The sequence below is a fragment of the Nematolebias whitei genome, chromosome 2, assembly GCF_014905685.2.
Source record: "Nematolebias whitei isolate Nwh7 chromosome 2, NemWhi1, whole genome shotgun sequence".
Classification (NCBI taxonomy): domain Eukaryota; kingdom Metazoa; phylum Chordata; class Actinopteri; order Cyprinodontiformes; family Rivulidae; genus Nematolebias; species Nematolebias whitei.
The window spans coordinates 32,752,560-32,816,366 of record NC_056499.1 but is presented as its reverse complement, the minus strand read 5'-3'; the positions used below and the strand labels follow the sequence as shown (position 1 = coordinate 32,816,366).

The 63,807-nt window shown below is 39.1% G+C and overlaps 2 protein-coding genes across 2 annotated transcripts in view; both read left to right on the top strand.

Moving 5' to 3' along the window:
• The first annotated feature begins 17,058 nt into the window (after nucleotides 1-17,058).
• Nucleotides 17,059-52,185, top strand: znf507 (zinc finger protein 507). The gene is made up of 8 exons (XM_037691273.1): nucleotides 17,059-17,097; nucleotides 19,933-22,320; nucleotides 23,907-24,024; nucleotides 24,106-24,214; nucleotides 34,976-35,080; nucleotides 43,351-43,485; nucleotides 45,064-45,513; nucleotides 52,012-52,185. Exons 2-8 carry the CDS (start codon nucleotides 19,936-19,938, stop codon nucleotides 52,028-52,030), a joined length of 3,321 nt encoding a protein of 1,106 aa, XP_037547201.1. The 5' UTR covers nucleotides 17,059-17,097; nucleotides 19,933-19,935; the 3' UTR covers nucleotides 52,031-52,185.
• An 8,027-nt stretch (nucleotides 52,186-60,212) lies between these two features.
• dpy19l3 (dpy-19 like C-mannosyltransferase 3) overlaps nucleotides 60,213-63,807 on the top strand; it is a 68,422-nt gene continuing 64,827 nt past the window's right edge. Inside the window, exon 1 of the mRNA XM_037697630.1 lies at nucleotides 60,213-60,319. Within this exon, the coding sequence (XP_037553558.1) occupies nucleotides 60,223-60,319 (97 nt within the window). The 5' untranslated portion in view covers nucleotides 60,213-60,222. The remainder of the gene's footprint in view (nucleotides 60,320-63,807) is intronic.

Here is a 63,807-nt window from a genome sequence, read left to right as displayed (position 1 = left end):
AAACTGTCCAGATGACCCAACTGAGAATTATTGGATTTGGTACCTGGATGATTGTACATGAACTTTGTTGCCTTGAACCACTTTGGCTGTGGCTGCCTGCCTGGGAGGAGTCGACGAGGGACAGGACGGCCCCCAGAAACCATCTTAGCTCCAGCAAACTGGTTGGTCCACTTAAGGAGTTTACTGCTTTGTGGGGAAACCGTTTACTGGAACTCCTCTGACTGATGAAGTCCTCCGGATAGAGGGCGAAACATCTCTATAAAAAAGAAACTGTCCAGATGACCCGTCTGAGAATTATTGGACTTTATAATTTGCTAACAAAATATATTTTATGTCATTAACAACTTGTCAGGTTCTTGTCTTGTAAGCATGCACATTCCCCAGGACCCCCACCCCCAACTCCCCCACAGCAGGTCCACCCGCTATTTTCATTCCGGCATTGATCAGTTTACAAATTAAGCCCTGGTTACAACCTAAGAGTCTGAGGACACACACACATTCTTAGCATAGTTTGTTTTTGCACTTTGTGCTAGATTAATTCCTCGAATGAGTATTTCAGAATATTTTTATTGTTCAAACTGATAGCTGTCACGTTAGGGCTTTGTTTCCAGTAAATCAGCCAGCTGAAACTGTTTGTTAAGTTCTACAAGGACTCTCTTTGAAATGCAGACTCATTTGTATTGTTAGACTTCTGTATTTGTTGTACAATCACTAAATACAATGTGATGCTATAATATTTTCCTGATACAAATTGTAACAAATTTTTTGTTTTTACAATTTAAAATGAATAAACATTTAGGTGTAGAAATAGTTGTGTAAATGTTCTGTAAAGAGCACTGCAGTACTTTTTCCTCACAGGTTGTCTTTCTTCATTTTTACTTCAGGATCTTTGTTTGATCCTGCAGTGGCTAGTGCTCAACTTTCCATTGTGTTCCACTTTTTGCTTGGTGTACAGTCCCAGGGTACTGGACCTGTGTTGAAACCCTCTATGCATTGTGAGGTAGTGTCGTGTTCAAAACCACCTAACCCGAGACTAAGTCAAGACCTAGACCAGATTGTACCGAGACCGAGACAAGACCAAGACTTTTAGGGTCCGAGACCAAGTCGAGACCAAGACCTCAAATAAAATAAATAAAATATAACATTTTATTATAAAAAAATTTTTTATAACAGTTACATACTGCAACTTTAAGTTTGCTTTTGAATGAATATATCAGCATTTATACATTTTCAGAGCTACATAACAAAGAAATCAGACATTCAGTGGCCTAACTTCATGTGATTCAACAATAAAATTACACAACTGTTACATTGGAAGCAGTTTCATCACATGCCAAGCCTTAAAAAACTGCATAAGTCCAAACTCAACACCAAGGACAATCATAGAGTTGCACAGTGGTTTCAATAAAGTAGTAGATATACACCTAAAAAAAGTTACATAAATGGATGTTAGTTACAAGTATATTCTTTGATTTAAATAGCCCAATTTTATAACTGATGATATGGCAGACATCTTCTTCCACGCCCAGACAATCACTGCTCATTTTCTTGGAGTGACCAGTGTTGCCAGATAGAGTCGAGATTTTCCAGCCCAAAAAATCTGTTAAAAACCGCCACATCACACAAAAATCCACCCAATCAGTATATTGTTACAGTATATTTACTGTTTGAACATGAACGTACATCAGTACAAGCCAAGGTAATTTAACAATATGTGGCAAAATACAACAATCAAACAAAAATCTTCCCAGAGTTCCCAGCAAAATCAGAATGAAAACTGCCCAATTGTCAGTAAACCGCCCAATCTGGCCACACTGGGAGTGACACGTGCGAGTGAAAGGGGGTGGGTGTGACAGCAGTAACAAAAAATGTATTTAGCAATGAGTCATGTTATCACTTGGATTTGAACCAGTACGTTTTGCATCCAATAAAAACAAGGATTTTAACATAAACTGGACAATATTCTGGCAGTTTAGTGATATTTCCACGGTTGTGGTTCTTGACTGGTCTTGAAATAAAATCCCGAGTCCTCAATGTCCGAGACAGAGACAAGACCGAAACCAAATGCGGTCGAGTCCGAGACAAGGCCGAGACCATCAAAAAGTGGTCTTGAGACCGATCTCAAGACCAAGACTGGTCTCGAATACTACAACACTATTGTGAGGACCTTTCTTTCTTTGGTATGAGAGACTTCTTTCTTCTCCTTCTGGTAGTTGAACCCCTTCAGTTGGTGTCAACTTGCCTCTTTTGTCAGTGGCTTTTTAATGCCCTTGCTGTATTTCCCGTTGAGATGGATCAGTGAGGCAATGTCTTGCTCACTTTTGGCATACAGCTTGATGTCATCCATGTAGAGGAGGTCACTGATGAGCTTGCATAGCCGTGTTTTGAGATCATTTGGCTTAGAGTGTTCAGACTCATGTAGAACTGAGGTAGGGACAGAGCATCACCTTGGTATATGCCACACTTGAGGCTAACTTATGCAGTTAGCTTTGAATTGACCTCTAGAGTTGTCTTCCACATTCCCATTGTGTTCTTGCAATGGTTCTGTCTACCAGTAGCTGGTGCTTAGCTCCCTTGGTGATGGTACCAATACCCTTCTGTGCCTTGCTCCAGTATTGACCCATGTGCCTATTCATATTAGCCACTACATGACAGAAGCACGGGATGGGATTGCATCTTTCTGGGGTTCTTTCATGATCAAGACCGTTCTGCCTTGTGTGAACCTCTCTGTGGGTCCCTTCTATTACCAGCTGGTTCATGTGCTGCTAGGCGTTTATGGAGAACAGTCAAATTTTATAGTCAGTATGTGTAGATCATGGATCATCTCAGACCCTGGTGCAGTCCAAATCTTTATTCCTGAGACTCTATCTTGGATGTATGCCACTGTGATGGATACTTGCACTTGTTCTAGGAGATTTATGTGGTGATCTCTAAGATTCTCCAGCCATGAGGTGTGTGACACCTTCTTCAGTCTCCGCTCTGGATGGATCTTCTCCTGTGTTATTCCTCTGCCATTCAGATTATACTATGGATGGGGTGGTGCAGAATACCCTGATATTCTCTACGCTTCTGTTTCTAGAGTGCACCTCCTCTCCTCAGAAAGGTGGCTAAAGCAGTGAGGTGTTGTCTCTGGAGCTTTAGACTTGAACAAGTTTAGGTATTGTTTAGATCATCCTCATTTGCACATTTCTGTTTTTGTGATGAATGTTTTAATTATGTGACGTCTTAATCCGCATCTTAATTTCATATTCCATGGAGGACAATGATCCTTATTATATGTTTTGATCATGGTTTTCACATTAACTTGTATGTGAGGTATTGGTGCACATCTCTTTAATATCTACAGCTGACCTCAAACGTAATCACAGGAAAAAATAAACCTTCCAAATAGACAAAAGGCATGGTTTCTTAAAATAAATAAAATTCCTAGTTATAACAGAGTCTATAGGGTCCTTCTCTTCCTTCCCTCATTCCTGTTTTGAATTGATCTCCTTTTAGCCTTTCAGTAAAAGAAAAAAAAAAACAGAGCTTGGAATAATAGCTTAAACTGAAGTATTACTTTAATACCTCAATAGAAATAACCTGGTTTGAACATTTTGAAAGGAGCAGCCTGAGTTGCCTGAGGCAACACTGTAATGTGTGAGTGAAGGTCTATGGGCTGTCACTTCAGATTAGAGCTCGGCCTCAGTGTGCCTGTGATGGAAAGTCATTGGGGGTAATAGGAGGTGGAAGAAATTACAGTTCATAAAATCACATATGAGAGGTGATGGCAAACAGTGAAGGATGTCCTTTCCTGCTGAGGCTTGTTTTACACCAGTTGGCCCTGAGTTACATTGTGTGAATTTATGTGTTTTGTAAACTGTGAGGGTAACATTTTGACTGGTTTCCATTTTCTTACATTCTGGAGTTTCAGGGTTAAAATTCACATTTTGTGTTAAGGGTGACACAAAATCCAGTTTAATGTGAAAGGAAGCTTTGAACATTTAGTTTTACTGATTATTTTTAGGGTAAATTACATTGGGGTGCATGATGTGGATAAGTGTCTAAACAAGGTGTTTGCAGAGGATGAGTTTATGCCTTTTTCCAACAAGTTGCACAGTTTGGATTATATTTAATCTATATTCTTAAAATGTTCTAGATTAACCCAACAAAGTTAAGTCAGGTCCTCTAGATGGTTTCTTTGTGTTGAAACATTTCGTATTCCATCCGAAAGACTTCATCAGTCCGAGGAGCTCGCACGAACTCAGTCCCATACTGTAACTAGCACCCTCACATAGTGGGCCAACCAGTTTGATGGTGATAAGATGGTTTCTAGAGTTCGCCCTCTCCTCCGTCGACTCGTGTGAAGCAGCCACGGCCAAAGTTCTTCAAAACATCAAAGTTGATGCTCAAAAAAAAATTCAACAAAGTTAAGTCAGGTCCTCTGGACGGTTTCTTTTTTTTTGTTGAAATGTTTCATCTTTCATCCAAAAGAGTCTGAGGAGCTACAACTCAGTCCCATAAGTAGCACACTCGCATAGTGGACCAACCGGTGCTTAATTTGAGCCGGATCCTGCCAGAACAGGGTTAGGGAACTCTCTTAATTTGACAGGGTGTGTTCCGGTAACTGTTTTGTTAGATCTGGTAACTCTCAGGGTTACTAATAATAAAGTTATGAACAAATATGACTACCTTGAATGAATAAAACTTATACTGGATATGTAAACTGAAAATAATTACATATACATTAATTTTAAACACAACAGCCACTTATGAGCATACGAACAGCCCTTTCAAGTAGCATTTCCGCATCTACACTTAAAAAAATTTCTGCCCCTACAAGAGTGGTGGGGGTGCGTGCCGAGCTAACCAGGCAGTCATATGCGGGCAGGAGCCCACAGGCAGCCACGACCAGGCACCTGGAGGTTACACATGTGGAGTCAGACAACAATGAGCAGGGCACCTGGAGGTTACACATGTGGAGTCAGACAACAATGAGCAGGGCACCTGGAGGTTACACATGTGGAGTCAGACAACAATGAGCAGGGACAGTGTCGGGCTCGGAACTGTCAAGTAAGAGCGGGGTGTGTCTGTGTGTGTGTGTGGGGGGGGGGGGGGGGATGCTTGACAGAAGCGAAGTGTAGGCAAACATAGGTGTTTGACAACCTGTTAAAATCCATCAACATGCATGAAATCGCATCTACTTTATTCAACTCCCACCGATAGGTTAACAAATTAAGCCCAACCAGTCAGTTAGGTTCTAGATTAACCAAATCTACTTAACAAATGAATGCTAAAAATCAAGATTAGCAGAAAGTGCTGTAACAAAATTGCAATGGCATTTAGACGTTCAAAAGGTTTCATCTGTTATATTCTTAACATTTGCAGGCAGTACAATACACAGTCCCTTCATGAAAAATATATATTTCTTATGGCTGTTATAATCATCAATGAAGCAATACATCAAAAGGTGAAGGAATGATGTCACAAACATGCCATAAAAGGATAAATATTGAAGGTCTTACCCTGCAACATGCATAAGCTGAAATTGACAGTTTGGCACTGGACAGCACAGTAGACCTGTGGCCCATTATGGTTCTTACTTTGTTGTTTAAAACTGGGCTCCTATATTTGACACATTTTATAATACTATAGCCGTATATAGTTGTTAACTTCTTTTTTATTGTTAACTTACTTTTTATATATATGTATGTTTCTGTGCAGTGCCTTTAGATGACTTCTGTTGTGGCTTGGTGCTAGATAAATAAACTGAATTTAGTTGTATATAGTGTATTACTACACTGAGGGTCATTTTCAGACAATGGGGATCACTACCAAACTTCAATGACACAATCATAGATTGTATGAGAAAAATAACTAAAATTATATTAAGCTAAAACTTAAGTTCAGAGAAACTTTGTACAATCAGCAGTGTTCAGTCTTAGTCTTTTTTCATTTCTTTTTTGCAGTTTGTGAAGAGAAATACTCAAGACATCTTCCTTTACAATAAAGAAAAACGTGAAGTTGAATTTAGAAATACATTTAAGTAATCAGTCAGTGATAAATACTATAGATTCACTCAGCAGCAACACTTGTGTTAACGGTGTTCCATAATGTTCGTGTTGGGTAAAAATCTTAATTCAAGTGAACAAAAAAACTCAAAAGTCCGCAGACATACATTATTTGAGTTGATTTTGGCATTTTATTCATTATTGGGTTTTGTATCTTCATTTTATTCTTTAAAACAACAAGTAAACTAAGATAACTTTCTGCTGCGGTTGGCACTTTCCAGACAAGATAAACATGAATCTAAACGAACCACTAGAGGACAGCGACGAGCTGTGGTCTCATTGAGAACATCTACAAAACATTTGTGTTCTCTACTAGAAAAGCATTTTTATCTGTAAAGAAAAAAGTCATTCAGGTCAACTAAAAACTATCAAAGAGACAAAAACTTTAGGTGCAGAAAACTTCCCAAGTCAATCTGATTATGATAATGGGGCAAGGGAAATACACATTTTGATTTCAGGATTTCAAAGAAGAAGACATAATAAAAAGTATCTGGTCTTTACCAGGTTGGACAATTATGCAAATCTAACCTGAGGTGAGTCCTAAGCTCCATACATCTATTCATTATCTTTTACCCACTTTTTCAGGTTGTGGGGGTCACTGGCACCCATATCCTGCAGTCACTGTGCGAGAGGCAGGGGACACCCTGGACAGGTCTCAAGTCCATCACAGGGACGCATAGAGACAAACAAGACAAACTCTCTCACCTAGAAACAATTTAGAGTTACCAATCAGTCTAACATGCATGTTTTTGGTCTGTGGGAGGAAACTGGAGTACCTGGAGAAAACTTATGCATGCACAGAGAGAACATGCAAACTCCACTCAGAAAGGACCTCCCAGGTGAGATTCTATTCAGCGACATTCTCGCTGAGAGGCAACAGCTCTACCAACTGCACCACAGTGCCGCCGTCCTAAGATCCCACCATGTTATTATTCATTAAACAGAAAAAATACCAAGATGGAAGAGCTGTGGGTGGAAAAATTAGGTCCATCCTTGCAGCTTCCAAACAATACTGGTGAAGGCTGTTATCTGAATTTGGCTTCCCCACTCGATCTTGAATTGGCCAACTATCTTGAACTTCTCCTGGTTGTTTATGTGAATGAGAAGCCCCCCCCCCCCCCCCCCCCCAATCGCTCCTCTCCCGAGGACATCTGTGGATCTGTGTCAGAGTTGAGCAGGCTGATAGACACTGTGCCATCTTAATCAGGACTCTGGAACCTTCTGGCATTGTCCACGGACAACTCACTGCCCTCATCAGTCCCCTCATGCATATATGTATTATGATGTCGTTATGTTGCTGATTCATGTGCTGAGGTCTTTATTTGTTCTTGCAACTTTCACACTGTGTCCCATCTAGGACACAGTGCAAGATTTTATTTTTTAAAATATATATATACCTACATTCCCCCTCGTGTTTCTTTTCCCTTATTTGTAAAAAAAGGGCTGCACCTCTCAAGGCCGCAGCCTCAGTCACCTCCGTCTCCCCATGTCTGTTTGATATGTTTCTCTTGGATGGGCTGTACTGAAATGCAATTTTGTTGCGCTTCGGTGCAATGACAATAAAGCTGATTTTGATTCTGATCAGTTGGTCAGGTGATCAAACACACTTGATTAACTGATCACCTGTGACAACAACCAATGTAAACATGGATTCTTGGACCTAAGAGAAATATTTTATCTACATTATCCACAAAAAAAATAGGCCAAAATATGTATTTTAGTGTTGAGGGAAAGTTTAATATATTTTATCTTTTTGTATCTTATCAGCTCTTGGCCCAGTGTAACCTCAGCTGCACTTGCAGGATCATGAGAGAGGGAAAAACTTCTCTGGTTACTCACACACATGGTTCAACATTAATTTAACATTTTTAGTGATGGTCATCCTTGATCTTGACCAAAAATCCAGACAGTGAACAACAAGTGTTTTAAATATAAAAAGAATAGGAACATGTAACATCTTGTGATGGCAAATAATGACTCGCCACCATTAAAGGTAGGTGATCATGTGACTGTCTGTTAGTAAAATATCTCATGAACCACTGGATGGATTTAAATAAAACTCTCAGACAGTAATCACTAGGTGTATGTCTACAACTGATAATCATTTAGAGTCAACTCTATTCAAAATGGCTGCCGCAGCTAAGGTTTGGCGTGGTAGTAGCTGAGAGTCACACAAGCCTTTAACATTTAACATAACATAGGAAGAAGTTTCTTTTCTTGGACTTTCAGGTGTAGTTCTGAAATAAACTGTTCTGACTGCTCCTACCAGCTCGAGCGGCGGGATACAGCGGCTGTCCGGTGATGACGGCAAACTCATTACTGCGGACGGTGACGTCTCTGCATCATAAGTCCGGACCAGCTGACGGGCCACGTCCAGGTGACTCTGCTGACTGGAAGCGGACAGCATGCTGTTCACCAGGTCTCTCCTCAGACACACACCAAGCAAGTTGCTCAAGGCTGTTTCCAAGCACTGTTGAGTTTATAACTTTACATAAGAAAGTTGCACACGTGGAAAACATTTAGCAATTGTCCCGGGAGTCAGAGTCACAGCAAATTTACCTCAAAGACAGAATGTGCAATATTCAGAGAAACTGCAAAAGACCAAGAGCTCCATGTTAGACACAGGCTTCAGTTGGCAGGTTAAATGTTAACGTATAAAACGGCACGATGAGAAAAAAAGACATTAAATATGTTTTGAAGGGTTGGCAGGAGAAAGTTTCTTCTTCTTAAAAAAAAAAAAAAAAAACATGGCAGCACAACTTGGGTTTAGAAAGATGCATATAAATGAACAAGATGTCTAGAACAATGTTCTTTGGACAGATCAAACCAAAGTGGAACATATTGTGCATGGCTATGTTTGGAGAAAACCACACACATCAGCAGAAACAGCTCGTACTGTCAATCACTGTGATGGGTAGTGGTGATTTGAGCTTGTTTTGCAGTCATACGACCTGAGCACCGTGCATTAAGCCAACCGTGAACTCCTCTGTAGACCAAAGGATTCTAGAGTCAGATGTGAGGCCATCTGTCTGACAGCCGAAGCTTAAACCAAATTGGACCATAATGCAACAGAACAATGATCCTAAACACAGCAGCAAGTCTACTACAGAGTGGCTGGGAAATAAAAGAATCAAGGTGTTGGTCCAGTCAAAGTCTAGACCTCAACCTGACTGGAAAACTGTGACATGACCTTAAGAGAGCTGGGTATTAATAGATGCCATCAGACCTCAATAAACTCGAGCAATGTTGTAAACAAGAAGAGCCAAAGTTCATCTACAATGATGTGAGTCTGATAAAGTCAAAAAACACTGACTACTTCAAGTTACTGCTTCTACCATTGGTTCTAGATGCAAAAACATCACACAGTGACTACGTTTTGTTTGTTCTTTCCACAAAGACTTCACATTTTCTCTTTGTTTTTATTAAATAATATGTGATGAAATCTGTTTTGTGCAACTGTACATGCGAGGTTTGATTTGAATCATTTTAAAATGTGGTAAAAACCAGATTATTTTTAATATACCCTAATATATTTGATCAATATCAATTGCGCTGCTCAGAGTGGCTGCATGTTGGAGTAGCTGTGACATTCATTCTGAGATATTGATTTTCGAAACTGATTCCTCTTTCAGGATGTAAATCACTTTTATCAGATGATTATTTCCTCTGGTATCTGATGCTGCACAGCTGGAAAGATTTTTACTGAAACTTTTTTACTTTTGTACATTTGTTATGATGCGTAACAACAAGGTGCTTTGTTTTTTTACAACCGGGAGCAGCTGATTAACATCTCAAAACTCAAATAATATCTTAAACTACAGCCCCAAGTTACAAATGAGTTGAAAAGGAGGAGCCGTGAATGCATTCCCATCTCCCTGCTGGCTGTGCTCGAGTGCCTGACTACTGAGATCCTGGAGCTGGCAGGAAATGCGGCTCTTGACTGCAGAAGAAGCAGGATTGTCCTCCAGCACCTGCAGCTGGCTGTCCGCAGTGACGAGGAGCTCGTCATAGATGAGTGACCATCACTCTGGGAGGAGCTCAGCCCAGCATTCGAGTGGTCCTGCAGCCCGGGGGAACCGAGAGGCCAGCTGAGTCTGGGTGGATGGATCGGGCGGCATCTGCGGCCAGTTTCTTCGGATCTGCTGTGGGACAGACCTTTACCAGAGATCCTTCCAGCCTATATCCATTAGCATCTATAACATCTCTTAATGAAATGATAACGAGTTACAACATTTAATTTCCCATTGGGATTAGTAAATTATTTTTAAATTGAAATGAATATGTAAAGCCCTAGAATTAAAATATGCACTCTATTTTCCTATGACTCCAACTTCCAGCTCCAGAGGCTTTTCTGCTTCTTGGTCTTCATTTTAAGTTTCTAGACAAGTCAAAATGATATAAATGAACTAGCAGAGACACTTGGAATTGTTTTTCAGTCTGATTTAGGCTGCACACATGAAGCAAGGCTTCTCTGTGGGAAGAGTTGGATGTTCTCTTTCATCTCAGCACTCCTAATAAACTCAAAGTTTTTCATGAGGTGTCCTTCATGTTTCACTGTGCTTCATCACTTGGCTGATTTTATTTTGTCAATGCTGTGTCCCTCTTCAGTGAGACTAAGAGGCCTTTAACCATGCCAACATGCAGTTCATTCGCTAAACTGCAATCCTTGCGGAGTCAATGTATATTATTGTTACCTTAAGTACCATAATCTACATTGATCTCACATCGCTTAAGCCGAACCTACTCGAACAATTCTATTCGGGGGGGATAGCTAATTCTCTTTGATAAGTCTCGCCATAGACTTCCAAAACATTTATGGGGAAACCAAACACCCAATCTCAAGTCGTTCGTCTAAAAGACAACAGACATTTGAACCAAACTATATTTTGCCATGTAAAGCTAACTTAACCCAAGTTAGAAATGGAAAAGTAGTTTGGAACCCTTTTTTATAGGCTTAAACCCCTGTAGTTACCCCTTTTCAGCATGCTCCACCCCTTAACTGGTAGTCGTAGCTGTTCCCAACCATAATAGCTTACACACCAGGTGCATATAGTTTAAGGCCTTATGTAAAATCACCTTCATAAGCCCACCTTAAACCACATAATTGCATGACACATTTGAACCAGAACGACACAGGCTGGACGTCGCTGGAGACAATCTTCGCTGGAGGCGACCTGCAATCCTGACGTTGGTCTCCGCTCTTCATCCAGTGGCCGCTTCTTCAGTTCAACCCAAGGGTACCCCTCTGTATGCTGATTAATCAACACTTCCAATCGTTGTGGATTTACCATTGTGGATTATATGACTTTTTCCAATGGATTACAGACTCTGTTTCCAAGGGGTTAAAGCATTGCTACAATGGAATTATCGAGACGATGTGGGATTATAATCAACACAATGGAATTACCGAGAACATTGTGGAATTACCTTGACTTTTGTTTTCCTTGCTGGATTACTTTTGACTTTTGTTTTCCTTGCTGGATTACTCTTGACTCTTGTTTCTTTGCTGGATTACATCAAGCTTCAAGGACAATCGAAGGCGTAAGTCCATAGTTGGAATTCATCCCCATGGACAGGTGATGATTTCCAAAGGGGGGACTGTAGTGGACTAGGCCCATGTCAAAAACTAAGTCTAAGGTCAAAAATCTTGACCTTAAGAACCTTGTGGGACAGGAACTGTCATTTCATTGATTTGAATCCAGAAATGCAGGTTCACCCATCCTGAGACTTTCTTTCTTGAAGATTCAAGTGAAAAGAACACTCTCTGTTTTATTATCATTACTATTTTACAAATGTTGATAATCAAAGTGTCTTAGTTCAAACCATTTTAGATGTTGCAGTGAACTAATCAATTTTATTAACTGTGTAATGATTTTTTCTCACGCAAAGTTAGAACTCATGTCAAAGCTGGTACAGAGTAATTATGCCTTTTCTGATTTCTGCTTTTGAATGAGCAAGTGTAAGTTGGTCCAAGGTTTTAGTCAAACGCAAAACAAGTTGTTGGAACGAACTGTCATGTTTTTAGAATCCTCTCAGACATAAATATAGAGGTTTTTGCACCTGTTTCTGAAACGCGCCAAAACAAAACTCTCTCTGTCTGTGAGAACATTTCTGATCTTTCCATAACAATTCTTGCTGTCTTCTAACCTCTTACGTCACAAAACACACCCCGTCTGGTCGGTTCTGACCAATGGTAATACTCCCAGATGGACCGGAAAACAGCTCTTTAAAATGTCAGTACTTCCTGGTCTACTCGGTTCTGCTCGAGATCTGTAAACTACACAGTTCTGTTAGAAGTGTCTGGGATGGTGCTGGAACAGTTCTGGGACAGTTCTGTTCAGTTCTGATGGAGTGCTGTTGGAGTTCTGCTGGATACACAGTTCAACCAGTTCTGTGAGAGACGGGATGATCCTGACATGACAACAGAGCTCTTCCGAGTTCCATGGGATTATAACATTTTCACTCGCCACTACTTCTGACGATTCACAGCATCCTAAGGAGACGCTGGACAGGTAGCGTTAACGGAGCTCCATATCTGCTGATTAACTTCAGAGAGGTAACGAGTCAAGTTTCCTACCAAGCGTACCGGGGAGAGCTGGGTTCTGACGGAGAGTGTCAATTCTGGTGAACACTTCCCCTCCCATACCATCTTTACTCCCTCTAAACTTCTTTCCCATCTTTAAACTTTCTATCAAGTAGATATACTTCCAGATATTTAGAAATGTCTGTGTAAAATGCTCATCCACATCCGTGTGGGTAAAAGATCATAATTGTACAGTTTCATAAATGTCTGTGGTGAAGCAACGGAAAAATCATGGCCGTATGATTTTTCCTGATTGATTGCTTATGTTGTTATTTTCATAATTTGCCAAATTAATGTAAATGTTTGATGTTAAACTTTGATTCTGTAAATAAATGACCGCATTCATTTTGATGGGTCAAACATAAATGACGTCTCACGTTTGCATTTCCTTAAATTCAATGCACGTTTTATTCAGTCCAGAAAAATGAGGAATCCGTGTTAAATGATGAATATATCCGAGCATCTGTTCATCTACATCAGCCTTGTTTCCGAGCCCGCTGTTGGAGTGATGTGCCTGTCTGAGCTTTGATCACAGATGCTGTCATCTCACCTTCAAGCACTTCATACCCCGGAGTCTTTCAGTTTATCAGCACGAGCTCTTGTCTTCTTTTCTTATCACTTGTGGAAGCAGAGATTCTACTGAGGAGACAACAAATGTATCTTCATTGCTCAGTTCTTGATTGAACTTTGATTAGTCCTCCCCAAACGCAAACAGGTGGTGCTGGAAAGAGGGATGTTCTTTTCTTTTATCTTTTCAGTCTTTTGACTCCTGAAGCTGGACCTTCAGTGTTTTGTTTTCTTGTATGATGACAGACAACATCACCTGTTTTATTTTTGCCCAGAAGCTGCAGTGTGGTGTTTCCAGCTCTCTTCAGGGATCGAGTTTGTCCCTGCCCTTCATTTATCATGAATCACCTTCACCCGAGCCCCTATTTGTCTTTGTGTTCTTCCTTTCTCTGTCATATTTCAGTGTAAAGTCATTTTAAGGAAATAAATGTATTTCCATACAAAGCGATGTGATTATTTCATATTGGAGCCACTTGCACTTTGCTTAAAAATTTCATCTAATCATTGCCTTTATTGATCAATCATATACCTGTACCTTGGTGCCTTTCACAAGATTTGAGCAAACTTGAACAATATACATGATCAGTGGTAATGAACACCATGTGTTCACTGGTATTTTCTCTCTAACAATTCCTTCAGAGGAAACTATAGTATTTCTGTACTTTTACTTATAAAATTAGCATATTTCCTATTTTATTTGCTACTCTTCCAAGAGTAAATATGTTTAAAATATGCTAAACTGGTTTCTAAAGTATTTAAAAAGAAAATCAAACATTAGGGTGGCACAGTTGGTAGAGCTATTGCCTCTCGGTGAGAATGTTGCCGGGTCGAATCCTGACGGGGGGCCTTTCTGGGTGGAGTTTGTATGCAGCTTAATATTGTAATTGTTTTGTCAGTTTCAAACAAACAAACAAACAAACAAACAAAAAACAAGAGTTAGATTAAAGATATGTGTCAAATGAAAGGTGTCTATTCAGTGTATGTTTTGATTGATCCTGAGGATGATTTAAAAAAATAATAATCTGTAAATGTTTTATGAAAATGAATCTCATTCATCAATTCTAAGATTCAGTGCAAAGATTCGTAACTGGTTGTAACTACTGTACCCATCACTGCACTCTGTACTCCTTAGCTTCTCTCCATTGGCTCCCTGTCAAATCCAGAATAGAATTCAAAATCTAACTTCTAACCTACAAAAAGCTCTCAACAACCTAGCTCCATCTTATTTTCAAGATCATATTGTTCCATATTTTCCCAACAGAGCACTTTACTCTCAGACTGCAGGTTTACTCGCGGTCCCTAGAGTTTCCAAAAGCAGAATGGGAGGAAGATCTTTCAGTTATCAGGCTCCTCTCTTTTGGAACCAACTTCCAGTTTTAAGACTGGGCTTAAGACTTTCCTTTTTGATTAATTCTATAGTTAGGGTTGGCTTCTTATGAAGCCTTAAGCTGAGGATACTAGAGGACAAACTGACCTCAATTCCTTAAATGAATTGTTAAAATTGAATAGCTTTCATTTGATATTATTTCTATATTAACATGTGATTCTTGACCTGCCATTGTGTATCTGTTTCTCTCAAACCCAGCAGGTCGAAGCAGATGGCCACTTGTCCTGAGTCTGGTTCTGCTAAAGGTTTCTTCCTCATGAGGAAGTTCTTCCTTTCCAAGCAGTCTGCTCCTCAGATAAATGGTGTTAAATTATTTTTTTTAATGAAGGTTTCTGGGAACTTATTTTTATATATGAATGTTTCTGTTCAGTGCCCTGAGGTGACTTGTTGTGACGGTGCTAAATAAATATACATATATATAAATAAACTGAATTGAATTGGTCCAGGGTGTACCCCGCCCCTCGCACAGTGATTGCTGGACATGGGCACCGGCGACCCCCGTGACCCAAAATGGAATAAGTGGGTAAAGAAAATGGATGGATGGATGGATGGATGGATGGATGGATGAATTGGTCAGTTTGTCATCATTATCTACACATAGGCTCTCATACTGGTTCATTTTCATCTATAAATCCCTCCTTGGTTTGCTACCTCTCTCATGTCACATCGTCTGTGCAGTTAGTTACATGTGCTCTCAGGACATCATTACCTGCAGCGTTCACTCAGTGCGGACTGAACTTGACAAAAAGGCCTTTTCCTACTCTGCTCCTGCAACTTGGAACACCTTGCAACAAGAACTGAAGCTGTCCACTTTAATTTCTTTAGGGGATTTTAAACATTATCAAATGTTTAAAATAAGATAAGGTCAATAAAAACATCAAAGTAAATTTGTTCTTGTTTTTAGTATTCTACCTTGTTTTATGGCACCTTGCTTTATTGTTTTAAAACAGTACTTTTATTTTAATTGCATTTTATTGTAGTTTATTGTTGTCTGTACTTTAAATGTTGTCTTTCTAAACCAGGTCTCTCTTGTAAATGAGCCTTTGTGGCTCATTGAAACTAACCTGTATAAATAAAGGCTGACTGAATGAATGAAAAATTCATGTGTGCTTGTAATCTAGCCTGGAGACTTCACACAAATGAAGAAACAAACCAAATTACAAGACTTTGGATTTCTACAAGCCAGGAGAGGAATTGCATTTGGTTAGAAAAGCGTAGAGGTTCACTCTAAAAAGAACATTCAGCATGTAGGGCTGGAATAAGTCAATTATTTTGCAAAAGGAAAACCAAAATACTTTGTTCATCTTTGGAACCATATTAACATTAGAAGGTGGAACGTAAACTATGTTTGTAAATAGGCGATGTATATTGTGATTGCATAGTGCATTTCATGGATGCATAATTGATTTTTATGGCTGTTTATTGTTGTATACCTTATCTGTGGCATGTCTAAAAACAAACAGGTATCACTTGAAAATGAGTTCCTCGTCCTTAAACCTGTAAATAAAGGTTGAATGAATAAATGAATGAATGACACAATTACTGTGTGTACGAAAGTGAGTGACATTCTGATTATTGGTGAAATTGTGATATTTGTTCTCAAGATCTATGTCAAGATGTCTGTGATGTAATGCAATAAAAACAAGAATTGAAAAAAAAATTCTGACACTCTTTCCCAACATCCTATAAAAAGTGGCTAAAGATGTTTCCATTGTCCTTTGGAGGTTCAAATTGATCCATTCAGACAGAGTTCTAACTAATGTCCCTCAGAGATCAAACAAGTATTATTCTATTCTATTCTGTTCTATTCTACTCTATTTTCTACAGCTCTCAAAGCTAAGACAGAAAATAAGAAAACTTTAAAACACCAGACTTTTGCTTTTTATAGGCTATATTTTCTCCTTTGAAGATAACTATTTTGCCCTGTAACTTTCAAAGAAGCCCTGCTTATTGCGTTTTTTGTTTTATTTGTCTTATTTAGTGGCAACAACAGAAGAGCTGACACGAGCGTGGCTTAAAGAATAAGCTGTTTTTAACAGGACATAAAAGAAAAACGGACATATTACTTACATGTATGTAACTTGTTTTTTAGAAAGAAACATTCGAAGTCCAGTTTCCTCTTCCATGTGTTTCTTTTTAGCTCTTACTTTACACTCTTACTGCTTGGTCAGAATTATTCAGATGGAATCTACTTGCTTAATAAAGCTTATGACTTTATTAATTTTGTCATTAATATTACGAAATCGTTTTTAATTCCAGTTTTTTTTTTTTTTTTCAATTCAAATAGCGTGTCGAGTTGATTCCTCACGTCGATATATTTTTTTCCGAGCAGCACTTGAAGGCATCTTTGCCCGCATTGGTCACCTGACCTAAACTTGGAGTCACGTGACCAATATTCCATCCTCGCCATTTTGCAATGTGGAAAGGAGGGAGGCCACTTTTTATGGCGAACGAATAAAACAAAGCAGTTTATGTGCTGAGGACAAAGAGCGTCGAGCCCTTCTGTGTCAGTGAGTGTATTTAAGCTTCCACACTGCCACGCGCTCCTTCGTCTCGTAAAGATAACTGAAACGTCCTTGTACATTTGTTAACAGCTCTCTGGACACACTGGCGTGCGTGTGTTTGAAAAGCAAGCTGTGAAGCTAAAGAGTGTGTCCTTTTGTTGAACTTTTAATTTTTTGTTAGAAAAAAAAAATGCCGACTTGTGTTCAGAGTGTTTTAGCTAGCTAGCATCCGCCATTTATTGAATGTTGGGTCAGAGTCTGGGAGAGTTGAGTGCAACTTCACGCCAGCGGTGGCCGGTGAAATATTTTTAGATCCTGACATAACAGGTGTTCTGAGACAGGCCAAAGCCCACGTGGTGGTGTATAGAAACCGAGCTAATTTATTTAGCACGACGTGTTTCAGTGAATTAGCTTGGAGTGTTTGACAGCTAGCTGCTTTGAATAATAATAATAAAAAAAAGATTCACGTGTTGCTTTTATATTACGTCATATTCCCTTAATTTATTTAGCTACACCTCACTGAACTTTCACTGACTGTCTGTGGCATCCTTCCCTAAAATAAACAAAACTGTCCTGGGTTTAATTCTGGATGTCCATAAGCAGAAGTGGAAGAAAGAGGAAGGAGAAATGCGGTCAGAAAAGCAGAACTGGGGATGTGTTGGATAAGTGAAGATAAAAGGAGTTGTCTTCACACGAGGGGACCATTTCCTTTGAGTTTAGTTTGTCAACAGATGCACATGGTGTCTGTGTGTTTCAACACCGAGCATTGAGCAGAGCTTATCATGAATGGATTAAACTGTCTCACTTATCATAGTGGTTTGTTTGGTCCTGCTTTCACTCAGATACACAGTGCATCCTGAAAGAATTCACAGCGCTTCACTTTTTCCACTTTTTGTTATCCTACAACCTTATTTCAAATTGCATTAATTTAACCTATTTCGTTATAATTCTATAAACGCAATACTTCATTATGACAATGTGAAAAAAGGTATAATTTTTTGCAAATTTATTAAAAATAGCAAAGAAATCACATTTATGCAAGTATTCATAGCCTTTGCGTAACACTTTGTTGATCCACCTTTGGCAGGAATTACAGCTTCAAGTCTTTTTGAATATGATGCTTCAAGCTTAGCACACCTCTCTTTAGGCAGTTTGTCCCATTCTTCTTTGCAGTACTTGTCAAGCTCCATCAGGTTGGATGGGAGACGTCTGCGCAGCCATTTTCAGATCTGTCTCCAGAGATGTTCAATCAGATTCAAGTCTGGGTTCTGGTTGGGACACTCCAGGACCTTCACAGAGTGGTCCTGAAGTTCCTCCTTTGAGATCTTGGCCGTGTGTTTTGGGTCGTCGTTCTGCTAAAAAATGAACTGTCGCCTCAGTCTGAGGTCAAGAGTGCTCTGGAGCAGGTTTTCATCCAGGATGTCTGTACATTGTTGCATCCATCTTTCTCTCAATCCTCACTAGTCTGTCAGTTCCTGCTGCTGAAAAACGCCCCCATAGCATGATGCTGCCACCTCCATGCTTCACTGTAGGGATGGTATTGGCCTGGTGATGAGCAGTGTCTGGTTTCCTCCAAACATGAGTCCTGACCTTCACACCAACAAGTTCAATCTTTGTCTCATCAGACAGAGAATTTTGTTTCTCGTGGTCTGAGAGTCCTTCAGGTGCCTTTTGTCAAATTCCAGATGTGTTGCCATGTGTCTTTTATTAAGGAATAGCTTTCATCTGACCACTCTACCATACAGGCCTGATTGGTGGATTACTGCAGAGATGGTTGTCTTTCTGGAAGGTTCTCCTCTCTCCACAGAGGAACGCTGGAGCTCTGACAAAGTGACCATCAGGTTCTTGGTCACCTCCCTGATTAAGACCTTCTCCCCCGATTGCTCACTTTAGATGGCTCTAAGAAGAGTCCTGGTGGTTCCAAACTTCTTCCATTTATGAATGATGGAGGCCACTGTGCTCATTGGGACCTTCAAAGCAGCAGAAATGTTTCTGTATCCTTCTCCAGTTTTGTGCCTCAACACAGGAGTCTTGGAGGTCTACAGACAATTCCTTTGACTTTATTTTTGGTGTTTGTGCTCTGACATGCACTGTCAACTGTGGGGCCTTATAAAAATAGGTGTGTGCCTTTCCAAATCAAGTCCAATCAACTGAATTTACCACCGGTGGACTCCCATTTAAGTTGTAGAAACATCTCAAGGATGATCATTGGAAACTTTGCATCTGTGCTCAGTTTTGAGATTCATGGCAAAGGCTAACATAAATGTGATTTCTTAGCACCAGCAAACTGTTTTTTTTTTCCTTAACCATAGAATATGCTGTTTGTGGGACTCAGTTTGTTTGGTGGCTCAGACTGAAGAAGTCCTTTGGACGAAGGACAAAACATCTCGGCATAAAAGAAGAAACTGTCCAGATGACCTAACTGAACATTGTTGAATTTTAACTGGATTATTGAGCATGAACTTTGGTGTATGTAATGTCTTAGTTTTCTATTTTTAATGCATTTGCAAAAATCTAAAAAAATAAATAAATACATTTTCCTCTCACATTGTCATAATGGGGTATTGTATATAGAATTTTTGAAGAGCAAAAATAATTTAATACAATTTGAAATAAGGCTGTAATATAACAAAATGTGGAGAAAGTGAAGCACTGTGAATCTTTCAGGATGCACTGTACCTTTCATTTACTTAACCCTGTCAAATACAGACCTGTAAATCAAAGTACTGGTATATAGGACAGTATGATTTTATTTTCTTATAATCAGAGCATCAACTGGTACTTTTATTTTCTGATATTGTAACTGACTCTTTCTTTTATCCATTCTTTGCTGTCTGACAGGTCATGGATGAGAACAGCAGTGTTGCTGTCCTTATCACAAAGCCCTCCTCTCCATCCGCTTCTTCCTCTGTACTGAGATCTCACTGTCAAACCCAAACTCAGCAAAGTATAGCCCAGGATGTTCCAGCAAACATCCAGCAGAAGCAAGCTGATGACTCTCTCATTCAGGTCATTGAGAAGCTCAGCAAGATAGTTGAGAAGCGGCCCCAGCGGCGCTGCACACTGGGGGCACAGAAACGAGGACTCAATTCAACCTCCTCTGCCAAGGGAAAAGGAGGTGAGGAGGAATTGAGTTGGGAAGGCTCTCATTACAAGAAAATGAGAAAGGGCTGTAATGAGGAGGTGAGAGCAGATGGCAGCGAGGCTGACTGCCCCCTTTCTGCACCCGTGCCAGGTGATAACAACAATAACATCACCTCTACGCTATCCAACACTGACAATTTCACCAGCACTGACCAAAAATGGACAGTGACGTGCTATCAGTGCAGCCTGTGCCCATATCTGTCCCAGACACTGCCGCAGCTCAGAGAACACCTGAAGCAACACAACGAGCAACACAGTGATCTTATCCTTATGTGCTCCGAGTGTCACTTTACCTCCAGAGACCAGGCGCAGCTAGAGGCGCACGTCAGGCTGCACTTTGATGATCAGAGCAACACAAATAGGAATTCTGTTCATTCAGATCCACTCACCCTACAGGAGGGAATTGTTTTTAAAAAGGATGATGATGATTACACAGATATGTGTGGAGTAAGACCCGAGGAGATAAAAAGTTCAGTAGATAGTTCCAAAGAGCTCCCACAGAAGAAGAAATGGTACAGCTATGAGGAGTATGGTTTGTACCGGTGCTTGATCTGCAGTTATGTGTGCAGCCAGCAGCGAATGCTCAAAACCCATGCCTGGAAGCACGCTGGTCTTGTTGACTGCTCCTATCCTATTTTTGAGGAAGAGGAAGGGGCTTCAACAAGAAGAGAGGTGCAAGCTGCTGCTAACAGTGTGACGCTCAGAGAAGATTTAGTTGTTCTTTCTCCGGTTCTTCAAGAGAAAAGCCAGCAAAAATGTCCATCTGCATTCAAACTCCAATTCTACATGCCTGTGACTGCTGAAAACAAACAAGATGCATTTAGTCATTCAGTTTCAGATCCTGAGGAAAAGCAAAAAGTTGCAGAAGAAGAGGAGGAGAATGGATATTCTGTCAAAGATGTGAGTTCTGAAGAGCCAATGGTGGAGGTGCAGGTGACAACTGAGGCAGACGTTGATGTGGACATCAGTGGTTGTCGTGAGAGTTCCTCTGTTACCGACAGCCTACTGTCTTCGGCTCAGAAGATTATTAACAGCAGTCGAAATAGTGCCGGCCATATCAATGTGATTGTGGAGCGTCTTCCTTCAGCTGAGGATTCAGTTATGGTGACCAAACCACTTCTTCTAGGCTCAGATGATGACAGGGACAAGACTTTATTGGATGTAAAGGAGGAAGAGCAGGACCCCTTAGAAAGTGTGAAAGAGGAGGTGGTCCTTGGCTGTAGTCCAGGTAAATCTGCAAACAGTCAAACATTAGATGGTGATGATGCATCCTCTGTCAGTAAAGATAGTGATCCTCCAAGAGATGAAAACATTCCTCCAGCTGGTCGCAAGCGGACACATTCTGAATCACTCCGTCTGCACTCTTTGGCTGCAGAGGCACTTGTGGCTATGCCTATGAGGATGCCTGAGTTACATGTCTCCAGCACCAAAGTAAGTCTTAAGACCATCTCACCTCAGGTGCAAAGCCCACACATAAGCCAGAGGCTTCTTGAGGTGACTAAAAGTGGACAAAATACTTCAGACATGGAGACAACAGCTCTACTGGACTTGGAGCTTTGCAGTGGTGGTAGAGAGGGGGATTTGAAAGCCCTGGGTATTGGGGAAGGAGACGAAGAAAGCCCCACCACTAAAGCTGGTATAAGTCTTTCTCTGCTCACTGTTATTGAAAGACTCAGAGAGCGCTCGGATCAAAATGCTTCAGATGAAGACATATTGAAGGAGCTTCAAGATAATGCACAGATCCAGAATGGCACTGTAGATGAAGCAATCACTGGGACTGGAGCAGAGAGTTACATTTGTACCATTTCAGAGATGGATGGGTTGGTTAGCTCAACTGATGGGAGTTTGGTGGATTACATCCCTGGCAGTGAAAGACCTTATCAATGTCGTCTGTGTCAATACAGCAGCAGCAATAAAGGTTACATTAAACAGCACCTGCGAGTGCACAAGCAGAGAGTGCCGTATCAGTGTCCCATCTGTGAGCACAAAGCCTCAGACAGTAAGGACCTGGAAAAACACATGATCTACCACTGCAAGACCAGGATGTACCAATGCAAACAGTGTCCAGAAGCCTTCCATTACAAGGTGAGCAACCTTTTACTGCTTCTTCTACCAGTTTAGCCACAAGAGGTTGTAATGTTCAAGAGGGCTAGGACACAGTATAGATTAGACAAAATGTGAGTCGAAACAGTCTTCTAACATGCATTCACTTTTCTATCCTCCACTATTCACCATAAAGTAATCAAGTGCATTATAAAAATATAATTTAAACAAAGAAACTTCCTTCCCAGTAATTTATTTAGTCAGTCACATATGATGGTCTAATTACTACTGACTGCAGCAGTATTTTTTCTTTGCAGAGAAGTAAAGATCTCAGACAAACAATGCATCTGCAAAGATAACATTACTTAACACAGCTCTGTTTTACAGCTACATTAGATTTATTCTTCTGGCTAAAGTTTTACAAGGCAATGCTGAACTTTAGTTTGCTAACTTGGGGGCCGAGATGGGGTAGAGGTAGGGCAGCCAACCTGGGGCCAGAAAGTCATGGTCACTTCCAGCCATTCCCACATGTCGTAATGTCTCTGAGCAAGACACCTAATCCCTAATTGCTCCTGGGTGCTTGCATAGCTGCCCACCCCTCCACCTGGGTGTATCTCACGTGTGATGGGTTAAATACAGAGAACTAATTTTGCCATTGCATGGGAAGGAACATACAGTGATGACGATCTCAAACTTCCCTTCTCCTAACTTGATAAGCACGTAGCTAATGACAAGCGAGTTGGAGGATTGAAGAGAATTTATTATTGTTGATTGTTTTTTATTTTTATTTTACATATAAGTTAAAAATAAACTTTCCATCCTCTGTTCAGCAAAATATGCTACACTGTATTGCTTGCTGCTTCAGCTGTGCTGAAAGTGAAAATTAAAGTGGCCATGATTTGAAAGTAGTCCACATGCACCCTCTGCTGGATGCTTTGTACAATTACACCTTTTACAAGCAAGGACATGGCTCATTCCCAGAGTTTATATCAGCTCATAATGGGACTATTATCACAGATACCAACATGTCCCCAAACGCCTATATTGGTCTAAAAAATCAGCCCTATTGATTTATCAGTTGGGCTCTACATTTAATCACAGTTAAGTAATATTTGTGTGTTGTCACAAGTATTTGCAATAATGAACTTGTATGCAAAACTTTTGTAACAGTCGACATTCAGCTGAATGAAAACCGTTGTTTGAAAATTACCGACATATCATATTGTTTTTCCAGTATTTAACAGAGGGGACATACTGATTTCTGGGGTTTGTGCCTTTTTATGATGGTGAATGATTGTGTGCTGGAGTGCAGGTGTGCCTCAGTGTGATCAGCCAAGCTAAGAATAACAGACCTATCTCAAAACCTTGGTGCCTGTTGGATGCAAAGGTTACTAGATTATAATTTTATCCAATGGATTTGGGAGTGAGGTCAAGAGAGTTTGAAACTGTAAATGATGAAGGGCAGTCCACTGCTACGATGTCTGCATCAGAGGTAGGATTAGGTAGCATTAAGGTCTTTTAAACCCGCTGCAGTGTCAGTGGAGATCACCTTTACCTTTATGAACACTTTGAATTATCATTTCTTTGATACTAAATCCCGTGGTGTGCATGGGTGTTTTTCTTTTTAGAGTCAGTTAAGAAGTCATGAAAGAGAGCAGCATAGCTTCTGCAATGATCTAACATCGCTCACAGCAGGCCCTGAAACCATCACCACAGTGGAAGAGTCTGAACAAGGAACAGATGAAGGTAAGATAATGAAAATGTGGGATTTTTAACAGATGCTTTCAGGTAGCTGTAAATGTCTGCTCTATATGCTGTCTCTTTCAGATTGTAGTCAGCAGAAAATGTATAAATGTGATGTTTGCAACTATACCAGCGCTACATATGTTGGGGTGAGGAACCACCGGCGAATTCATAACTCTGACAAGCCATATCGGTAAGTTTTAAATGTAAAAAAATACTTGTATACTGTAATCACTTGAATGTAGTCAGATACAGATGAATGAATGTGATGGGTCAAACAGAGGATGAATGGAAGAGTGTAATCAGCCTAAAACGATTATTGATTAAAACTACCAGCCACTATAAACTGCACAACAATCAAACCAGAGCTGTGTAACCAAGTAGAAGCAGGATGTCACCAAAAAAAGTTATTTAAATATGTGTGTGCAGACAAAAAAGAGTGCATGATGTGTTATCAGGCTGATGATTTGGACTAGGCAGCTAGGGTCTCTGTGATGACCTGGCAATAATAAACAGTATAGCAGTTGCACAGATTTTGACAGGTTACAACATAGATTCTTCAGTTTTTGTCTAGTTTGTTAGCACTTCCATCAAAGAACTCAGAAGAATAAAGTAAAACTAAGACAAAGAAGGAGTTTGAATTCCAGCCATGCCTGTTTAGGTCAGAGTTTGACTGTTGGCTATCTCCAAGCCACTATGAATACTAATCTGGAGAAGCAGTGGGTGATGGATTGATGTCAGTAGTTAGTCGAAACTGCAGCTGCAGGCCTGTTAAGAGCCAACTGGTAAGATGGGGCTCCTTGTGCCCGCTGCTTCCAAACTTTTTTTTGTGTGTTGCAATAACTTGAGTGGCACGTAGTGTGCATGTTGCTGCTGTGCGTGCCGTCCTGCGTGCTGGGACTTTAAAAATGGTCTCACGTTTGGCTTCTTAATGAAACACATGGCTGTGATGAAGAACACCAAATAATACAAAAGTCCACCTCTGCTCCTGAAAATTATTTGCATCTTGATGGACACATCCGAGAGAAGTTGTTTAATACGTGGGTCCCTATGGTTAAACTGAGACAATCGAGCTTTAATGTTAAATTTAGAAAATGCTAATTAACCACAATTCAGTAGTCCCTCATATCGCAGGGATTACATTCCAGACACTCCCGCGGCAAGTGAAAATCTGCAAAGTAGGGACATTTTATTTATTTTAGTATTTATATATATTTAAAGGCTTTATAAACCCTTCTCACATTTACAATGTTTTAAACTCTCTAAATACTCTAAAAGAGTACAGCATAAGAGAGCAGAAAGCCTGATGCTACAGTGACTGAGTCAATCCCGGGGGCGGACTGGCCATTGGGAGCACTAGGACATTTCCTGGTGGCCTGACCCGCTCAGCCACTCTCTCTCCCTCTTTAAACTGATTCACTCTTATTTTTCCACCTAAGCATTTTCTCAGATATTCTACATTTGTTCATCTGACTGTTCATCCCTGCTGCTTAACAGTAGCAATCAGGAAAAGCAGAACCGACTCCCTCCTTTCTCTTTCCAAGGCTGGCTGTCACAGCAGAGCAGAGATACAACAGGTTGCTCACCCACCTGTTGCGTCTCTGCTCTGCTGTGACAGACAGACTCAGAAAGCGAAAGGAGGGGGTAGGGTCTCTCTTTTCACATTGTTAATCGTGGGTCATGTACAATATTACGTTCAAAACCTGTGAAAGAGTGAGTCCGCGTAAGTCGAACCACAAAGTATCGATTGACTACTGTATATAAAGTAATGTATATGTAAACTTCAGTAAATTATTACTTTTGTGCAAGCAAAACTTGCAGCTATTGTTGTTTTTGCTTTTTTTCCTCTCTTCCTTCGACCTATCTTCTACATCTTATCCGTGGGTGTGTCATGGGGCAACAGGTCCAGGAGGAAAACCCAACCTTTCTCTCTCCAGCAACTCTCTCCAGCTCCTCCTGGGGATTCCCAAAGCATTCCCATGCCAGAGAGGGTATTTAATCCCTCCAGCTAGTTTTGGCTTTTTGTACCCCTCCCAATGTAAGCTGTTTTAGGAGTTCTCTGAGACAGTTAGGTCCTAAAAAGCCTCGTCCTTCAGCTCGACAGCCTCAATCGTCGCTGGTGTCCACCAGCATGTCCTTTGGTTGCTACAGCCTGTAGCTTCACATGTTTCCAGTTCACCCTTACCACTTGTTTGGGTTTACCAGGTCTATCTGGCATCCGCCCCTGCCACCAGATCCAACTCACCACTAGTGGGTGATGAGTTGACTGTTCTGCTCATCTCTTGAACTGACTGTGCAAGACATGGGGCCACATCATGTCTGTTGATGTGGTTACAAAATTGATAATCAGCTTGTGGTCTAAGGTGGGCTGGTACAAAAAAAAACAACACTTATGGACCACCCTATGCTCAAACATGGTGTTTGTTATGGACAGCCCATGCCTAGTACAGGAGCTCAGTAACAGAACATCACGTGTGTTCAGATCATGAAGGTCATTCCTCCCAATCACACCTCCTTAGAAAACTCTTAATTTCCCATATGGGCAATGAAGTCAGCAGAATACACTGATGCACCTTTTCAGGATACTATCCAGAGACTCCTAGCAGGCTGGTAATGTGAACTGATGTTTGGTGCATGTGCATAAACAACCGTCAGAACCTTCCCTCCTGCAGCACAAACTTTTAACACAGAGGTGCTCTGCCAGACCTGTATGGGTATCCCCACACTCGCCCAAAGGGAGGGTGCCAGACTCAATTTAGCCAGTAGTTTGCAAGCCAGGGGCCCTTCTTTGCCTGCCTCCCAGCTCACTTCACAGCCACCCTCAATGATCCTCCTCATAGATGGTTGGCCCACATGAAGGAGGCCTCCTGGCTTGACCACCAGGCGTTCGCCGGTGAGTTACCCCCTCAGGCCTGCCTCCAGGGCCGTGCACCATTTTTTCTACCCTGGGCGAGGTATCTTGATGTTTGGATAAGATGTGTATGGGTCATTGACGTGACGCCCAAGTTTTTTGTCCAGCTCTACTTTTTATAGCTAAAAAAGGTTTAAACGCATTAAAATAAAGCACAGATATGTAATATATCTCCCACATATACACCTACTTTAACTTATCAAAAACTTATTTTTGGCCATTTTTGTTGTCTTTAAAGTGTCAAAACATCATATGGTGCGACTATCCAAACTCGATTACCGTTTCAAAAATGTCTTCGAAGTTACATTAAATCTGTTCAGATCTATTTTATTTATTATTTGACATGATTTTCAAAGTTTTTTCTTCATCCTGTACACATTTTCAAAGCATTTTTAGTTATAATTCTATTATAACATATAAACTAACTTTGTCCGATAATGTCCATTTAACAAAATAAACACCTTAAATAAATGGAAACTTATAAAAAAAGTGTTTAGTACATCATGAAAAATACCTTATTTTAAGATGAATTACAGTCGCACCACATGACATTTTTTAAGACCACAGCCAAATCATGTTGATGAAAAATGTATGAAAATGACTTATTTGAATTTTTAATTATGATTTCTGGGTGCACAACATTTAAAATGTTTTAATGATTGCAATGATATACATATTTTTTTATTTTAGCCTGGTGGAAATCCTTTACGTCAGTGACCCATATATATTTTTTTACATTTTACCTTTGACCAGTTTGAAACGCACAGAAAAACAGATGGTAAAGATGTAAAAAAAAAAAAAAATGCAGTTTTTCAGCCATTTCTTTTGTCTGTTTACACATCTCTAAACCTTTACAACTTTTCTTTGATCGGAGTAGCTTTTCAGTGGTGACCTGTCTGACCCGTTCATGTTCAGTGTGCGCCTTCGCTGCGTTTCTGAGTCCGAATACTTATTCCTAGATTTTAAATCAAGATAAATTTGTCTAAGTAAGTAAGTAAGTAAGTAATATTTATTTATATAGCACCTTTCACAGACAATGACATCACAAAGTGCTTCACAAAGTAAAAGTAAATAAAATTTAAATAAAATCCAGTCTGAATAGATAAGTCTTAAGATCATTTTTGAAAGAGTCAATGGAATCTGAGCAGCGCAGTGACAGAGGGAGAGCGTTCCAAAGCCTGGGGGCCACCACTTGGAATGCTCTGTCTCCACGTGTTTTAAAATAAGTTCTCGGAACTATCAGCAACATTTGATTTGAAGATCTCAAAGTCCTGATGGGACATAGAGGCTTCAAAAGGTCCAGTAAATATTTGGGAGCCTGACCATGAAGTGCCCTAAAAGTTAGAACCAGAATTTTAAAATGACTCCTGAAATGCACAGGGAGCCAATGCAGGGAGGCCAGAACAGGAGTTATGTGAGCTCTTCTGTGGGTTCTAGTTAGCAGCCTCGCTGCAGCATTCTGCACAGATTGAAGGCGAGCTAGGGAAGATTTGTTCAGACCCATTAAAATGCTATTACAGTAATCTAACCGAGATGAAATGAAAGCATGAACAATCATCTCAAGTTCCTTCTGTGATACAATTCCACGTAGTTTAGAAATGTTTCTTAAGTGGAAAAAACAATTTCGAACTAGCAATTTGCAATGACTGTCCAAAGATAAAGAACTATCAAAGACAACACCTAAATTTCTGAGATTATTATTTACCAAAGGATTTAAGAATGTAAGATAGCATTTCTTTTTAGAAACAGTAGTAACACCATACTTGTTTATTTAAAGGTGAAAGGTTAAGTTTTGGCACAGTCATCAGTTTATAAGTGGACTCCACTTCTACCATCATGTTTATTAACGTCTGCCCTTTCACTGAGTTTGATATAGTCTCACTTGTTTCATTTGGTATTCATTTTCCATAATGATGGATTAAAATTCAGCAAGGGCAACTTGGCCTGATCTTGATGTATTCATTTACAAGATACTTTAGATGCCTATCAGAGCTCATTTAAATCTAATTTGTTTTTCTTAAAATATCGATTGTGTCCAATTTATAAACTGAAACTCAAAAGGTTGTCATTTAGAAATGATTTTATTTTATTTTGTTTAATGACCAAATGTTAAAAGTACACAGCTGATCAGAATAGAACATACATTATTTAAATTTCAAACATTTAAGGGAATATTTTCATTTTAAATGTATATTTTAAACATTTTGCAGTGAAGTTCTGTGGAAATATTATGACTAATAATGTCTTAACTGTCCTAGATGACTCTTTGAATGGCGTTGTTTTGGAAAAATGAGATTTTAATTGTGACATGACTGAAGTTTTAACCCCTAGAAATTTTGTGTATTGGAGTTTTCAAATAGAATTAGTATTTTTGTGCAACAATCACAAATGCAAATGATACAAAATGGGTAGATACTTTAAATAATTTATTTTTGCTAATTCTGTTTTGTGTTAACCTTTTTTTTTAAAGCTTCATTTTGACACTAGATTTGCTGTTCAATTTTTTGTGCAACAAATTAAAGGTTGAGTGGCATAGCTAATCAGTTTTATCAGTTACATAGTTTTTATTTTTATATTTCTATTTATATAAGCATTGTTATATAGGAATATTTATTTTTCTATGAAATGCCTGTATGTGTAACGTGCTGTAATGTTACACATGTCCTTTAGATGGCAGTAAATGTCTGTAAAATCTCCGATCATCTCTGAAAGTTTCCAGTGAGAGTAAGTTCAGTCAGTAGACTCGAAGTGTGTTAAAACTTAGTTTAACTAGAAGCACATTTAGTGGTGTTTGTCAGACACTCAAACACATCAGATGTTCAAGAAGATCAACAACAGTTGGCTGGTCTAGATACAAATATTTAAAATGAAGCCAGGCAGAATAAAAAGACTAAAACTGTCTAAAATGTGGTTTGTACATATGTAATCTTATAGTTTATAAGATTAATTAAACTGCTGAGAGGATGATTGACAAACTAAATTATGGAGTCGTTTGTCTTGTTCTCAAAAAGCTTCATTATTTCCAATTTTTTAATTGCCAAAATTCAACTTTGTCTTTTATCACATTCAAAAATAAAGTAAATATCTCTGTCTTACTGACAACAAAATACAATTAAAGACTTGATGGGCATTATTCTGTGCAAAAACTATTCAGCCTGATTCTCTAATTTAATATTATTTGATGCAAATTCTTACATGTATGAATTTTCAACTCAAGGAGTCGTTTTTTTTTTATTAATAAAACTTGTTAGAGGGAATTCAGCGGAGGTGCAAACAAACTACACAGTTTGTAAAAAGAAAACATTTGACTGATTTAAGGCTTTATCAAATAAGGGAATGTTACAGGAAGTGAACTTCACCAGTCTAGGGATGCACAATCCACTTTTATTCCACTTCCGATACCATACTGACACCCGAGGTTTGATACCGAAAACCTGTTCTGAATTAACTTAAAACATTTGTTTTTTAAAGGCAGACATAAATGTACTGAATTACAAATTCATTGAACATTGCACCACTACAGCACACTTAAACAGCAATAGCTTCACAACTTGGTCAAACATGTAAAAACAACACAGTTTTTCAGTCTGCAATTATGAGTGTAACGTCCAATGTAAAATAAATAATAATAAAGATACTGAAACTGATGGGAACAATAGGTTAACAACTTTGGTTAAACACACACAAAAAAAAAAAAAACTTAAAACAAACCTTTCAAATGGTTCAGGAGTTCTAAAAATAATGTAAAATAAATGATAAAGGAGCTGAAATAAGAGGAAAAAAACAACAGCTTCACTAGCTTTGTTGGCATTTAAAATAAACGGCAATCAGTTCCTGTCCTTATGGATCGGTCACATTGTCACGATTATCTGATAAATGCATTTTCCGATATTGATACAGATATCGATACTAATATCGAATTGGTGCCTCTCTACCAATACCCAATCGATATTTTTCCCCCAATATCGGTACAGATACCGATATTAATATCTAATTGGTGCATCTTTATTCACTGCCTCTGTGTTAGTCACTCACACACACACACACACACAAAGTGACAGTCACATGTAGGGGGGAAAAGTATTTACATTAAGGTTTACCAAAATTAAAAGCAACTCCTAAACACAGCCTCTCCAGTCGGGGATGCGTCTTGTCTGCTGGGTGTTCCTGTTCACCGTCTCTTCATGACATAGCTCTGCATCTGTTTGATTAGCTGCAGTAATTAAAAAAGAATAGTTGGGTCCGAAGCCCCAACAGGCTGATGCGATAATATCTGGATAGAGAAAAAATAAGGACACTCAAACCACAAACAGCTCTGCAGCTCATATGGCAGAGTTTATCATCTGCTGCTAACATCTGTGTAATTGGCAAAGTGTTGTAATGCCCATTATCATTTTGTTTTGGAGACAGAAGTTTACTAAAATTCATTCGTCTCAACCATTGAATCGCACAAACATGCCAGAATTAAATAGCTCTCTGTGCATTGCTGTTCTGATTTAATCAACCGTGTTTTTTTTTTTGTTTTTTTTTGTGACTGGTAGATGGTAAGACACAACCGGAGAGATAATGACCATCATTTTAACTTTCACACGGAAATAAATGGATGCAACGTCTGACACACTGTTCCAAGTTCTTGGTATTGATTTATAATTTTCTTCAAATCTGACAGTTTTATCTCTAAGGATGCTCCAATTATATTACGGTAGTTCCAGCTTTCAGTTTTCTATTTTTTTGTTAGTAGTCACTATGCAGGTAACGCTTTGTTTCATGTTAGCACCTGTAGATTCAAATTTCTGCTTCATCTGTTTCTGTTTTCATCTTGTTCAGATGATCATGAGTGTCTTTTACAGTCAGCTGAATTGATTGTTCAGCTTCAGATGCGTCCTGTACATTGCTGCCAGTTAGCTTAGCTCAGCATGAAAAACAGCTGAATTACACCCATTTATTGGTCTTATTTGAATATAACCCCCTGCTTCAAAAGTGTATTGCTTTTTTTTCTGCAGACATTCAACGTGTCAGCCTCGTGCACTAATAAATATCACCTTTTGCAACAATTTAAACACCGTAGACGTCTGGTTTGCTGCCGTCTTATTCACAAACAGACATGTACTGAAGCAGAGGGCCATTTTAACACATGATCGGATGTTCAGAAGACTCGCAGATTAATTTTTAAATAAGCTCTTCTCCACAGTTTTAACTACAAGAATAAGTTGCATCAGTGTGTAGCTTTCTTTTCTTTTTTCTTTTTTTTACAGTCCGTTAACCAAAAGTTCAAGATTGAACTGTACTTAAGTGTTTAGTTGCAGCTGAGCCTTTTTATTTTGTGTGTGTTTATATAATGCTGTTTGCAGCTGCACCATGGGTGCAGTTGAGAATAATGCGGTGGTGTGTCTAATGTAGAGTTTGTGTGATGCTGAAGCTTCTCATCTGATAAACAGCAGCGCAGATGTGCCCTCAGGTGAAGTTAAAGATTTTTTTTTTTTTTTCAGTTGATATCAGAGCTGTAGCAGAAATGCACTTAAACCTCAGCCATGCTATTACTGGCTTTCATTAGTATTAAACGTGTAGATAAACGGTCAATTGTAGCTCCTTTCATGGTTTTACACAGCTGCAGTGAGCTTGTCATGGAAATCTGACTGTGTAGTCGTGTGTTTTTGGAAAACTTAGTTGAAACATATCAGTAAGCATTTATGCAGTTTAAGATGGTGTTTTTTAAAGAATTTATTTCTTTTTAAATTTTATTTTTTTATTTTTATTTATTCTAAGAACAAGTACACAAACAATCAGAATAGCTGTGTGTGTTTGAAACACCGTCTCTTTGCACAAATCAACTCTGATAAACAGCAGTAAACAGTTTAGAGGAGATAAGGTTTTGGATTGCTTCTGGCAGTCGGCACTTCTTGGAGTCGTGCACTGTTTGCCTTGCTGCTGCTACAAGGCAAGAAATAATTACCCCTAAATATACCCAATGTTCATGGAGACTACGAGTACAAGCAAATACAAATACTACTACTAATAATAATATTTTTTCTTAGTTGGAAAACAAAAGGAATTCAAACACTTGCATGCCATTATCTACTTCTGCATTGAGCACATATGTAAAGACAGAGTGTTCAAAATGTGAATTATAACAAAGTTGGGCTGCCTTCTTGCCATCTTTGCCCTCTCATTTGTCTCTAAATGTCAGAACTTCTTTTATGCGTAGATATGTTTCAGCTAATGCCCCACAGCCTAAAAGCAGATAAATTGGTTTATTGTAATAGATGATGCTCTTTCTTAAATTCTTAATTGTTCACATGACAGTTACTGGAAGACTGAGATTAAGACGTTTAGCGTATATCTTAAGATACAGTAGTCCCTCGTTTTTCACGGGGTATGGCGGGAGTGGTGGCACAGAGGTTAGAGAAGGTGGGCCTGTGATCGGAAGATCGCCGGTTCAAGTCCCGGTACCGACAACATCAAAAATGTGGGTGGGAATGATGAAGCGCCCCCACCTGCCCCCACCCTCATTCGTCCCACTCTGGGCCCTTGAGCAAGGCCCTTAACCCCCACCATTTGCTCCTCCGGGCGTCCTAGATAGCAACTCTCTGCTCCACACAGAGGGCTGTGGTAGCTCGGTGGTCTGTGGTCGCGCCACGAAGGGCATCCGGCGTAAAAATAACTGCCAAGTCTTCGTGCGACTTAGTTCGCTGTAGCGACCCCTGAAGAAGGGAGCAGCCGAAAGAAGAAGAAGAAGAAAAAAAAGAGAAAAACATCTGTACCCTGAAGCCCCGCAATAAGTGAAAAAACAGCAAAGTAGGAATAGTAGTACAAGTAGTAAGTAGTAGTTTATTTTAGTATTTATACTTATATGCATACACACACACACACACATATATATATATATATATATATATACTTCCCACACTCGCAGTATTCTAAACAATGTTTCTAAATGCTCTAAAAGAGCACAGAATGTCATGATTTCAGCTCTTTGCCACCTGCAATCGCTTTTGGCCACGCCCACTTCTCCGCTCTGCACAGAGATCAGCCGATCAGCTGCAGCAGGAAGTTTATCTTGCAGTGTGGGCTGCACAAATGTGCAACAGGTGCTAAATTATTAAAAATAATTAATTTTAAATAAAAATTTCATGCCGATCGTGCAGCTCGTCCATCAATCAGCCAATTGTGTGTCATGGCCAATCTTATTTTGAAAAACCGCGATAGAGCGTGTCCGCGATAAACAAACCACGAAGTAGCAAGGGACTACTGTATATCTTAGATTCTTATATGCTGTTTCTTTTTATACTTATATTTTTACTGATTACTTTACTAATTACTAATTACTATTTGGCTTTTCTATGTATGCAAATGTTTTTGTTCAGTGTCCTGAGACAACATCTGTTGCGATTAGACGCTGTATAAATAAACTGAATTGAAAGTTATTGAATTTTTGCTATTTTTGGGTGTAACTGGGAACTTTATTACACATATTCGTTCCACCTCATGTACCACATGTGATGCAAATGACAATAAAGAACCTTGAACTTATACACCTATTCCACACACATACACGTTTCTATACAAACTGAAACCATAGCAAACGAGGAAAATGGTTGAATATATAAAATGTGCTACAATTCTTTTCTAATAGCATACTGGTAAATCTCCTTCTTTTGTCTGAATAAACTGCGTATAAATAGTTGTATTCAGTTGAAACTGTGTGCTTTAGGAGTAGAAGGTATTTCAGTATTTTATTTATTTATTTATTTTAATGATGTGTACTTGGCCGTGAGTGCACCCTCAGTCTGCAGACCTTGAACGGTTTTTGCCTCCAAGCAACAACAAAAAGTCAACCAGAACGTTCAGAGTGCAGCACGGCAGAACTGTGATTTATTTTTTCTTTTCTTCTTTTTCTCCTCAAAGTGACAATTTCCTTTTTGTTTTAGTTGTGAATATTTCCGAACTCCCTTCAGGCTACAAGAGGCAAAGCTTTGACCTCAGAATGCAGCTTGTTCATACAGTTGCCATGCTTTCATCGCCTTTCTTTTTTTCATCTGTTAGGTGCTGTGGCTGTGATTTTGCCACTACCAACATGAACAGTTTAAAGAGCCACATGAGGAGACATCCTCAGGAGCACCAGGCCGCGCAGCTGCTGGAGCAGTACAGGTGAGAAAAGGCAAACGAAGACAAATTCTATGTTGCCATCCAAGAAAAAATATGACGTGACCAGAAGAAAATGAGTTTCTGCAAAATTGTGAGAGCACATTGTGCATTCTCGTGGTGCTAAAAAACCTTTAGATGTGAAAAATGGACGTTGAGTGGAAGATAATGATGAAAGTGACAAGCAGTCACTGTCTATAATGATAAATATCACCAGACATTAAGATTGTGATTGCAAACTGATTGCTCACTTAGCACCCACAAGAGCTGAGTTCATGTGCCCATATATTAAAAATGACAAAATGGAGCTGTTCTTTATGTCTCATAGGGAAACTCAAGGGTTTTTATTACAGCACTTTCGTTGGTAGAACATTAAAGACAAATTAATTTAAAATCGGTAAGGATATGGACAGAAGTACTCGGATTAAACGGCCATTCGGAATAAAAATGCATCATGTAAACGTCCCATTTGGATTAATTTTTGTTGATTCAGCTCGATCCGAATGAATCTGTAATCTAAATGAGACGGGTGGTTTATGACGATTCATAATCTGAACGGTGTGTATGTAAACACTTAATCTGATCATTTTATTCCAATCGTGGAAAACTGACCTAACTGCGCATGTGTGACCTGTGTCTACCTCACGTATTTCCGCCTGGCTAGATGCTAATATGTTGGGGAAGCAAAATTGGTCAGTGAGCGACACAACATTTCTACTAGAAACTTTGAAAGAGCTCAAAATTATCTGTATTACCTGTAGCTCAATCAGGGGATGCAGTAACGTCTCCACCGGAATTTTAAACCTGGCGTGGGTCCATTTTGGGCGCTCAGGTTTGTTTACTTTCATCATGGAAGTAGAACTTCTTCTGTTTTTTTTTAATAGAAAGTTTACCACTCTGCACATGTCAGTACTTCTATTCAGAATAAAAGCCTGTGCATTTAAACGCTCGTCATGAACGGATTGTGCCCATATAAATGATGTAGACCTGTCGTGATAAACAATAAATCAATTAATCGCATGATAAATGAAAATTATCATCCTCATTTTCATTTATTGCCTTTATCGTTTCTTTGTGTCTCTCTCTTTCTGCTGGACGCTGGATGACAAAAGGCTCAACTCTCTTCACTGACCACTCCCTTTCTCTTTAAAATCTGTTTTAACCGTCCAAAATCATGTTTTTGGATCATTAAAAGCAGCTAAGCTGAGAAGCTAAGCTGCGAGGTAAGCTAACCGGCTGACCTTTTTTTTGGGGGGGGGGGGGGGGACGACTTCTGTCTGGTCAAAACTCTAAAATTCACGTATGAAACCAGTGCCTTCTTCAAAAAAATTGTTTTTCTCTGCAAAAAGAAGCTGAGAACTTGTTTACTGATTTTTATTTATTAAAAGCTTTGTATGACTTATGCTAATGACGAAAATAAGTATTTGAACAACCTGGGATTTTGCAAGTTTTCCCACTTAGAAATCATGGAGGGGTCTGAAATGTTCATCTTAGTTGCATGTCCACTGTGAGAGACATAATCTAACAATTTTTTAAAAATCCGGAAATCACAATGTACAATTTTTTAAATAATTTATTTGTGTGTTACTGCTGCAAATAAGTATTTGAACACCTGCCAATCAGCAACAATTCTGGCCCTCAAAGACCTGTTAGTCCGCCTCTAAAAACTCCACCTCCACTCCACTTATTATTCTAAATTAGAATCACCTGTTTGAGGTCGTTAGCTGCATAAAGACACCTGTCCACCCCACACAATCAATAGGACTCCAACTACTAACATGGCTAAGACCAAAGAGCTGTCCAAAGACACCAGAGACAAAACTGTAGACCTCCATAAGGCTGGAAAGGGCTGCGGGGCATTTGCCAAGCAGCTTGGTGAAAAAAGATCAACTGTTGGAGCAATTAGTAGAAAATGGAAGAAGCTAAACATGACTGTCAATCTCCCTCGGACTGGGGCTCCATGCAAGATCTCCCCTCGTGGCGTATCAATGATCCTAAGAAAGGTGAGGAATCAGCCCAGAACTACACAGGAGGAGCTGGTCAATGACCAGAAGAGAGCTGGCACCACTGTTTCTGTTGGATATTTCTTATCTAGACTGGTCCTATGGTTTTGATCTGTTCAGAGACGGTATTATAATGAAATTATGCCCCAGTTCTGACTGGGTTAAACTGGGCCAGCAACTCTAAAAAAGAGTCTCCCTGGGATTCAGTATCCATCAAGGAATAGTTTAATCTGCTTGCCACATCACCTAGAAAGGCTTTTTGGAGCACCATCTCATATTTCCTAATGTCATAACCACATAAGATCCATTGAGATCACACTTAGTCACGCCCCCTCATACACTGACAGGTTGAGCTCCCCTTCTGCGAAGGAGGAGTCTAGGACCCTATAAATTAGTAATGACACGGGACATCGGAGCTCTTCTTCCGGGTCTGTGAGCGCGTCACAGACGGGAGAGTCCAGCGCTGTAAATTGTAATCTTTTCCTGCGTTTTTTAATATAATTGATAAAACTTAATTGACGTTTCTTTGATTTATTCATTAGTATGAGTTGCCACTTCTGAGGGCGGTTCGAGCCGGGGGAAAAGACGAGGGCTGGAGGTGGTTTCCGGGTCCGTTGGCCCGCAGCCAGCTCCCGTCTTTAACAGTTGGTGCCGGAACCCGGGATTACTGTGGGTGTCGGTAAGACTAATCATGCTAACGGGGCTAACACGACGTCCAAATGTCTGTGGTAAAACTCACCCAAGTGCTTTCAGCTATTAGCTTCTCAATGACGTTGGAAATGACGGCTTGTAACTCGGGTAACGTTGCGTTGGAAAAATATCTCCGACTGGGGACGATGTAGCGAGGCTCAACTAGTCCAAAAATCTTCAGAATCCAACATCCTTACAAACGAAAAAAAAAAACTTCCACACCGCCGACATTTTGAATTTTCCTCCGCTGTGATTAGATCAGGTAGGCGCGCTTGATGTCATCGCGTTGTGCTGCTGCTACAGGCATCCTTGTCTCTGGGTTGTCACACAAAAACAGCGCCTTTTATATCAGTGAGTTATTTTGATGGAATGGCCGATGTTCGATATTTAACTTTTAACCCTTATCTTGGCCGATACCATGCCAATAAAATCGTGCATCCCTAGTAAAACTGGCTGAGTTTGCCAATTGCTTTCTGAGAGTTTCATTAAATTCCATCACTGTTTTATGAAATATTTGGTAATAAAGAACTACAAACACACAGTTGAAAGCAATTATATGATTGTCCGCCTTTAGATGATAAAGCAGTTTAAGAAAATATATTAAAAAAAAAAAAAAGAAAAACTTTCCTTTGTATGACACAAAAGCTGTTATTTTAATGTTATCTGTTTGAGTAAAAGACACATATCTTATGTTCATTCACACATACATCTGACTTATTGCAGCTGCCTAACACACACAAGCCTTTTTCCTTGGCTCAAAGATAAAATGGACCTAATTCTATGGCTGTTTTATGATCAACTGTGGCTTTTTCTTAATTATTTATTCATTAGCTTAGCAAAATATATAACTGGAGTTGAACCAAGACTTCCATTTGTATTTGGAAACAACTTGCAGTCAGAGCTCTTAATTCAAGTAAAACAGGTCACTAATGGCTGCAAAAACAAATGTATTTTTTGTTCTGGGATGACTCATAGGCTCTCTTAATAGACAAAATCAATGCTCTGAAAATGTTCAGGTCCAAGGACAGGACAGAAAATAAGCATAAAGCTGTAAAAAAAAAAAATACCCTGAAAAACCTTTAGAAAATATGAAAAAAAATATTAATCCAGACCACTTTAAAAATCAGGCGCTTTTGACTCATTTGAAGCCAACTAATAGAGAATTTAACAAAGTGTTGCCTTCTTAGATTCAGCAAAATACAACACAATCTGTTTTAGATATCCTTCACAGTACAGGTGGCCAATAGATTAAAACTAGTGTCCCAAAGTGCGGCCCGAGGGCCATTTGCAGCCCTTGGAGTGATTTTGTGTGGCCCACGACTGCAATTAAAGAATGGTATAATTTTGACCCACAGTCTGATGCAGGTTGATGCAGATGTAGACCTTCTTTAGATTTAATGCTGATACTTTTTTTTAATTTTTAGGTTTAACAGAAAACCTATAAAAATAATCTTCTCAAAATGAGCAATATTGAGTACAATACAAATATTTAGCTATAATTAATCCCTTTACAACAAACCTTCACTGCCTTCTACAATAAAAGTATGATTTTGGATATGAATTCATAAAACTTGGCAAATATAACAAGTGCTTTCAAAGGAAATAATTTCAGTTGATTAAATGATCGATGGGTAGAAATTAAGTTTTTAAAAGAATATAAAGTGGTATCATCGACATACAAGTTGATCAACTTTATCAGTGTCTTTTCAAACCTTCCAAGAATCTGTTGGCGACTGTCAGCTGGACGGTTTTTCAGAACGTTGACGACCCTTTTGGGCCGTACATGGTCCAAACGGGTGTTTGAAGCCTCACCCCCTTTTTTAAAGAACAGTTACTCATTTTAGGCTTTTGTCTCTGAAAATAAACAAAAACGAACTTCCCAAGCGCAAGAAAATGAATAAAAGACCCCCGAAAAATCAAATAAATTTAATTAAATTTAAACAAATAAATAAAAATGTATGTTTGAGGCTCCTAATGTTCCAAATCTACAATAATTTAAAATAAACTTAGCCTTTCTCCAAAAGTTGTTGGCCATTGACAGACAAGTTGTTTAGAGTTTAAAAATGAGGGGGGAAATTACGCTTTTTAAACTTTTTTTTTCTTCAAAATTTTCTGGCCCACGAGTCCTTTGATCTAGACCGTTCTGGCCCACCTATGAAAACGGTTGGACACCCCGTGTCAACATGTACTGATAAATCACATCAGTCGCTTTTCAAGGGAAGAGGTGCATTAACAATGTCCAAGTCACATTACCTGATCTCAACCTGATGAGAGTTGGAATACAGAACAATTTTTATCTAAGAAATAGTACAGTAGGAATAAAGATTTGACAAAGTAACATAAAGAAGTAACCCTTTTTTTTCCCCCACTAGTTTTTATCTAAATGGGTCTGCAAAAAATCCTGACCAAGTATTAAAGATTATTTTATTCTTGCTAATTTTTCAATTTCAATCTTATTCCCTGAAAAGATGCTTAAAATGTTAATTTGGTTTGTAACCATTCTCAAATTAAAACTGTTTCTGCACTTGTTCTCAAACTGTTCGTTTGTAACATGTAGCTGAAATACAGCATGTCAGATCTTGGCTGAACAGTGATTTGGTAACTTATTTATTGGATAACTTTAGTGACCATTGTCTTATGTTTTCAGTTTTACAAAGAGAAAACTGTGTTTAAAATAACTGCATTTCATCCAAACTTGTGTGTATTTTATCTAAAATAACCCCACAAGTTTACAGGGAAATTTTGACCTTCAACCATCCATAGCTCCACTTGGCCTCATCCGTCACAGTTTGCCAATAATCGAGAAGCAAATAAAAAAAACATAACATTTTGACATGTACTATTAATAGAAAGAGTCTTTGTGCCAGATTTAATAAATTCACTGTGCTCTTCATATTGAGCAACAGCTGTGCACCAATGCTCAGGTTTGTACTTGTCCATCTGTACATCATTAATGCTGCGTCTCTTGAACGTCTCAGTGGAATTTCAACAAATTTAGCCCGTTTAATTACTTAGACATGGTGAAAAGATTTTTGTGGTCAGAGGTAAGGTTTAATGTAAGTTTGTGACATGCAGCAGCACCACTGTCACACAAATTAGAAGCAATGTGATCATTAATGTGATGTAATGTATATAATTGCACCACCTTCCTGATCATAACAAGATGTTTGAATAACCGAATTGAATCTATTTTTTAAGCGGTTGTTATGTTTATTTGCTTGTTTTATGCTGAGGCTTCAGGTGGAAATGAATAACAAGGGAATGAAAACATACATTAAAGGCTTGATAAAATTAAAAAAGAACAGAATAGAATTAGTGACAGTTCAGCTTACTGATGATGCACTTATGATAAATATGCAGTTTATATTGCAGCCCTATAGAATAAATGAAGCATTTCTTGTAAAAAAGAAAATAGATCTTGGTATGTACATGTAACATTCATGATGCATTTCCATTACGTTTATTATACATATTGAGCTGAAGGATGGGAACATTGCTATTTGTTATGTCATAAGCATGGTGTTTTCTGCTATCATAATGTAACCGTGTTTGGTTTGACATTTTGTTCTTGCGTTGCTGCAGCGTACTTGTGGTGTTAGCCATCATCCTCTTGTCACAATTCTTCTGTGAGCCTGTCAATGGCCAAATTGCAATCTGTCAGTTTTTGTCCACGGCCTCATTCATCTTCCGGGTCTTTTATTCTAATTTTGTATTTTTTTTTTAGTCTTCTTTGTTGCTCTACTGCAGCGTACCTCAAGCTAGCAAATTGTCTTCGGTTCGCCTAATATTTAAGCAAAGTCTAAACAATTACTTTCACCTCTGTTTTCCCCCAGTCCATATTTGTGGAATGAAAGAGAGGTAGAAAATGTTGGTCTCTTTTGCGTCTTTTGACTGAGCATAGCATGCAACTACTACAGTAATCTAGCTGTGTAGATGTTGTTGGTTCTCATACTGCCACATATTCTCCAACTTTGCTATATGTATGCAGCTATAACCACGTGGTAATAGAAAAAATGTATACTGTACATATGCTAAGAACACAAAGGAAACCTGAATGTTGTCACCATACTGGTGATTGTGGCACCAGATGCTGCTGCAGAAATTAATATCTACTTGACAATTCAATGATTAACAGTGATTTCATCAGCTAAGAGAAACCTCACTGCTAGCAGTGTCATGCTGCTAACTGGACCATGTTGCTAAGATAACCTCACTGTCATCAGGACCACTCTGCCAATAGGACCATGCTGCTGTAGATTTAGTTCTTCTTCACTTTTGACATATTGTTTCTGTATTTTTGTTGCATGCTGAATAAATCTGAGTTTATGTTAGTTTAGTTTATGTTAGTGCTCGCATTAAGCGTGTAAATTATAGCCGAACAGAACCTATAAGAATCGTGCTGCTGCTGTTCGGTGTATTGTTTTACACTATTAGTGTTTAGCGTATATCTTAGAGCTTTTAGTGTACCGTTGGGCGTTCATTTCACGTAAATCTTAGTTTATACCTTAGGTCCCTATTTACTGTTTCTTTTTACACTTTATATTTTTGCTCTTGTTGGATGCAACTGGGACCCTGTGTACACAATTTCGCTCCACCTCATGTACCACATGTGGTGTGAATGACGATACAGAACCTTGAATCATTGAATCCTTTATAGGCTACTTTTAAATAGTTATTATTATTAGATTCAATTCTGGTCAGATATTAATCACACTTAGGTACATATGATAAAATCTACTTGTAAAAGAAGACATGTTTTCCCTTTTCTTTTCTGTTAACATTCATACCACACACAGCTTTCTGAAATTTTTACACTTTTATTTACATTATATTATATTACAGACATGTTTTTATTATTTTTCACATTTTTTACATATTCAGCCCTTTCTCTGGGCTGTTCAATCAAAACGCCAAGTGCAGACGTTTGACTGTTTTTGCAATGGCCGCCATTGCAGCAGTGAATCACAAGGTCACCTGCCCAGTGCACCCACTACTGTTTTATTTAACTCTCTGGATTGCAGTCACAAGTGAATGCCCTGGTGTTCTCAGCAAAACACAAGTTAGGACCAATCCACTGCAGTGGCCATCTTTTATTTATTAGTGTCGTATAAAACTTGGTTCATCTGATGAGTCAGGGGGCTTTGGTGACAGTAAAAATATGGCAAAACATTTGGCATGATTGGGAATAGCTCAGATATGATGGATATCTTCCGCATGCAAGTCACTGAGCATGAACTAAAAAGGCAGCAAAAGACAAACTTGTTTAGTCAGCTCGTATTAGAGTTCATATGCTTGACTCTGTAATCCTTAATGTTCACAGCTGACCGCATTTAAATGATTCTAAACCGCATCACCGCACGTCCATGTCATTTTAGTAAATGGGGGATTTACAGTAAACGGTTGCTGTAATTCCCCTCTATTTTCTTTGTCTCTTAAGCTCAGTCCCTGTGTGGCGTGTGGAGTCGGAATGATTCCTCCTGATAGAAAGTAGTAGAAGGATTAGCAGAATCTCAGCACACATTAAATCAACGTCTACTTGATCTGCTTTCACTGTGTCGCTCATATTTCATCTCTGTCTGCCAGGTGCTCTCTGTGCGGTTACGTGTGCAGTCATCCCCCGTCGCTGAAGTCTCACATGTGGAAGCACGCCGGAGACCAGAACTACAACTACGAGCAAGTTAACAAAGCCATTAATGAGGCAATCTCTCAAAGCAGCCGGTGAGAACATGAACTCAGACACGGTGGTGTCAGTATTTAAGTTGTTGAAAGACTTTTATGTCTCTGTTTGCAAATATCTGCAGAACATCCTCTGGTGGTGCAGGTGTTGGATAATTTTTAATATAATTAAACCTGCATCATGCAGTTTTTGAACATAAACAAGACAACTGCTTTGTTCAAATAGTGATTCTGAGCAAAATATTGTTTTTTATTTACACTATTTATAAGGTGAAAAAGCCAATATTACCACTCCTGTGCACTGTTTTTTATCCTTTATCTAAGAAGGGTGTTGCAGGATCCAATACCACTAAACAAATATTTAATGATGGGATATTCCTTTAACATTTTAAAGCATTTTTAGATTGCTGTTTTTTGACATGTCCAAAAGTTTACCTTTAAAGTAAATTTTGTCAGCTCTACAGATCATAAAAAGGTTTTCAGTAAACACATGCTTCTTTGACTCAAGCACCTGCTGGATGATGTGACCTGCTTCAGTCTGATTACGTTGTTGCTTAAAGAACAGACCACATTTTATGAGGAATCGATACAGAAACCCTAGGCAAGCAAACAGGTTCACTAACTTTCATTTGGAACTATAGTAGTCCCTTGATTATCGCGGGGGTTACGTTCCAGACCCCCCCCCCTCCACCCACCCTCAATAATTGAAAAACAGCAAAGTAGAAAAGCTATATTTATTTTAGTATATGTATAAGGCTTTATAAACCCTTTTCACACTCTTGCAATGTTCTAATCTCTTAATCCTACGTCATTTTAACATCATATGTCATTTTAACATTGTATGTCATTTTAACATCATACATATATGTACTGTACTGTAGCTACTGCAAAATTTTATGAGTACTCACCAGCCTTGGTCCAGTTCTGATTGGCTCTGCAGCCGTTGAGCACTAGATGCTTTTGGAGAGAGCCGGACCTTCAGAGAGCCAGTACAAGACCACACGTTGATCCAGATAGAGTCCAAATAATTCAGAGGAATCCAGATGAAAAAGTCCAGTTTAGCTCCTGAGAAGACACCAGACCTCCAAGCAGCGCCGGTCCTGTGCGAGAGGCTTCCTGGGCCATCAAACTGCACACAGACTGACCGAAGAGACTGGAAGTAGTTCTGGTCCAGTTCTGACTGGCTCTCTGCATCCACTGAGCACTGAAGTCACTATGAATAAAGACCGAACTTTTTAGTCAGGTTCAGATAGGATCAAAACTTTCCCTCCCTTTTCGTCAGAAAGCAGTGGCAGGAAGCACGGTTGGCTTCTGGGTAGTGTAGTTCTTTTTGGACTGGTGATGCAGTGTAGGCTTATTGAAAGAAAACTACAACGCAGCACCTATCCAAAGTATTTCTGTTTTCGTTAACTTTTTATCTGTACCGTCCCAATCATGTGAGTAATATTAAAGTTGACAATTGAAAAACCGCAAAAGAGTGAGTCCATGAAAGTCCAACTGCGAAGTAACGAGGGACTACTGTACATTCAGTGTAAGAGGTCTCTAAATTTGAGCTGTACAATCCAGTCATTGAATTTTTCATTTTTGTAACGTCATGTCTCTGTTCTGTGTTCCCTTCAGAACTTTTCAGAAGTTGTCATCAGTGCTGGAGTCAGTGGCAGAGAGTTCAGTTGTGGTCCCGTGTTCAAACGACAAAGTGAAAGTCCCAGTGGAACCTGTTTCAATGCTCAGACCAGCAACACAAGCTAGTGTATCTTTCGACAGCGCAGTAGGCCTCCACATACCTCCCACAGACTCATCACAGTGGCCCAGTGAAACCCATAACCCCCCGGAGAAGGACCCCTCACAGCCGCTGTCCCATAACCAGCTGTACACAGGCCAGTTTCCAGTCCCAGGTCCCAGCATGGAGTATTGTGTCCTCATGTTTTGCTGCTGTATCTGTGGCTTTGAGTCTACCAGTAAAGAGCGGTTGATGGAGCACATGAAGGAGCACGAGGGAGACATCATCAGCATCATCCTCAACAAGGAGCAGCAGCAACCAGAAACCCACCAGAGCCTCCAGACAGCAGAGTGAGACATGATCCTTCCTCCCTACCACAATCACACACTTCCTGCGCTTTCACATTGCACCTGATGAATGCTGTCCATTACGTATCTTTACCTCAGAGGAGTTTTGTAGGCGTGACCATTTCATTTCACTTTTACGTTGTCATAGTACCAGTTCTCAGATGGCATGAGGCCGAAATAGCTGCTGCAACATGGACACCTTGAGCAGGTTTCATAAAAGTATTAAATAATTTTCTAGCTGAAAGGAATGTTTGAGCGTAACCAACGTAATCTTTTAATATTTGTGTCAAATCATTTCATTTTATGAAGCTTTGACCCAAGTTAGAACATTGGGAAGCTCATGCCACACAAACCATCACTATCCCTCCAAAAAAAAAAAAATTTTTTTTTTTTTTTTAAAACATCTTGATTATAAGGCAGCTCTTTCTCTGGTACTGAAATATTTTTATGTATTTATTCCCATACCGCTGAGGTTCTCATCTATTAAAAAAGATAATTGTGCAACTTTTCCGGAGCTGGAAGGCACGCGTCCCTGCTTCAACATCAGCTTCTATTTATCATTTGTTTATCAGTTGTTATTTTCTAGTTTCCTAGATTAAAGGGGTATTTATAGTTTTCTATTGACCTTATAGGAATAGCTTGTTCACAAGTTTTTATAGAAAGTAACTTCTTTAGAAGAGAAATGAGTAGTTTGTGAAGGAGAGGACGTTGACCCCAGCAAAGGAGAAATGGCCTTCAATGATTGTAATAGTTCAGTGATGGAGGTGTTTCTTTAAACGCCTGTTGACAAAAGGAGTAACAAAAAGGGAAGATAGCTCTTCTCGAGTTATTTTAATCTAATGGTGCCAAGGCATTTGAAAGTAGGGGCATGTTTTATGGAAAGAAACACTATAATCAGTCATGATTGTGGTGCTACCTTCATTTTTTTTAAGGCGAAGGTTGGCCACATTTTTTATATTCTGTGTTTATGTTGTATATAGGTGTTTTTTTTTATTTTTATTAACTTTTTCATGTTCCTTGCTGAACATGTCTCAAATAAAAGGACATGGATGTGAAAATAATCTTTTCTTTGACATGTCATTTAGTGGAAACTCAAATCTCAGCTCAGTGACAACAAACAGAAAAACAAAGATTGTTTAGCAGCAAATAGTGACATTTTAAATCATAATACTGCAACTGATGCTGATGGTTTGGTGAGAAAAAGCTGAAAGTTTTTTTTGTCACATACTTGCACTTGGTGCCCAACCAGCTAGTAGGAACCAGTGTTTTTAGTAAGATTTATTATACTTTCCATAAAAAGCTAAATTACATACGTAACTACTTTTTTCCGTTTTGTACTTGCTCAACCCTCGATTCACAGCTGATAAAAACTTCTTTTTTTTTACAGCTTTCATGTTTGCCATTTTTACCAAACTTATCATATTAAGACTGACCCATTAGCTGAATGAGGAGGGGGTGAGTCAACTTGTTTGATCATGAAGTGCTACAACTAAGCTATGCCTTAAGTTAAAAGTTGAAAATGGTCCTAAGACATAAAGAGGAAGGTTAGGGTTCGAGTCTGTCCAGTGTGTCAGAAAGCACACGACCCGTTTACCTTAATCCTCAGGCAGTAACAAAAAAAATCCATTAGTTTATTGCCTTGTGTGATTTGTATTATAAATACAGTTTTTCACCAAAAAAACAGTAAAATTATTATCTCATACTGCACTATAGGATGTGTGAATCGTCTTGAGTACCAAACCAAACATCGTTTTCCTATGAACAACCCAAAGTGGAGGTTAAATAACCGCAGCAATCTTACTTTACAGATGGTGACGTCTAAAATATTGCAACACACTTTAAATGTATTTCCATTTGTGCTTAACAATTCTCACTCTATAGTTATTTGAAATCCCTTTGCCTGGCTGTTTGCATTAGTCAGATATGTAAGAAGACTTGAGACCCCCTCATAAAAAAATGTATATTGAAAGCGATGGGATTTACTTCTAAATCTTGTACCTTCACTGCAGGCATGAGTAAATCACTGCACTCTTTAGCTACACATTACAATAATGATTTAACTTTAGATCTACTTAGCTGAGCCTGAGCTGACCACACACACACACACACACACACACACACACACTCTTGACTCATCTTTCTCATGATCAGGTGCTGGTAGACAAAGTTTGGTAAAGTCTCCATGTGCAGAGAATCCAAGGCATTCAGTTGAATTTTCTGAAGAACTTGGTGCCAGGGCAGCACGGTGGCTCAGTGGGTAGAGCTGTTGCCTCTCAGCAAGAAAGTCACTGGTTCAAATCCTGGCCCGGGACCTTTCTTGGTGGAGTTTGCATGTTCTTTCCATGCATGCGTGGGTTTCCTCCCACAGACCAAAACATGCATGTTAGACTGATTGTTAACTCTAAATTGTCTCTAGGTGTGAGTGAGAGTGAATGGTTGTTTGTCTCTATGTGTCCCTGTGATGGACTAGAGACCTGTCCATGATGCCTCTCGCACAGGACATGGGCACAAGCGGCCCCCACAGCCCAACCAAAGCGGGTAAAAGATAATAGATGCATGGAACTTGGTGCCAAATTGTACAAATGTTTCTCATTAAAAAGAAAAACATTTTAATGCATCACACCCTCATCTTTCCTTCAATATATTGTATATGTTTGTGTGTAGTTCTCAAGTATCTGGTCCTTGCAGCAATATATTTAACCTCCACTCTGGATTATTTTTAGGAAAAAAATAAAAAGGTGGGTTTGATTTGTCTTCACAGTTTTTAAACAGGAATTGTACAAGGTGATGAATTACTACCATTTTTGCTATCTGACGATGCAGAATCAGAGCTTGTGATTCTCTGACGCATGCTGGATGGACTCCACACACTAGAGCAAGTCAATAACCAGTAGCAATAAAAGACACGGTCCCACCCCCCACGTTGCATTTTTATTTTCACATGGCCAAGACACTTAGGGGGACACTCAAGCAGATTGCAGATATGGTCTTAAATGTTTGATGACTTTGTAGAGCAGTGTAGTCATTAAGATTTTCCATCAGCATCGTAATGAAACTATTTTTTGTGTACTGACACACAACTTTAAGTTAAATTACCATTTACTTTTCTATTTACAAGTCATGTATTTTCATTTTAATATCATATAGAGCTCAGTGCTAAACAGCCAATCATAATGAGGTCTCTCTTTTTATAAAGCACACAACATTTCATATAGGACTGACTGAAAAGAATATGTTGCGTTGCATTAACGGCCATTAATTTTTCAATAATCTTGAAACAAAACTAAATCTCTTATAGGATAAATCAGTTAAATAGGATGTACTTTTAGCACATGCCGAATTCAAGATGAGGTAATATTGTGTAATATACCTATATAATATTATGGGTAATATTCATACAAATTGCACTTATTGTTAATGTAGGACATTTGGAGCCCGTCTTTAAGATCATTCTTGTTTTTGCAACGTGGCATCAGATTATTTTAAGATGAGGATTTTATTTTTAAACCAAGTGTTCAGTGGCATTCTCACTCCATTTCAAGTATCACGTGGTCTAGTCGTGTGCATTTACTGTATATTTTTGCCCGGAGAATACAGAGGAGGAAATGAAAAGAAAATTGAAAGTTGAAGCTGCATCTGCATGAGAGTGCTGTACAACGCATCAAACCAAATTACGGTAGAAGTTTGAACAATTCTTGTATTTAAAACTACAGTAGTCCCTCGTGTATCGCGCGGGGTTGAGACCATGCCCCTCCACGAGAAGTGAAAAACCGCAAAGTATGGATAAAGTCCAAGTTCAAGTAAACTTTATTGTCATTACCATAAATTATGTCTAGTTGTAGTAGTAGTAAGTAGTAGTTTAAGTATTTACTATAGTAGTAAGTAGTAGTTTATTTTAGTGTTTAAATACAGGTATATATATTAATGCATTTTAAACCCTTCCAACACTCTTGCAATGGCTCTAACAATGTTTCTAAACTAAACGCTCTAAAAGAGCACAGAATGTCATGATCTCAGCTCTCTGCCTCCAGTTGCTCTCGGCCAGCGCTCTCGGCCACGCTCACTTCTCTGCAGAGCGGAGATCTGACACGCTGCAGGAGGAAGCTTCTCCTGCAGCTGTGGGCTGCACACAGGTGCAGCAGGTGCTAAATAAGTTTAAATAATTTATTTTAAATTAAAATTCCATGCCGATCGTGCGGCTCATCAGCCAATTGTGTGGCATATCCGATCTTTCTTTGAAAAACTGCGATGGAGCGAGTTCACGAAAAACAAACTGCAAAGTAGCGAGGGACTACTGTAATTTAGATTATTTTGAATGCATTAGTTTTGCCTTTGCTAAATCATTTAGGTACCATATTACCAGGACTTTAGTAAAAAAACACATGATTTCCCTTTTCCTAAAGTTTTGCTAAAGTTTTAAACTTACTGTGCATAAAAATAAACTAAATGTTCTTGCTGCTGCAGTCAGATCCCACCCTCCACCCACCAACTGCACCACCTCACAGTTGGGTACGATTTTTATTTGGCGGAGAAAGACGTTTTGAGAAGTAGTCTTCTGTCACAGTTTACAGCCCCAGTCCGTTCACCTGACCTGCTGTACGGCTTTTACATCAAATGTTTAATATTTTTAAGTTTTTATAAAAAATTACAACAAGAGTTGCACTCAAATCTCTTACATTTACAAACATAATGAAATATTTTTAATCATTTCCCAAGCTAAAACCAACTAAAATATCTGTATGTTTGACCCGTCACAGCCAGCAGCTTGTCTTTCTGTTCCTACTTTGTCTTTTTCTGGTTGAAACTGAAACTAGTGGCCAACTGCAAAAATGTTTGAACTAAAGTGAATGTGTTTTTGGTATGAAAATTTCACCCAAGATACTACTCAAGTTACTCTTACCAATTCTTATAATCTTACCAACATTACTCAACTTTGTCTTTGAACACTGACTGATTGCTGTCTGCACTGAGAACTGTCGAGGCTCAGCACTGAATGCGTTTTCAGAGGATTTCACAATAAACTAAGCACTTTAGTGTAAACCAGAGCTAAAGAATACAGGTAGTATCTCCTCTAGCCACACTTGCATTTCTTCCAGTAAGTTTTTAACCAATACCACAACCATAGAGCCTTTCATGTGTGCCATAATAATAATTTTAAAACAGCTGTTCTCTTTTCTCTGACAGTTTGCATTTTTCTTTTTAGTTTAGTGTGCCTTTTTGTTCATTTTTGTTGGAAACAGTTTTCTTATTACTGTAAAACCTTTAGTCCAACTTTATTGTTCTTAAATTTGATCTGTATTTTTTTTTTCTGAAGCACAAAGTACCTGTTGGCCAGTGGTGGGCACGATTCTGCTAACCCGCTAATGGCGGAGCTAACTTTCCATGAAGCAGACGAGCGTTTTTGCTCATTTTGAACACCTTTACCAGAATTAGCTCTGGCTAAATTAAAATCTGGTAAACTTAAGTACGTCATTTTTTTATTTAAAGACAGTTCTCCACACCAAAATCCAACAGTACAATGGTGATGTTCACAGCTATGACATGCTAGACGGAGAAAAGCAAAGCTAATCACCACCTGCTGATGTCACTAACCTCGTAGTGTTTTTTCCTCCTCTTATCTACCACAAACAATCTTACTTATGGTGTCAGTTTACAGCCAATAAGAGACTGTAACATAAATACCAAACTAAACCAGAACAGCAAAATAACATGAAAACCCCATTTCACGCTCAGAAACATTGTAACCAGTCTGAAACCTTGCACATATTATTCCTACCAAGCGTGCTTTGCAACGCTCACATCATCTCTGGGACGTGACTCTCTCACACATTTCACACATCTTTACAAACAGATTTATTACCGATAGAAAATTGATACTGACGCACAGCAACTTTGTAGTTAAGTTTATAAAAGTAGTTAACCACAAAGAGGATTGCCGAAGTGAGTTAACTGATTATAGTAAAAGCCACATGGGCGTTGTCCGACACACATTGAATGCATCACTCTTCAGCACAGCAGAGTTCTGCTCCGCTCTGTTTTGAGTTGTGTTCACTTACAATGTCACATTACAGTCTTACAGTGTCAGTGACAGCAGTGTATGATAAAAGTTAGCGTGTTAGCGTTAGCTTCTGATTTTTTCAAATCTTTTAATTGGTTTAGCGTTAGCAAAGCTAATGTTTTGGTTAGTGAATTAGTGGTTAGCGACGTTAGTGGTTAACTTTTTGATTAGCTGTGCCCACCACTGTTGTTGGCAGTATTAAAGTAAAAGCAAAAATCATTTTAAGGTGCTTGATATAATCAGGCTACAACCTCAGTACATTTTTCATTCAGGCATTTTGAGGAGCAACAGATAAAGCTCACCAGATATAGGAAGCAGCCTGTTTGTGTGTAATTTTCTAGAGCTCAAGTGAGTACGTACATGCTACAGAACCTTTAAACTGACATTTTTTTATACATTTTAACAATTGAACTTTTTAAAATAGAATCTTTGCTCTTTTCTAGGGAAAGGGAAACAAAATGAGCCGTTTGCATTGAAACCAAAGGCAAGTAGAGGAGATGAACTCTGACTAAAGTATTTTTTATGCTCCTATCAATTTTTGTAACGGAGATTTAACATGGAACTGTCTGAGATTGCAATGTGACACTTTCATTGTGTGTATTTATTTTTGGAACATCATAGGAAGAATTACATCACTTTGCCATTTTATCTTTTGCTAATAAAATAAATGTAAAATAATTCACCTTGGCTCCTGTGACTACATTTCAGCTCAGCTACTGTTTGCTTCCTACCATCTCGAACCAGTCTGTCCGTTCTCCTCTGACCTCTGAGACCCACACATGTGCTACAGCTAGCTGCTGCTTTTTGGGCTTGTAAATAACTTTGAAAAATCCCTGTAAATAACCATGTAATTCGAAACTGACATCAATGTAAAAGTTTATAAAATACCATTTAAGTGATTTTTTTTTTTTGGAGATGTTTAAAGGTAGGAGCAATGTACTTTGGTCTTGGCAGTGTTCAAAGTACCTGTTAGCTTCTTAATCCTAAAACCTAAACTTTCTCCTTACCAAAGCAGCCATATTCACCTGGTAAGATATGAGTATATGTGTAGATGAACAGATGCTCAGATATATTCATCAATTAACACGGATTCCTCATTTTTCTGAACTGAATAAAACGTGCATTGAATTTAATGAAATGCAAACGTGAGACGTCATTTATATTTGACCCATCAAAATGAATGCGGTCATTTATTTACAGAATCAAAGTTTAACATCAAACATTTACATTAATTTGGCAAATTATGAAAATAACAACATAAGCAATCAATCAGGAAAAATCATACGGCCATGATTTTTCCGTTGCTTCACCACAGACATTTATGACAACTGTACAACTATGATCTTTTACCCACACGGATGTGGATGAGCACTTTACACAGACATTTCTAAATATCTGGAAGAATTTCTACTTGAGAGAGGAGTTTAAAGATGGGAAAGAAGTTTAAAGAAGAGTAAAAGATGGGGTTTGAGGGAGTGTGAACAGAACGGCACTCTCCGGGCTTTCTTCAGCTTCTCCTTACAGTACACTTAGGTGGTGAAATCGACTCTTTTACCTGGAGATGTCTCAGGCGAGATTCCGTTTAACGCACCCTTCAGCGTCTCCGTAGGATGCTGTTACTCGTCCGGAGTAATGGCGAGATTCTGTTTTCCCACAGCTCACCTCAGTGGAAAATGTTATAATCCCATGAAACTCGGAAGAGCTCTGTTGTCATGTCAGGATCTTCCCGGCTCCCAGAACTGGGCTTCTCCGCACAGAACTGAACAGAACTGATCTCAACCGAACCGAGTAGAACCCTCACAGAACTCTCACAGAACTGGTTAGACCAGGAAGTACCGACATTTTAAAGAGCTCTTTTTCCCGGTTCATCTGGGAGTATTCCCATTGGCCAGAACCGACCAGACGGGGTGTGTTTTGTGATGTAAAAGGTTAGAATGCAGCAAGAATTGTTATGGAACAGATCAGAAATTTTCTCACAGACAGAGAGAGTTTTGTTTTGGCGAGTTTAAGAAACAGGTGCCAAAACCCCCTGTTGACATCTGAGAGGATATAAACAGGACAGTTGTTCCAACGCATGTCTGCTTCGACTCCTGACCCTGGAACGCACACTTGCATGAGAATTAAAAATCATTACACAGTTAATAAAATTGATTAGTTCACTGCAACATCTAAAATGGTTTGAACTAAGACACTTTGATTATCAACATCTGTAAAATAGTAATGATAATAAAAAAGAGTGTTCTTTCACTTGATTATCAAGAAAGAGAGTCTCAGGATGGGTGAACCTGTATCTCTGGATTCAAATCAATGAAATGACAGTTTCTGTCCCACAAGGTTCTTAAGGTCAAGGGTTTTGACCTTAGGCTTAGTCGTGACACCAGATTAAGTTCACTACATATGTATTCCCATTCATCAAGAGACGAAAGAAAATGTTGAGTCAAAGCAACTTGACATTTTCTGCTATTGTGGAATCTACAATGGTCAAGACCTATCAAAGCACCCAAAGAAGGTAAAATAAAAACAGGGTGGCCGTGACCAGGGATTAACGAGTGAAAACAGGACTGTATTACCCCCTTTTTTAAAAACAAAAGCGCCTCTGCAGCTCAAATAGTTGAGAATTGATTACAGTTTCACTGACCATGCATGTATCTCAACTGGACCACAGAGAAATTACAGGTGATTCCTTATGATTACCGGTAAGTACACTTTCATTAGTCATGTTAATTGAGACGTGCGCCTCACACCAAAAACCCATTTAAAATAGGAAATTATGTTTCTTTAGGAACACCACTGAATTATCTGTCATCTCTTTTAAGTTTCTGTCTGCGCACAAGTCATTTTTTTCTTTAAGATAAAATGAGATACAAAGATGATTCATTTGCAAAAACAGTTCTTCCAAGAAAAAGCTACTGTTTATATATGAGACAGATTTGTCTACTAAAGTCTAAGCCTTTCTTTGCACGGCAAGGACTCACAGATGAGTGAACGACCGTAAGTGCTTCAGATATGAAGGTTCTGCTTTAGCTGCTATCCTACACTGCCTGGTCAAAAAAAGTCACCACCCAAAAAAGGGTCACACTAATATTTTGTTGGACCGCCTTTATCTTTGATTACAGCCTGCATTCACTGTGGCATTGTTTCAATAAGCTTCTACAATGTCACAAGATCTGTTTCCATCCGGTGTTGCATTAATTTTTCACCAAGATCTTGCATTGATGACTAGACACTAGGCATGATGGTTGCATCACTTCACCTGCCTCTCTTCTTACCCTGATGCGCCCATCACTCTGGAACAAGGTACATCTGGACTCATTAGACCACATGACCTTCTTCCGTTGCGCCAAAGTCCAATCTATATCCTCCCTAGCAAATTGAAGCCTTTTTTCCCAGTTAGCCTCACTGGTTAGTGGTTTGCTTAAGGCTGCACAGCTGTTCAGTCCCAATTCCTTGAGTTCCCTTCACATTGTGTGTGTGGAAATGCTCTTACTTTCACTATTAAACATAGCCCTGAGAGCTACTGTTGTTTTTCTTTGATTTGTTTTCACCAAACATTAAGTGATCGCTGATCACGATCATTCAGGATTTTTTTCCGGTCACATTTCTTCTTCGAAGACAATGGGTCCCCACTATCCTTCCAGTTTTTAATAATGCGTTGGACAGTTCTTAACCTAATTTTAGTAGTTTCTGCAATCTCCTTAGATGTTTTCTTTGCTTGATGCCAATGATTTAACCCTTCTCAAACAGACTGACATCTTTTCCACGACCATGCAACATTTCTTACTTTCAACATGGTTGTTAAAGAACTGAGAAGCAACTCATAGCACCAGTTGGAGTTAAATAACTTGTTACCAGCTGAAAGGTAATCACCCATGCAGTAATTGGCCAAAAGGAGGCTCGTACCTATTTTAGTTAAATCCAGGTGACTTTTTTTCTTTGGCCAGTCAGTGTACTTTACACAGGCATGCACACAGCCACAGAGACACCTGAAGCATTTTTTATTTACACTTTCAAGCTGTGAAAGGCTTTGTTTTAGATAAATGTAGAATTTGGTAAGTCACATCATACAATAAATAAAAAAAAATAAAAAAAAACGAAATAGGACCTGTGCAGCTTAAATTCTGAGCTTGTACAACAGTTTGTGAATGAAAAGCCTGCTTTTTTTCATCATTTTATCTTTTCTAGGAATGAAGGTAGGTTTGGTCTTCTGCCGAATCCTGGACTTGATTAAATGTCCAGTCTTTTACTGGGCTGTTTTCAAAATAATCATTGAATTTAATCTTGTCAAAAGATGGAAAACAGTCAAATACAGTGAAAGCTTTATAAGCTCTATTGAAAATAAGTCAAATTAAGCTTTACATTTTCATTCAAACCTTTATTTATACAGATAACATTGAGCCTCAAAGACTCTTACAAGGTGCTCACTCTCGCACACACACATCATCTTTTGAAATAAAACATGACGGTCTGTAATCCCTCTTATTTTTGCACAAAACTATTGAACACTTTGGTAAAGGGGAAATAAAACTGAGTTATTTCTTCACAAAATCAGGTTTTCTCCCTAAACCTTTTAATGGCATCACCATGAAAATAAAAGCAAAGCACAAAATGAGGCGATAAATAAGAAATAAGTGTGAAAATACGGTAAGCAGCAGGTGAGACTCCGTTTAAGGGCGTCAACACTCGTCTGCTCTCCCACTAAATGGATAATTTTTAGATTTCCTTGCGCTAGGAATTTTTTTTTAATTTTTTTTTTTTTTATCCATCTCTCTGCAGCCTTTCCCCCGGGCTACAAATAAAAAGGTGCAGGAAAGAAAGGGCAAATTTGGATTAGCTTTTTTTTAAATGTATTCACTGAGAAATGGTCCAAGAGCTAAAAGAGAAGCTTGACAAAGAGGAGCTGTTTTTGTTTCAGCAAACATTTTTTTTTTTTAAGTCCACTCAGTTTTATACATTTCTTTACTGTCTTAAAAGTTTACTATTTGAACTTGATAATTTTATCTGCATACTTTACTCAACACGTCTGAGCAGAAATACACTCCAGTGCATCACTATACATGTAAGTGTTGCTGTTGTTGGCCCGTTTTTACTCACTTTGGCTGTTTTTGTGGAGCAAACATGTAGTAGTTGGCAGTGGGTTGTACTTTATTACACATTTTAATGTTAGGGGCACATTAGCAGTAGAAGTTAATTATTTGGCTCAAGGGTGCTCAAAAATGTTGGCCAATTAAGATAAATTACTAAATTACGTATAGCACATAACGGTTCCTTAATGTTTAAACTTTGAACAAAAGACAACCCAAGTCAGTTCCTTCATTCAAACACTAACCAAATCATTTCAAATGAGTTCAAACAGAATTTATTTTTATCCTCTGAATCATGAGCAGTGTTCTGGTTTTCCACATTAATAACAGTTCCTCGCTCAGAGCTCCCCTACTCCACTGATATCTGTAGCTGCAGGAGGAAAGTCCAATAACAGTGTGATAATATCCAATATAATAAGTTCGATATCTGTTTTTCCACATCATTTCATCTCCAAGGTGAGCGGGCAGGCCCACAACAGCGGGGCTTTGGAGAGTAATGAAGACCATTTCAAGGAGTTTGATTTAAAGGTTGTTTTAAATTAAAACGCAGGCCTGGAAAAAGTAAAGAGTCAAAAGAAGAAAGCCCATCTGCAGGTAAACACGTTGAACACAAATTCTGGCAGCTACTATCTGACATCAACCGTCAAGAAAAGTTGCAGCGTAGGAACCAAAAGGGAATGCAATATTAATGTTTTTCTTTTGGCTGCCCCCACTCTGCTGATCACAGCAAGTGATCTCACACAAGACATTTGGTAATTGTTTACATCGGATGCCCTTCCTGATGCAACCTGGGCCCAAACCTCCAACCTCAGGATTACAAGACTATGGCACTGACCACTAAACTACTACATCCCCATTAATATGAATTAATGATTGTGTTTTTAAGAACAAATTGTTCTTAAAAAGCACAGAATATGATAGAAAGCGCATTATATGATAGGTCAAATGTGGGCATTTATTTAAGCATATTTTCTTGCAATGTTCATTTTGATACATCCAGACGTGTGTGGAACATGCATGTGCCATTGATACATGAAGTCCCTGGATTTTAGTTCAATTGACAAAAAGAATGTAAAATTTAAAACCTCAAACTTTTTTTTCTTCATTAGTGTTTGCTATCATTTCACTGCCTGTGACTAAGGTCTGCCTTATCACGTTCATAATTCCTTTTATTTATTTTTCAAAAACAAAAAATTAGTTCTTGCCAAACATAATAATTAATAATAATAAAAACATAATAATAATAATTTGACTTCCAAATTTAACTGGAGTAAGAATATCCGTCCATCCATCCATTATCTTTTACCTGCTTCTTCCATTTTTGGGTCACGGGGGTCGCTGGTGCCCATGTCCAGCAATCACTGTGCGAGGGGCAGGGTACACCCTGGACAGGTCGCAAGTCCATCACAGGGACACATAGAGACAAATGAGACAACTCACCATTCACTCTCACTCACATCTAGAGACAATTTAGAGTTACAAATCAGCCTACGATGCATGTTTTTGGTCTGTGGGAGGAAACCGGAGTACCCGAAGAAAACCCATGCATGCACGGAGAGAAAATAAAACTCCACCCAGAAAGGCCTCCGGACCAGGATTTCTTCCGGAAACCTGCTCGCTGAGAGGCAGCAGCTCTATCAGTTGTGCTACCCGGAGTAAGAATAGCTTACGTTATTTTTTTTCTTTAATATTAAAATGAGCTGCTTAAATTGTGCCTAAAATGTTAGATTATGTGGCTATTTTTATTTTCTATTACGTGAACGATCCATCCATTTTCTTCTGCTTATCCGGGTCGGGTCGCGGGGGTAGCAGCCTAAGTAGGGAGACCCAGACTTCCTTCTCCCCAGCCACTTGGTCCAGCTCCTCCGGGGGAATCTCGAGGCGTTCCCAGGCCAGCCGAGAAACATAGTCCCTCCAGCGTGTCCTGGGTCTACCTCTGGGTCTCCTCCCAGTGGGACGTGTCCAGAACACCTCACCAGGGAGGCGTCCAGGAGGCATCCTAAACAGATGTCCGAGCCACCTCAACTGGCTCCTCTCGACGTGGAGAAGTAGCGGCTCTACTCTGAGTCCCTCCCGGATGATCGAACTTCTCACCCTATCTCACAGGAAGACTTGGCAATTGTTTTTACACTGGATGCCCTTCCTGATGCAACCACAGACCACTGAGCTACCACAGCCCTCTGTGTGGAGCAAAGAGCTGCTATCTGGGTACACGGGGTGGCAGAGGGTGGGGTAAATTACTTATTAACCTTTATTTAACCAGGCAAATCCCATTGAGATCGAACAAGGACCTTAGTTAAGGACCTTGCTCAAGTGAGTGCAGGTGTGGGTGCTCCACCTTGTCCACCCACATTTTAATTCCGTGGGTCCAGGGGGTGTCGAACCAGCAACCTTCCAATCACAGGCTGGTCTTAGCCTCTGCGCCATCACTCCCCCAAAGGTAAGTTTCTTTCAGCTGTTCCCTCTTCGGAGGTCACCACACAGCGAGCAAACTTGTATGAAAGATTTGGCAATTTGTTTTACGCCAGATGCCCGTTCTGATGCAACCTGGGCTGCAACCTCAGGACTACAAGACTGTGGCACTGGCCACCAAGGTATTGCAGCCCCATCTGAAAGAAAGGAAAAAAAAATATGGAAATTAAATAATAGTTATCTCAAACTCAAACAAAGTTAAGTGAGGTCTTCTGGATGGATGCAAAAAGTAACCAAATAAATGTTGAAACGTTTCGTCTTTATAAGTCTTTTAGATAGAAGAAGAAACGTTTCAACATTTTATTTTTTATTTTTAACTTGTTGCATCCTAGACTAGGACCTGACTTCTGCCTGAGCATGCATCAGGATGTCATCTCAAACTCTTATTTTGAAGGCCAACCCTGTTCTGTTTGGAAACTTCCGGTCCTCAAACACAGTGCGGCAGCAGCAGACGCTGCTACAGACGCTCAGACTGGTGAAATCTGCAGTGAATTTAGGGAGAACAGAAAAGAGAAACATGAGCAAGAGAGATAAAGGGGGTACATTGATAAAAAGAAAGAGGAGACAGAGGAAAGCTGTCGGACCGTCCTGCCGAGGGCTCCTGTAGTCTTAGAGGAGGAGGGTGAGGCGTTCAAATGCACCGTTTGCCAGATTTTATTTTTTTTGTCTGCGTTGCTGTGAAACGATGAGAATCTGTAGCGGGAGCGCGCCGATGTCTTACACATTCATATACATATAAATGAGATGGTTAGTCGTGTAAAACCTGTTCCAGCACCATTATCTCATGTTATGTTTACATCTGGTTCAAATACGATACATATTTAATTTGGTTTTCCGATAATCTGCTGACTAAAGTGAATTCGGATATTTCACAATCCCAACAGCAACGTGATCAGGAAATCCCGGTTTTTAAAAAATACATTTTTAGCAGGCCTGTCAAAACGCACATCGGCGCGTCACTGTTTGCTTTGTACGGTTAGCACACCCGCTGCGTACCATTCATTAACCACATCTGCTTGGACACCCGCGCATGCGCACACCGCCGCGGTTTTTGAAGGTAGTTTAACAAACGTCATGAGCAGCCTGCGCCAGAGGAAGGGCATGAAGGGGAAGGAGGCTCCTCTGAGTCCTGAGGTTCAGTCCCAGCAGTCCAACTGTTGCACCCTTCATCACCAACGTCCAGAGAAGACCTTGCAGGGTGAGTGAGCTGCCCCTCTGGACTTTTATCTTCAACGTGTCAGACCTGTGGTCCACATGATCTTGACAGTCACTTGGTAGAAAAAAATAAAATAAAACCCCACAATAAAAACATAGGTCTCTGTCACAGTCAAGTCTCATGATGAGATATGAGGCTGAGGCTTACCTTCTTCAAAAATGGCTGTTTCAGGGTTGAAACTGGGGAAATAAACTCTCTGCTCACCTGCAGAGCGGTGACTGAGCTGTGTCCACATTTACATAACTGTAACATACAGACTTGCACCATTGGCAGAAAGAACTTGAAAAATATATATATTTTCTGCAAAGTATAATTTTCCACATTTTACATGGTTGTCTGCAACTAGCACCAAGAGATGTCTGAAAATAAAGTGCTTATAAATGATACAGAGGCATTATTACTTGTATAAACTCTGCCTTTTCATTCATCCATATTATTTTCTGGTATTTTAGGCCCGGTGTAAACCTACACTACTCGTATTTTTGTCAGTTCTTAAAAAAGAAAAAAAACACTGAGGTACCCATCTAGAACACAGGAACGTACACTTTAATGACATTTAAATACATGAATTATTCTCAGCTTGCCTGAAGATTCTTTCAAAGATTTTACAGTTTTCTCTGTATTTAAGTACACGATCAAAGTTAAATGGGAACAAGATTAAGATAAAAGAAAAAATGTAAAGTGGTAAAAATAGTTTCACTGTTTTTGTTTCTGAGACACAAAGTGAAAGTGGGCAAAATAGGCTGCTTCATCATCGTTTCTGTAAAGGTCACTATCTCAAGTTCTCACAGATGCACAAACTCACATTTCAGAAATCTCCACTTTGGAAGGTGTGCCATTAAATCTTCTCACCAAAAACTCTGTGTGCATATGAAAAAAGGTACAAACGTAGCAGAAAATGTCAGCTGCAAAATATCAAGTGCACGGTAAACTGGGCTATGGACAACCAGTGAAACAACCAACAAATGAGCAATTCTTACTATGAGAAAATTTAGTTGTTTCATCTAGTACATATAGAAAAAAAGCAGCTTTCTATAAGAAAAGCTAAACATTTAAACAGGGGGATAATAACTCATTTATCAGTTTTTCACTTCAATATAAAGGACCAAATGAAAATGAATTCAGTAACAAATAATAAAACCTGTTGCTTCTATTTAGTCTACTGGAACCTTGTTTTCCTTTAGACCGTAATGATTATGGTTGCATTTTTATGTGTAATGTTCACTTCCCTCCATGTATATCCTTTAAGACTTATACACACCGTACTGCTAACGGGTTGAATACATATATAACCTACGAGTAACTTATTCATAGCTTGTCCCTAGCTTATGCGTAACCTATACAAGTGTATGGCAGTGATGTTTGACTTGTATAGAGCTTACGATTGTCACTGTAACTTGTGTTGAGTTCACGCACAGCATGTTGGAGCATGTTGCAATGAGAGCAGCTGTCACACAGTAATGTGCATCATCAGTGTATGAAAAAAAAGCCAAACACATTAATGTAAGTCACATAAGTTAGGTAAGTTTAGAATAAGTTACCAGCATGCTGATATACAACAACATAAGTTTGTCTTATGGTGAGGCCAGCCCAAAATTTGGCACACGCTTGACATTTTCAGTGCATGTGGCCGTGTTGCTGGTAAGTTATATATAAGTTGCAGGTATGCAGCAGCTAAGTTATGCATGAGTTCACACATGTAACATGTAAGTTACTCATAAGTTGACATATGTTAGAAACCAGATGTGAGCGTTTGAGTAACTTATTTCTAACTGTGAGCAACATGTAACAGCTCTGTATCTTATGTCTGACATGTCTACAACATATTGCAATATCTGTGCCTTAAAGGGTTCATGTGCAGGGCTCCAAAGAGTGGGGTGGGAGAGACAGAGGAGGAGCGCAGAGATGTGGAGGAGCGTGAGCACCTGGGGTACATAGTTTGGATCCAGCGTGAGTTGCGTTTGTGACAGCAGCTCAAGTTCTCGTTTTATTGATACCCTGTATTGATATAGAGTGAGCAGTCTATTCTGAAACGTGGTTAAACCTTTAAGCTAGCGTACTTGCCATTGTTTTGGGGTTCATATACATGTCTGTATATAAAGTCAAATTGATGTGCAACTCATCACTCAGTTCAATTCAGTTTATTCATATCGCACCAACTCAACAGAAGTCATCTGAGGGCACTGAACAGAAACATCCACATACATTAAAAAAGCCAGTTAGTAAAAGTTATCTATCTTAAGAAGCTATCAGATTGTGTTGAATCTTCACTTCTTCACAGTTTCCCATCTTGATCAAGCACAAAGTCAACAGTGGAAAGGAACAACTCCATTTTAACAGGAAGAAACCTCCATCAGAACCAGGCTCAGGATGAGAGACCATCTGCTTCAACTGGCTGGGGTTTGAGAGGACAGGGAGGAGAACTAGACACAGAATGGCACTCCTGCTCGATCCACAAGGTGCAGAGGTCCACAGTTATCACCACAGAGATGGAAGATGCTGATGCAGCTTCCTTAACTGACTCTATATGTATGTGCATGTTTCTGTGCACTGCCCTGAGATGACTTCTGTTGTGATTTGGTGCTACATAAATACATTTAATTCATTGATCACAGATTTGTTTGATTATTTTCTGAGATGTTGATCAATGCAAAACTGGACTGACTGAGGGTGCAGAGAGCTGTTCTTTTATATCTGTTGTACCGGTACACAAGTTTGGCATAAAACTAACGTTGCATAAAACTCTGCATAATTCAAGGTGCTCATAGGCTAGAAATACGTTTTGTGTACGTTCACAATTGCCAGGTGGTTTCTGACATATGCCAACTTATGAGTAACTTACATGTAACGTGTGTGAACTTATTCATAATTCAAAAAAGTTCAAGACAAAAACAACTGGACTTTTATTTGTAATAAATTTGTTACAAATAAAGTCCAGTTGTTTTTGTCTTGAACTTTTTTGGATTTACCATGTCCTGGATGACTGAGAATCTTAACCAGTGAACTTACCGATATTTATAACTTACCTGTTGCATACCTGTAACGTGTGTCTCAACACACTGATGTTTTTGTGCATGTACCAGTAAATAGTAATTGCCTGGCCATTGTATATGAGCGTGCTGGTAGCTTATCAAAGCTTACACCTAACTTATATAAATTACACCAGTTTTGTTTGTATTTTTTTTCCTACTCTGATGCAATACAGCACTGTGTGACAGGGCCTTTAGAGATCACTCAAACACTGACTTTCTTGTTTGCTTTTTAAGTTTTTGTGATCTTATAAAGGAAGTGACAGGTTTGGCTTCTTCCATTAAGATAAATGATATTCAGGGTGTGCAGGGTGGTAGTAGAATTTGACAGTCAATGTTTCTTGGAGATATAAGTGAAAATGAAATTCTAACTATAGTAAGGAAAAGCAAAACTAAAACATCTGTTGATAGTGATGGAATGGCAGGATGATTATATATATA

What these genes read in the sequence shown, in the direction of transcription:
- znf507 (XM_037691273.1), top strand. Translation starts at nt 19,936, where the DNA reads ATGGATGAGAACAGCAGTGTTGCTGTCCTTATCACAAAGCCCTCCTCT. An exon ending in TGAACAAGGAACAGATGAAG is followed by an intron (nt 24,025 to 24,105) that starts GTAAGATAATGA and finishes TGTCTCTTTCAG; the next exon opens with ATTGTAGTCAGCAGAAAATG. An exon ending in AACTCTGACAAGCCATATCG is followed by an intron (nt 24,215 to 34,975) that starts GTAAGTTTTAAA and finishes TTCATCTGTTAG; the next exon opens with GTGCTGTGGCTGTGATTTTG.